Genomic DNA, 72,089 nt, shown 5'->3' with positions numbered 1-72,089 from the left:
GACTTCAAATGAGATGTGGTCCATAAAAAAAATGGTGTTGTAAAAATGAGAAATTGCTGGTCAACTTTTAACCCTTATAACTCCCTAACAAAAAAAATTTTGGTTTCAAAATTGTGCTGATGTAAATTAGACATGTGGGAAATGTTACTTATTAAGTATTTTGTTTGACATATCTCTGTGATTTAATTGCATAAAAATTCAAAGTTGGAAAATTGCGAAATTTTCTAAATTTTTGTCAAATATCTGTTTTTTTCACAAATAAACGCAGGTAATATCAAAGAAATTTTACCACTATCATGAAGTACAATATGTCACAAGAAAACAATGTCAGAGTCAATGAGATCCGTTGAAGCGTTCCAGAGTTATAACCTCATAAAGGGACAGTGGTCAGAATTGTAAAAATTGGCCTGGTCATTACCGTGCAAACCACCCTTGGGAGTAAAGGGGTTAAAAAATAAAGTTTTTCATGCTTACCTCACATACGATTCCCTGTAGATGCAGCTTCACTTTTGGTGTCATGGAGAGTTGTGTGTACATGCCGGCACTTATGTGAGGCGGAGTGACTCCTTTGGAGCTACATTGCTGTTCCCTGCAGCCCAGGAAGCTTACTCGCGCTGAGGTGTGCGGAGCACGCGCACACATTACTTTATTATACCAGGGACATAGGGAGCGAAGGCACTGGGTTTGCCCCCCTCCTCTTTATATATATATATATATATATATATATATATATATATATATATATATATATATATATATATATATATATATATATATATATATATATATATATATAAGTTTATATATATATAAGTTTTCCGGGTTAAAATTATTAGTGTATATATATATATATATATATATATATATATATATATATATATATATATATATATATATATATATATATATATATATATATACACTAATAATTTTAACCCGGAAAACTTGCATTGCATAAAGCGGACCTTAATTCAGAGGCTGTATTTGCACATAAATCCTATTCATAGGGATTGTGCACAAGTTTTTATTTATCTATTTAGTTTTTATTTATTTATTATTTTTTTCTCACCGAGGGTGTATACAGGCGCAAACTTTTTTATTTATTTATATATATATATATATATATGTATACATTTATCAAAAAGTAGGGAAGTAGACAGACTTCCCATAGGTGTGTGAAAAAAGTGGAGTCAACACTACAAATATTGACTTTTATCTATAGTGAAATTCTCTAATTTGGAGAAAGATGTCTGTTTTTTCTTTGTTTGGTTGTGATGTTTGTAATTTTCACACCCTATGATTGTTATATTAACTTGACTACGGTAATATAAAGTTAATTACTTGGAATGTCAAAGGCTACAGTCACCCTATAAGAGAATGATGGTGGGAAAACACTCAAAGTAGATATAGCATTCCTACAGAAAACACAAGTCTTAAAGATGCCTGGTGCATCATTTACCACCTGGGCAGGGAATATACACATTTTTCCCATGTACATAATAATTGGTCTAGTATTGATTATTTTTTGAAAACACAAAAAAGCACAGTAAAACCAAAAACACTCTGTTGCAAAAAGATCACAGTGAACAGCAAGTGCTAGTAAAAAAGATGGAAAAAACAGGGTATTTGGTTGATACGCTTTTTGCAAAAAATGTATACTAAGCCGCTCTACCAAATGTCAAGGTATACCCGTATCAGAGCAGTCCTAACTGATGTATGTAATACCTATCTGATGTATTTAAAAACCTGGTCATCTGTACAATACCTGTATGAGCAGGGTTCAGAGAGGAAATGTCCAATGTGGACACGCTGGATAGAACAGCTCTTGTGCGCACGGCTCAAAAAAAGAGGGGTGGAGGCCTCCCCAGTCTTGTGGACACAAGAAAACAATTATGTAAAACAGGAACACATGAGCCATACGCAGAGTGAACAAGCCTGTAGAGACATGTTCCCACCACCAAGAAACTTGAAAACACAAAAAAGCACAATAAAACCAAAAACACTCTGTTGATTATTTTTTGGTTGCAGAAGATATTTTAAACAAAATCAGCCATGTTGCTATTAAAGATCTAGTTACAGTGCCTTGCGAAAGTATTCTACTCCCTGGAACTTTTCAAACTTTTCTCACATATCATACTTCAAACATAAAGATACTAAATGTAATTTTTTGGTAAAGAATCAACAACAAGTGGAACACAATTGTGAAATTTATTGGTTATTTTAAATTTTTGTGGAAATTCAAAAACTGAAAAGTGGGGCGTGTGTTATGATCCTAGTGGCAAGGATCGCAAGTCGGACTAGCTAAGTAACTGAACAGACTACTAGCTCTGGGGAAGTGGTAACTAGATTGACCGCAACCTGATCCTATCCGCAAACAACTATAGGCAGCCGTGGAACGTTACCTAAAAATCCTAGACGTCTCATCACGGCCTGAGAAACTGACTATTCCTGGAGGGAAAGTAAGCCCTCACTTGCCTCAGTGGAAGACCCCAAAGATATAGAATAGCCCCCCACAAATATTAACGGTGAGTTAAGGGGAAAGCACAAACGCAGAGATGAAATCAGATTTAGCAAATGAGGCCCGCTAATACTAGATAGCAGAAAATAGGAAGGAAACTGTGCGGTCAATAAAAAACCCTATTCAAAATATCCACGCAGAGATTGCTCGAGCCCCCGCACCAACTAACGGTGCGGGGAAAGCAACTCCGTACCCCAGAGCTTACCAGCAAAAAGAAATCACATGTTAGCAAGCTGGACTAGACTCATCATACACAGAAATCATATTGCAGGCAGATGAGCAAAAAATATTCAAACAGAACTTAGCTTATCCTGAAGAGGCAGAAAACGAGATAATCAGGAGTAATCAGAATAGCACTGAATACATTGACAGCCGGCAACAAGTGGAAGTGAAGCAGAGCTAAATAGGAGCCTCCCTGGTGAATAACGAGGCAGCTGATCTAGCAGACCCGCAGGATAATAAACCAAACCACCAGGGGGAGCCAAAAAACCAAAGTCACACAATACCATCTGTGACCACAAGAGGGAGCCTGAAAACAAAGTACACAACAGTACCCCCCCCCCTTGAGGAGGGGTCACCGAACCCTCATCAAAAACCCCAGGGCGATCAGGATGAGCCACATGGAAGGCACGAACCAAATCGGCCGCATGAACATCAGAGGCGACAACCCAGGAATTATCCTCCTGACCATAGCCTTTCCACTTAACCAAATACTGAAGCCTCCGTCTAGAAATACGAGAATCCAAGATCTTCTCCACCACGTATTCCAATTCTCCCTCAACCAGCACAGGGGCAGGAGGCTCAACCGAAGGAACCACAGGCACCACATACATCCGCAACAACGACCGATGGAACACATTATGAATAGCAAACGATGCCGGGAGGTCCAAACGAAATGACACAGGGTTAAGGACTTCCAAAATCTTATAAGGACCGATAAACCGAGGCTTAAACTTAGGAGAGGAGACCTTCATAGGAACAAAGCGAGAAGACAACCACACCAAATCCCCAACGCGAAGTCGGGGACCCACACAGCGACGGCGGTTGGCAAAGCGCTGAGCCTTCTCTTGTGACAGCTTCAAATTGTCCACCACATGATTCCAAATCTGATGCAACCTATCCACCACAACATCCACTCCAGGACAGTCAGAAGACTCCACCTGACCCGAGGAAAAACGAGGATGAAACCCTGAATTACAAAAAAAAGGCGAAACCAAAGTAGCAGAACTAGCCCGATTATTAAGGGCAAACTCGGCCAATGGCAAAAAAGTCACCCAGTCGTCCTGATCAGCAGAAACAAAACATCTTAAATAGGTTTCCAAAGTCTGATTAGTGCGCTCGGTTTGGCCATTCGTCTGAGGATGGAAGGCCGACGAAAAAGACAAATTAATGCCCATCTTAGCACAAAAGGTCCGCCAAAATCTAGACACAAACTGGGATCCTCTGTTGGAAACAATATTTTCAGGGATCCCGTGCAAACGAACCACATTTTGAAAAAACAGAGGAACCAACTCGGAGGAGGAAGGCAACTTAGGCAAGGGCACCAAATGGACCATTTTAGAAAAGCGATCACACACCACCCAAATGACCGACATTCTCTGAGAGACAGGGAGATCTGAAATAAAATCGATGGAAATGTGCGTCCAAGGCCTCTTCGGGACAGGCAAAGGCAACAACAAGCCACTGGCACGAGAACAGCAAGGCTTAGCCCGAGCACAAATTCCACAAGACTGCACAAAGGAATGCACATCCCGCGACAAGGAAGGCCACCAGAAGGACCTAGCCACCAAATCTCTGGTACCAAAAATCCCAGGATGGCCTGCCAACACCGAAGAATGAACCTCGGAAATAACTCTGCTGGTCCATCTATCCGGGACAAACAGTCTCTCCGGTGGACAACGGTCAGGTCTATCCACCTGAAACTCCTGCAGCACTCGTCGCAAATCTGGGGAGATGGCAGACAAAATCACCCCTTCTCTGAGGATACCAGGTGGCTCTGAATCACCAGGAGAGTCAGGCACAAAACTCCTAGAAAGAGCATCAGCCTTCACATTCTTCGAACCAGGCAGGTATGAGACCACGAAATCAAAACGAGAGAAAAACAATGACCAACGAGCCTGTCTAGGATTCAGCCGCTTGGCCGACTCGAGATAAATCAAATTCTTGTGATCAGTCAAGACCACCACACGATGCTTAGCTCCCTCGAGCCAATGTCGCCACTCCTCAAATGCCCACTTCATAACCAACAACTCCCGATTACCAACATCATAATTCCGCTCGGCAGGCGAAAACTTTCTTGAAAAGAAAGCACATGGCTTCATCACAGAGCCATCAGAGCTTCTCTGCGACAAAACAGCCCCCGCTCCAATCTCAGAAGCATCAACCTCGACCTGGAAAGGAAGGGAGACGTCCGGCTGACATAAGACCGGAGCCGAAGAAAACCGGCGCTTCAGCTCCCGAAAGGCCTCCACAGCCGCAGGAGACCAATTAGTAACATCAGAACCCTTCTTGGTCAAATCCGTCAATGGCTTAACAACACCAGAAAAATTAGCGATGAAGCGACGGTAAAAATTAGCAAAACCCAAGAACTTCTGAAGACTCTTAACAGATGTAGGCTGAGTCCAGTCATGAATAGCCTGAACCTTGACTGGGTCCATCTCAATAGCAGAAGGAGAAAAAATGAAACCCAAAAAAGAGACCTTCTGGACTCCAAAAAGACATTTGGAGCCCTTCACAAATAAAGCATTGGCACGCAGGACCTGAAACACCATCCTGACCTGCTTAACATGGGACTCCCAATCATCCGAAAAAAACAGAATATCATCCAGATACACAATCATAAATTTATCCAGATATTCGCGGAAGATGTCGTGCATAAAGGACTGAAAGACAGAAGGAGCGTTAGAAAGTCCAAAAGGCATCACCAAGTACTCAAAATGGCCTTCGGGCGTATTAAATGCAATTTTCCATTCATCACCCTGCTTAATACGCACAAGGTTATACGCACCACGAAGATCTATCTTGGTGAACCAACTAGACCCCCTAATGCGAGCAAACAGATCAGATAACAATGGCAAAGGATACTGAAATTTGACCGTGATTTTGTTTAGAAGGCGATAATCAATACAAGGTCTCAAGGAACCATCCTTCTTAGCCACAAAAAAGAACCCCGCACCAAGAGGGGAGGAGGAGGGGCGAATAAGTCCTTTCTCCAAAGACTCCTTTATATACAGTGGGGCAAAAAAGTATTTAGTCATTCAGCAATAGTGCAAGTTCCACCACTTAAAAAGATGAGAGGCGTCTGTAATTTACATCATAGGTAGACCTCAACTATGGGAGACAAACTGAGAAAAAAAAATCCAGAAAATCACATTGTCTGTTTTTTTTAATCATTTTATTTGCATATTATGGTGGAAAATAAGTATTTGGTCAGAAACAAACAATGAAGATTTCTGGCTCTCACAGACCTGTAACTTCTTCTTTAGGAGTCTCCTCTTTCCTCCACTCATTACCTGTAGTAATGGCACCTGTTTAAACTTGTTATCAGTATAAAAAGACACCTGTGCACACCCTCAAACAGTCTGACTCCAAACTCCACTATGGTGAAGACCAAAGAGCTGTCAAAGGACACCAGAAACAAAATTGTAGCCCTGCACCAGGCTGGGAAGACTGAATCTGCAATAGCCAACCAGCTTGGAGTGAAGAAATCAACAGTGGGAGCAATAATTAGAAAATCGAAGACATTCAAGACCACTGATAATCTCCCTCGATCTGGGGCTCCACGCAAAATCCCACCCCGTGGGGTCAGAATGATCACAAGAACGGTGAGCAAAAATCCCAGAACCACGCAGGGGGACCTAGTGAATGAACTGCAGAGAGCTGGGACCAATGTAACAAGGCCTACCATAAGTAACACACTACGCCACCATGGACTCAGATCCTGCAGTGCCAGACGTGTCCCACTGCTTAAGCCAGTACATGTCCGGGCCCGTCTGAAGTTTGCTAGAGAGCATTTGGATGATCCAGAGGAGTTTTGGGAGAATGTCCTATGGTCTGATGAAACCAAACTGGAACTGTTTGGTAGAAACACAACTTGTCGTGTTTGGAGGAAAAAGAATACTGAGTTGCATCCATCAAACACCATACCTACTGTAAAGCATGGTGGTGGAAACATCATGCTTTGGGGCTGTTTCTCTGCAAAGGGGCCAGGACGACTGATCCGGGTACATGAAAGAATGAATGGGGCCATGTATTATGAGATTTTGAGTGCAAACCTCCTTCCATCAGCAAGGGCATTGAAGATGAAAAGTGGCTGGGTCTTTCAACATGACAATGATCCAAAGCACACTGCCAGGGCAACGAAGGAGTGGCTTCGTAAGAAGCATTTCAAGGTCCTGGAGTGGCCTAGCCAGTCTCCAGATCTCAACCCTATAGAAAACCTTTGGAGGGAGTTGAAAGTCCATGTTGCCAAGCGAAAAGCCAAAAACATCACTGCTCTAGAGGAGATCTGCATGGAGGAATGGGCCAACATACCAACAACAGTGTGTGGCAACCTTGTGAAGACTTACAGAAAACGTTTGACCTCTGTCATTGCCAACAAAGGATATATTACAAAGTATTGAGATGAAATTTTGTTTCTGACCAAATACTTATTTTCCACCATAATATGCAAATAAAATGATAAAAAAACAGACAATGTGATTTTCTGGATTTTTATTTCTCAGTTTGTCTCCCATAGTTGAGGTCTACCTATGATGTAAATTACAGACGCCTCTCATCTTTTTAAGTGGTGGAACTTGCACTATTGCTGAATGACTAAATACTTTTTTGCCCCACTGTAACTCCGCATAGCAGCATGCTCCGGCACTGACAAATTGAAAAGTCGTCCCTTAGGAAACTTACTACCAGGAATCAAATTTATAGCACAATCACAATCCCTATGAGGAGGTAGAGAACTGAGTTTGGGCTCATCAAATACATCCTGGTAATCTGACAAAAACGCAGGGACCTCAGAAGGAGTGGATGAAGCAATTGACACCACAGGAGCGTCGCCATGAATTCCCTGACAACCCCAACTTGACACAGACATTGCTTTCCAATCCAGGACTGGATTATGAGTCTGCAACCATGGCAGGCCCAACACGACAACATCATTCAAATTATGCAATACAAGAAAGCGAATCACCTCCTGATGAACAGGAGTCATGCACATGGTCACTTGTGTCCAGTACTGAGGTTTATTCGTAGCCAATGGTGTAGCATCAATTCCCCTTAGTGGAATAGGGAATTTTAAAGGCTCCAAAACAAAACCACAGCGCCTGGCAAATGACAAATCCATCAGACTCAGGGCAGCACCTGAATCCACAAAAGCCATAACCGGGTAAGATGACAGGGAACTAATCAGGGTAACAGACAAAATAAACTTAGGCTGTAAAGTACCGATGGTGACAGATTTATCAATCTTTTTTGTGCGCTTAGAGCATGCTGAGATAACATGAGCTGAGTCACCACAGTAAAAGCACAACCCATTTTGCCGTCTATAATTTTGCCGTTCACTTCTGGTCAGAATTCTATCACATTGCATAGACTCAGGTGTCTGTTCAGAAGACACCGCCAAATGGTGCGCAGGTTTGCGCTCCCGCAAACGCCGATCAATCTGAATGGCCAGAGTCATTGACTCATTCAGACCTGCAGGCGTAGGGAACCCCACCATGACATTCTTAATGGCTTCAGAAAGACCTTTTCTGAAATTTGCAGCCAGGGCACACTCATTCCATTGAGTAAGCACCGACCATTTCCGAAATTTCTGGCAGTACACCTCTGCATCATCTTGCCCCTGAGAGAGGGCCAACAACGCTTTTTCAGCCTGGTTCTCAAGATTAGGTTCCTCATAGAGCAATCCAAGGGCCAGAAAAAACGCATCCACACTGAGCAATGCAGGATCCCCTGGAGCCAATGCGAAAGCCCAATCTTGAGGATCGCCACGCAAGAAAGAAATAATAATCTTAACTTGCTGAACAGAATCCCCAGAGGAGCGAGGTTTCAAAGAAAGAAACAACTTGCAATTGTTCTTAAAATTCAGGAACCTAGATCTATCTCCAGAAAACAACTCCGGAATAGGTATTCTAGGCTCTGACATAGGACTGTGCACAACAAAATCCTGAATACTTTGTACCCTTGCAGCAAGATGATCTACACTGGAGGCTAAACTCTGGATATCCATATCAGCAGCTGAACTCAGAGCCACACCAAGATTAAGAGGAGGAGAGAAGCCAGACACACAGCAGCTAGACACACGGCAGCAAAAAAAAAAAAAAAAATCTCCAAGCTTCTTTTCTCCTGCTTCTGCCTGCAATTAACACTTTATCGGCCGGCTGTACTGTTCAGGCACATATGTGTTCCATCGGTCGTTGTTGCGGAGGTATGTGGTGCCTGTGGTTCCTTCGGTTGAGCCTCCTGCCCCTGTGCTGGTTGAGGGAGAATTGGAATACGTGGTGGAGAAGATCTTGGATTCTCGTATTTCTAGACAGAGGCTTCAGTATTTGGTTAAGTGGAAAGGCTATGGTCAGGAGGATAATTCCTGGGTTGTCGCCTCTGATGTTCATGCGGCCGATTTGGTTCGTGCCTTCCATGTGGCTCACCCTGATCGCCCTGGGGGTTTTGATGAGGGTTCGGTGACCCCTCCTCAAGGGGAAAGCACAAACGCAGAGATGAAATCAGATTTAGCAAATGAGGCCCGCTAATACTAGATAGCAGAAAATAGGAAGGAAACTGTGCGGTCAATAAAAAACCCTATTCAAAATATCCACGCAGAGATTGCTCGAGCCCCCGCACCAACTAACGGTGTGGGGGAAGCAACTCCGTACCCCAGAGCTTACTAGCAAAAAGAAATCACATGTTAGCAAGCTGGGCTAGACTCATCATACACAGAAATCATATTGCAGGCAGATGAGCAAAAATTATTCAAACAGAACTTAGCTTATCCTGAAGAGGCAGAAAATGAGATAATCAGGAGTAATCAGAATAGCACTGAATACATTGACAGCCGGCAACAAGTGGAAGTGAAGCAGAGCTAAATAGGAGCCTCCCTGGTGAATAACGAGGCAGCTGATCCAGCAGACCCGCAGGATAATAAACCAAACCACCAGGGGGAGCCAAAAAACCAAAGTCACACAATACCATCTGTGACCACAAGAGGGAGCCTGAAAACGGAGTTCACAACAGGCGTGCAATATTATTCAGCCCCTTTAACTTAATACTTTGTTGCTCCACCTTCTGCTGCGATTACAGCTGCAAGTCGCTTGTGGTATGTCTCTAACAGTTTTGTTCATCAAGAGACTGAAATTCTTGCCCATTCTTCCTTGGCAAACAGCTCGAGCTCAGTGTGGTCTGATGGAGATCGTTTGTGAACAGCAGTTTTCAGCTCTTTCCACAGATTCTCTATTGCATTGAGGTCTGGACTTTGACTTGGCCATTCTAACATCTGGATACGTTTATTTGTGAACCATTCCACTGTAGATTTTGCTTTATGTTTGGGATCATTGTCTTGTTTCAAGACAAATCTCCGTCCCAGCCTCAGGTCTTTTGCAGACTCCAACAGGTTTTCTTCAAGAATGGTCCTGTATTTGGCTCCATCCATCTTCCCATCAATTTTAACCATCTTCCCTGTCCCTGCTGAAGAAAACCAGGCCCAAACCATGCTGCCACCACCATGTTTGACAGTGGGGATGGTGTGTTCAGGGTGATGAACTGTGTTGCCTTTACGCCAAACATATCGTTTGACATTGTTTCCAAAAAGTTAAATTTTGGTTTCATCTGACCAGAGCACCTTCTTCCACATGTTTGGTGTGTCTCCCAGGTGGCTTGTTGCAAACTTTAAGCAACACTTTTTTTTGGATATCTTTGAGAAATGGCTTTCTTCTTGCCAGTCTTCCATAAAGGCCAGATTTGTGCAGAGTACGACTCATTGATGTCCTATGGACAGACTGTCCCACCTCAGCTGTAGATCTCTGCAGTTCATCCAGAGTGATCATGGGCCTCTTGGCTGCATCTCTGATCAGTCTTCTCCTTATTTGAGATGAAAGTTTAGAGGGACGGCCGGGTCTCCTGTGCTCCTTGAGATGTTTAAAGTTTTGGAAATCATTTTGTATCCAAATCTGGCTTTAAACTTTGCCACAACAGTATCACGGACCTGCCTATTGTGTTCCTTAGTCTTCATGATGCGCTCTGTGCTTCAAAAAGAACTCTGAGACTTTCACAGACCAGGTGCATTTATACGGAGACTTGATTACACATAGGTGGATTATATTTATCATCATTAGGCATTTAGGACAATATTGGATCATTCAGAGATCCACAATGAACTTCTGGACTGAGTTTGCTGCACTGAAAGTAAAGGGGCCGCATAATATTGCACGCCCCACTTTTCAGTTTTTTAATTTCCACAAAAATTTTAAATAACCAATAAATTTAATTCAACTTCACAGTTGTGTTCCACTTGTTGTTGATTCTTCACCAAAAATTTACATTTGGTATCTTTATGTTTGAAGCATGATATGTGGGAAAAGGTTGAAAAGTTCCAAGGAGCCGAATACTTTCGCAAGGCACTGTATCTCAGAACATGCTCTGGAGAAGATAACTTAAACTGATGTTTTTCCAAAAGAATCAGATATTATTTTGAAATTCCCCAGTTTTCTGACCCAAGATGAAAACATTCAAACACTACTGAAGGAATGGTGGTAAAAGGCAAAGAGCTCCACTCCGACTCAGACGCCAGCAAGGTGGAGGTGGGGTACTGTTATGGGCTGGTATCATCAAAGATGAACTTGTGGGACCTTTTCGGGTTGAGGATGGAGTGAAGCTCAACTCCCAGACCTACTGCCAGTTTCTAGAAGACAACTTCTTCAAGCAGTGGTACAGGAAGAAGTCAGTATTGTTCAAGAAAAACATGATTTTCATGCAGGACAATGCTCCATCACATGCCTCCAGCTACTCCACAGTGTGGCTGGCCAGTAAAGGTCACCTGATCTGAACCCCATAGAGGACCTGTGGTCCCTCATAAAATGTGAGATCTACAGGGAGGGAAAACAGTACAGCTCTCGGAACAGTGTCTGGGAGGCTGTGGTTGCTGCTTGTTACCTCGGCTCCCGTTGCTCCGCCTACTGCCGCCGGGTCGCTTGCTCTCCCCGCTGCGTCCTCTTCCCTCCGGGGCTCGGTGCTGGCATCCCGGCGTGCGTCCTCTCGTCCCTCGGGTGCGCACTCCTGTGGGTTGCGCAGGCGCAGTAGGGTCTGACCGCGCGCACTCTCTTCTTCTCTTCTCTCCCGGCGTGACCTGACCCGGCAGTTATTCCTGGCCTATCGGTGTCCGGCATCAGGTATTTCAGGCCCTCCTTCCTTAGTGGAGGTGCCTGATTATCGAGTTTCTTTGCCATAGTTAGGTCGCAGTGTTTTCCTGTGCTTCTCCAGTCTTTTGCCGTTTAACCCCTTGTTCTTCCTTTGTCTTTCCTCAGTGCCTGCTCCCGTGTTCCACTGTTCCAGTGTCCTTCGTTCCTCAGTCCAGTTTTCATCTCCTCTTCTGTTTCCTTCCTCAGTTCCTGTTCCCGTGTTCCTCCATTCCTCAAGTCCGGTTTTCATTTCCTCTTGTCATTTCCCCTCGGTTCCCCCTTTTCCTGTTCTTTGAGCCGATCCCTGGTCCTGGCCTCCATGGTTCTTGAGGTCCCTGTGCTTGCCTCCTAACAATCCCTGTATAGGGGTTGGTCCCACTCTGGAGTGCTCGCTCGGGGGCAGTTCGGTTCCACGGTCCAGTGGGTCCACTCCTTGTACCCATTTCCTACGGCGTAACAGCATAATCAGGCCATGGACCCCGCCGGGGCCTCCACCCAAAAAGAGTTGGTCTTCTTACGAGAAAACCAGACTCGAATCATGTCTTTCATGAAGACGATGGATTCCCGGCTGTCTGCTTTACAAACCGCGGATCCCGGGAATGCTGCTCAGTTGGCCAGTCTCCAGCAAGAGCTGGTTCAGCAGTGTGATACCCAGGCACACATCTTGTCTTATATGGCTTCCATAGATGGTCGCTTGCTTTCCTTGCAGTCGGTTTCTTCGCAAGGTTCTTCTCGGTCTCCAGATTCTTCCTCAGCGCCATCTCCTCATTTGGGTAAACCGCCTTGCTATAGCAGCGATCCTAAACTATGTCGGGGTTTCCTCAACCAGTGTCATTTACACTTTGGGTTGCTGCCCCAGCAGTACCCTACCGACTGGGCTAAAGTTGCTTTTATTGTATCTCATTTAGAGGGAGAGGCTCTTTCTCTGGGAACGGGATGACCCTATAGTGACCAGTATTGCCACCTTTTTGGACACTTTCAGGAGGGTTTTTGATGAGCCCGGAAGGCTCGCTTCCACGACTGAGGCTCTTTTTAACCTTCATCAGGGTTCCCTCTCTGTGGGGCAATATGCCATACGCTTTCGTACCCTGTCGTCTGAACTTGGGTGGAATAACGAGGCGTTGGTAGGTACTTTTTGGCGTGGTTTGTCGAGTAAGATTAAAGATGAACTCGCAGGTAGGGATCCTCCTACTACCTTGGAGGAGCTTATTTCACTTGCTACATGCATCGATTTGCGCTTTCAAGAGCGTTCTAGAGAGGCTGCTAGGGAGAGGAGGCCTATGCGTCCTTCCTCTTCTTCTGTTCAGTGTCCTCTTACTCTTCGGTCTTCGGTTTCCGGTACTGCAGCACCTGAACCCATGCAGGTGGATCGGGTCAAGATGGCGGACCAACGCAGAAGAGAGAGGCTGGCACAAGGTCTCTGCTTGTACTGTGGAAGCTCATCTCATTTCCTGCGCTCATGTCCAGAGAGGCCGGGAAACGCCTCCACTTAGGACTGGTAAGAGAGGCCTTCCTAAGTGTGTGTGAACCCTCTCCACCTCTTACTCTTTCTGTTCTTATAGTTCAGGGTCAGAAACGTGGCTCGGAACTAGCATATTTGGATTCGGGTGCGGCAGGTAACTTTATTCGGCTTAAGGAGGTGAAGAAATACCAGATTCCAGTGGTCGCCCTGAAATGTCAACGAATGATTGCTTCTGTAGATAGCAAGCTTCTTCAGGAGTCCGTCTCTATGGTCACCGAGGAGGTGACTCTTCAAGTGGGAGCTCTGCACCAAGAGAAGATTGCTCTCTATGTTTTGCCCAACTTGACTCATCCTCTTCTGCTCGGCCTTCCTTGGCTTCGTACTCATGAACCTGTCCTGGATTGGCGTTCTGGAGAGATTCTTCGGTGGGGACATCCATGCCAAGAGAGGTGCTTAGCTTCAGTCCGCCCAGTTTCGGTTTCTCTAACCTCCTCCGAGCCTGAGGGCTTGCCTTCTGCCTATTGGTCTTACTCTGACGTTTTCGACAAGAAAGAAGCTGAGACTCTTCCTCCTCATCGGCCCTATGTCTGCCCTGTCGAATTACGTCCTGGGACCACGCTACCCAGAGGTCGGATCTATCCCTTATCTCCCGCTGAGACGTCTGCCATGTCCGAGTACATCCAATAAAACCTCGCTAAGGGTTTTATTAGAAAATCCTCCTCGCCTGCTGGTGCCAGTTTTTTCTTTGTAAAAAAGAAAGACGGCTCTTTACGTCCTTGCATCGACTACCGGGGCCTGAATGACATTACGGTAAAAAATAAATACCCGTTGCCTTTAATCCCTGAGCTCTTTGATCGCTTGAGAGGGGCGTGGGTTTTCTCGAAGTTGGATCTACGTGGAGCCTACAATCTTGTGCGTATTCACTCAGGGGATGAGTGGAAGACTGCTTTTAACACCCGGGATGGACATTACGAGTATTTCGTCATGCCCTTTGGGTTGTGTAACGCTCCTGCAGTTTTTCAAGAGTTTGTCAAAGACATCTTTCGGGATATGCTTTACTCCTGTGTGGTGGTCTACCTTGGCGATATCCTCGTTTTCTCACTGGATCTGTCTTCTCACAGAAGGAGCGTTCGTCTCGTCTTGCAGCGACTTCGGGAGAATCACCTTTATGCGAAGATGGAGAAGTGTCTCTTTGAGCAATCATCTTTACCTTTTTTAGGATATATTGTCTCTGAGAATGGGCTGGAGATGGATCCAGAGAAGTTATCTGCTATTCTCCAATGGCCTCGTCCGGCAGGGGTGAAAGCTATCCAACGCTTCCTCGGTTTTGCTAATTACTACCGACAGTTTATTTCGCATTTTTCGTCCATCATCAAACCTATCTCCAATCTCACTCGGAAGGGATCCAGTCCTATTGTATGGTCTCCTGAGGCCGAAGAGGCTTTTCAAGTCTAAAACAGGCTTTTTCTTCCGCACCTGTATTGCATCGGCCTGAGGCTAACAAGCCGTTCGTCCTGGAAGTGGACGCTTCTTCCACCGGAGCTGGCACAGTGTTATCTCAAAGGTCCTCTTCAGGTCATTTGGTTTCCTGCGGGTTCTTTTCTAAAGCCTTCTCTCCTGTGGAGTGCAACTATTCTATTGGGGATAGAGAGTTGCTAGCCATCAAGATGGCCTTAGAGGAATGGCGCCATTTGCTGGAGGGAGCTGTTCATCCATTTATTATTTTCACTGACCACAAGAATCTGGCCTACATCCAGTCAGCCCAGAGGCTCAATCCTTGACAGGCCAGGTGGTCTCTATTCTTCGCTCACTTTGATTTCGAGTAACATTTTCGTCCTGGTCTGAAGAACGTCAAGGCGGACGCCTTATCTCGATCACTTCAACCTCAAAATTCTGAGGAGGATCTCTCTCACATCATTGATCCGGTCAAGATCATTTCTGTGGCTCCCGTGAGGTTGATTTCTCCACCGCCAGGCAAGACCTTTGTTCCTGAGACCAAAAGGACTCTAGTGTTGCGCTGGGGTCATTCCTCCAAAATCTCTGGTCATGTCGGGGTTAAGAAGACTTTTTAACTCATTTCTCGGTTTTACTGGTGGCCCTCTCTCCGCCAAGATGTGGCTGACTTCTCGGCTTCCTGTCCCTCTTGCGCCAAGGTCAAGGTTCCCAGACAATTCCCTTCTGGACTTCTGCTTCCTTTACCTGTTCCTTCTGCTCCTTGGCAACACATTGCCTTGGATTTCATCACGGATTTGCCTTGTTCTTCCGGATTCACTACCATCCTGGTAGTGGTAGACCGCTTCTCCAAGATGACACACTTTGTTCCGTTACAGCAACTACCTTCTGCTCAAGAATTGGCTAAAGTCTTTGTCCAGCATGTTTTCCGACTTCATGGATTCCCCTCTCACATGGTGTCGGATCGAGGAGTTCAGTTTACTTCTCGATTCTGGAGGGCTCTGTGTGGTCTTCTGGAGGTCAAGTTGGATTTTTCCTCCGCATATCACCCTCAAACCAACGGTCAAGTGGAACGTGTCAATCAGGTGTTGGCATCCTATCTTCGCCATTTCTCTAATGCACATCACGATAATTGGTCAAGTCTCCTTCCTTGGGCTGAGTTCGCCTATAATAACCATCCTAGCGAGTCCTCTGGCAAATCTCCGTTTTTTGTGGTCTTTGGTATGCATCCCAGGGTTCCTTTGCCCGTCTCTACCACCACCGGTATTCCTGTAGCAGACTCAGAGACTACGGAATTCTCCAAGATCTGGCTAGAGACCAAGGAGTCCTTGGTGAGGACGGGTGAACGCATGAAGAGACATGCTGACAAGAAGCGCTTGGATGCTCCATCTTTTCTTCCTGGCGAAAAAGTTTGGCTGCCTTCTAAATACATTAGATTGAAGATTCCTTCTTACAAGCTTGGACCTCGTTATATCGGTCCTTTTGAAGTCCTCCGGCGCATCAACAATGTTGCCTACAAGCTCAGGTTGCCTGTCTCGCTCTGTATTCCTAATGCCTTCCACGTCTCTCTCCTGAAGTCGGTCATTCTTAATTGTTTTCATTCTGTTCCTTGCTCTTCTCCTGCTCCAGTTTCTGCAGATAACGTTTTTGAAGTGGAGGATATTTTAGCATCCAAAAGAGTCAGGGGCAAGACTTTCTTTTTGGTTGATTGGAGGGGCTTCGGTCCTGAGGAGAGGTCTTGGGAACCCAGGGAAAACATTAATGCTCCTCGCATTCTTAAGAAGTTTTTATCTAAAAACAGAGGGAGGGGGTGTAAGAGAGGGGGTACTGTTTCCTCGGCTCCCGTTGCTCTGCCTCCTGCCGCCAGGTCGCTTGCTCTACCCGCTGTGTCCTCTTCCCTCCGGGGCTCGGTGCTGGCATCCCGGCGTGCGTCCTCTCGTCCCTCAGGTGCGCGCTCCTGTGTGTTGCGCAGGGGCAGTAGGGTCTGACCACGCGCACTCTCTTCCTCTCTTCTCTCCTGGCGTGACCTGACCCGGCAGTTCTTCCTGGCCTATCGGTGTCCGGCATCAGGTATTTCAGGCCCTCCTTCCTTAGTGGAGGTGCCTGATTATCGAGTTTCTTTGCCATAGTTAGGTCGCAGTGTTTTCCTGTGCTTCTCCAGTCTTTTGCCGTTTAACCCCTTGTTCTTCCTTTGTCTTTCCTCAGTGCCTGCTCCCGTGTTCCGCTGTTCCAGTGTCCTTCATTCCTCAGTCCAGTTTTCATCTCCTCTTCTGTTTCCTTCCTCAGTTCCTGTTCCCGTGTTCCTCCATTCCTCAAGTCCGGTTTTCATTTCCTCTTGTCATTTCTCCTCGGTTCCCCCTTTTCCTGTTCTTTGAGCCGATCCCTGGTCCTGGCGTCCGTGGTTCTTGAGGTCCCTGTGCTTGCCTCCTAACAATCCCTGTATAGGGGTTGGTCCCACTCTGGAGTGCTCACTCGGGGGCAGTTCGGTTCCACGGTCCAGTGGGTCCACTCCTTGTACCCATTTCCTACGGCGTAACACTGCTGCACGCAATGTTGATCGGAAACAGATCAAGCAACTGACAGAATCTATTGATGGAAGGCTGTCGAGTGTCATCATAAAGAAAGGTGGCTATATTGGTCACTAATTTTTTGGGGTTTTGTTTTTGCATGTCAGAAATGTTTATTTCTTAATTTTGTGCAGTTATAATGATTTACCTGGTGAAAATAAACAAGTGAGATGGGAATTTATTTTGTATTTATTAAGTTGCCTAATAATTCTGCACAGTAATAGTTACCTGCACAAACAGATATCCTCCTAAGATAGCCAAATCTAAAAAAAAAAAACACTCCAACTTCCAAAAATATTAAGCTTTGATATTTATGAGTCTTTTGGGTTTGATTGAGAACATAGTTGTTGATCAATAATAAAAATAATCCTCTAAAATACAACTTGCCTAATAATTCTGCACACAGTGTAGATGATTCTCATCGCTTTTGGGATATAGCAAAAGCAGTGATTAGAGGACATATCATTGGATACATACAATTTCTCAAATCTAAGACTAACACTAGCATATAATGAGGCTAATAAAAATCTAAGCGTTATAAGAGTCTATATACAAAATACTTGAAGGCCTCAAACCCGATTAACCGGGAAAAATAAATTAAAGCTAAAGCAAAATTTGACTTATTGTTAGAAAGATTAGAAAGATTGAAAGGAAATCAAAATAATTAGAATTTTTTAAATATGGCAATAAGGCCGGATAATTGCTAGCACGACTGGAAAAAGGTCAGACACCTACAACATTTATCGGCAGCTTACAAAGAGATCCAAAAATGATAAACAATATTCTACTCCAATACCACAATGCATTGTATAGACAAGAACCTATGGCAGAGAAGAAAGCCTGGATACATTATCCCTTCCATCAATTTCAGATAGTGAGAAAGTTTGAATGCCCTAATAAGTAATGAAGAAAAAAAAATAAAATAAATAAATAAAATAATAATAATAATAATAAGTAATGAAATCCTTGAAAATAAACATGGCCCTGGGCCCAGACGGGCTGCCGGGAGAGTTCTACAAAATTTTGGTTGGGGAAATGACAACCCCATTAAGAGAAGTTTTTAATCGTATATTAAGAGAGAAGGTATATTTGCAGTCGGGTAACACAGCATACATTAAAGTTCTGTATAAACAAGTTAGGGACCCAACTAATCCTGGATGATATATATTTTTAATTAACCAAGATGTTAAACTTAATGTCTAAGATTATAGATGACCACTTATCATTCCTTTTACCTAATTTAGTAGGACCTTACTAGGTGGATTTGAAAAATAGTGCTGAATGTCCATACAGTTCTGGCAGTAAAGATGGAGTAAAACTAGAAGAAAAAACTCAGGGAACCCGGCCTTACTTGCTTTAGATGCTGAAAAGGCTTTTTATAATGTTACCGTATATACTTGAGTATAAGCTGAGATTTTCAGCCCATTGTTTTAGGCTGAAAGTGCCCCTGTCGGCTTATACTCGAGTCATTGTCCCAGGGGAGTCGGCAGGGGAGGGGGAGTGGCGCCTGTGACATAGTCACCTGCTCCTGGCGAGGTCTGTTGTGAATTCTGCTCTTGGGTTCCCTCCGGTGGTTGTTGGTAGTAATGCAGTTGTCCCTGGGTTGCAATCATGGGCAGGTGTCCCTGCTGATTGCAGCTCTGACTGGGATATTTAGGTGTGCAGGATTCATTAGCCCTTGCCAGTTGTCCATTGTTCTTGGAGGTTTTGCATCTCTGTCTGGTTCCTCCTGCCCTGCTGCCAAACCAGCAAAGATAAGTGTCTGGTTTTGTTTCTGCAGCACACATGCTGTGTGCTTTACAATTCAGTACTATTCAATGTTTTTTCTTGTCCAGCTTAGACTGTGTTTGGATATTTCAGTCAAGTTGGATTCTCAGGAGATGCAGATATACATTCCATGTCTTTAGTTAGATGGTGGAATTTTTGTATTATCTGCTGTGGATATTTTTAGGGTTTTAATACTGACCGCTTAGTATTCTGTCCTATCCTTTCCTATTTAGCTAGCGTGGCCTCTTTTGCTAAATCCTGATTTCTGCCTGCGTGTGTCTTTCCTCTAATACTCACAGTCAATATTTGTGGGGGGCTGCCTATCCTTTGGGGTTCAGCTCTGAGGCAAGATAGAATTCCCATTTCCATCTATAGGGGTATTTAGTCCTCCGGCTGTGTCGAGGTGTCTAGGATGTGTTAGGTACACCCCATGGCTACTTCTAGTTGCGGTGACAGTTTAGGGTTTGCGGTCAGTACAGGTTCCACCTACTCCTGAGAAAGTCTCATGCGGCTCCAAGGTCACCGGATCATAACAGTACAACTGGCCAACAATGAGTTAAATGCATCTCAGAAGAAGGGAAGAAAGAGCCATTTTTTTTCTGTAGCCTGCTTTGTCTTTTTTCCCTCTTTTTCTCTGGGTGGCTGAGGAGTCTTGTGCTAGCATGGATGTTCAGGGATTAGCTTCTCGTGTAGGCCAGCTTGCTACTAGGGTACAGGGTATTTCTGATTATATTGTTCAGATTCCAGTTTTAGAGCCTAAGATTCCTACTCCTGATTTGTTTTTTGGGGACAGGTTGAAATTTTTGAGTTTTAAAAACAACTGTAAACTGTTTTTTGCTCTGAGACCTCGATACTCTGGTGATTCCATTCAGCAGGTTAAAATTGTCATCTCCCTGCTGCGTGGTGATCCTCAGGATGGGGCATTTTCCCTGGAATCTGGGAATCCGGCCTTGCTTAATGTAGATTCCTTTTTTCAGGCTTTAGGATTATTATATGATGAACCAAATTCTGTGGATCAAGCGGAGAAGACCTTGTTGGTCCTGTCTCAGGGTCAAGAAGCGGCAGAATTGTATTGTCAGAAATTTAGAAAATGGTCTGTGTTGACTAAATGGAATGATGATGCTTTGGCGGCAATTTTCAGAAAGGGTCTTTCTGAATCCGTTAAAGATGTTATGGTGGGGTTTCCCACACCTTTCGGTCTGAGTGATTCTATGTCTCTGGCCATTCAGATTGATCGGCGTTTGCGGGAGCGCAGAACTGTATCTGGCCAAAACCGTGTGTCAAAACCAAAAACAGTTTTAGGACAGCGTGGCCATCCGGTGAAAGTAGCACAGCGTGCAATGCCTGAAAAGGTATTCGATAGTAGGAAGAGTGCAGTCTGGCAATTTTTTAACCACGATCCGAATGATCAGTGCAAAGTTATCTGTAAGAAATGCTCAAGGACCTTTAGCAGAGGGCAGAATGTCAAAAATTTAAATACAACGTGCATGCGTAGACATTTAACCAGCATGCACTTGCAAGCCTGGACTAACTACCAAACGTCCCGTAACGTAGGTAGGTAGGAAAAAAGGACTTGTCTGGCTACCCAAAATGTTGATGATCTAACCTTCATTAAAATGAACCAATCATGGATTTCTAAATATTTTGCCCCACCTTCCCCTGCTGACACGTAGCTTTCCTGTAAAAAGGCCTTGCTTTTGGCCTCCTCTTACTGACTGCTCCAATTCCTCCATTTTCAGCTGCTGAATGTCCACCATAGGCCATTTTTACACCTCCCTAAATGGGCTGACTCCCCCCACGGGGCCGTGGTCACCACTTGGCGCAAGCACCCGTGCGAGTGCCGTTTGCCTGGACAGGTGGGTGTGCCCACTTTTGGCCGATGGCAGTGGCACAGGGTCCCTCATAGTACAATGAAGTGTCTCTGGCGGTGGTGGTGCACACCCAACGTCAGACACACCGTCGTAATATGAGGGGCCCTGGGCCAGTACCGCCGCCCATGAGAGAGTGTTCCCCCCCAGCTCAAACAGTGCTGTACCACTTGCAAAACTTACCTCTCACGGCTCCACCACTGTTTAGTCTGTGCTGTTAAATCCTTCAATGGCACTGCCAATACAAATTTGTTGAAATGATAGATGATAGTAAAAATATACAGGGGCCCTGCCCTCCATTTAGACCTGTGAATACTGTGCGCGAACTACCACTGTCTGCTACTCAGCAGAGGAACCCACCCCTGTACCTAGCTTTGCCACCTGTTTATTTAGGAACATTTTTTTTGCAGACATTTAGGCCACTTTACTATTTTGGCCAACTTACTGTGTCAGCCACTTCTTCCAGTTGTCCTCCATCGAACAAAAAAGAGAGTTTACTCCTGTTACCAGTATAGAACTGGATTGAGCCTACTTTTTTATTTTAGGCCTACTAAGTCTGTCTGCGCAACTCCTTGCAATCGTCCTCCGCTGACCAAACCAATGCTCCCTGTGTACCGTACCCCTGTAACCTATTTTAAACTGCATAGAGCCTACTTTTTTATTTTAGGCCTAGTAAGTCTGCTCCACTCCTTGCAATTGTCCTCCGCTGACCTAACCAATGCTGCCTGTGTACCCCTGTAACCTATTTTAAACTGCATAGAGCCTACTTTTTTATTTTAGGCCTAGTAAGTCTGCGCCACTCCTTGCAATTGTCCTCCGCTGACCTAACCAATGCTGCCTGTGTACCCCTGTAACCTATTTTAAACTGCATAGAGCCTACTTTTTTATTTTAGGCCTAGTAAGTCTGCGCCACTCCTTGCAATCGTCCTCCGCTGACCAAACCAATGCTGCCTGTGTACCCCTGTAACCTATTTTAAACTGCATAGAGCCTACTTTTTTATTTTAGGCCTAGTAAGTCTGCGCCACTCCTTGCAATCGTCCTCCGCTGACCTAACCAATGATGCCTGTGTACCCCTGTAACCTATTTTAAACTGCATAGAGCCTACTTTTTTATTTTAGGCCTAGTAAGTCTGCGCCACTCCTTGCAATCGTCCTCCGCTGACCAAACCAATGCTGCCTGTGTACCCCTGTAACCTATTTTAAACTGCATTGAGCCTACTTTTTTATTTTAGGCCTACTACATGTGTCTGTCTGCGCCACTCAATACAGCTGTCCTCCACTGAACAAAGCTGAGCTTCAATCTTAAGGCTTTCGGCCTATATTTACAATATGAAACTGCATTTGGCCTACTAGTTTGGTTGGGCCCTACTAACGGTGTCTGCCGTTCCTTGCTTTTCTCCTTCACTGAACAAAGCTGAGCTTCAATCTTCAGGCTTTCGGCCTATATTTACAATATGAAACTGCATTTGGCCTACTAGTTTGGTTGGGCCCTACTAACGGTGTCTGCCGCTCCTTGCTTTTCTCCTCCACTGAACAAAGCTAAGCTTCAATCTTCAGGCTTTCGGCCTATATTTTCAGTATGAAACTGCATTTGGCCTACTAGTTTGGTTGGGCCCTACTAACGGTGTCTGCCGCTCCTTGCTTTTCTCCTCCACTGAACAAAGCTGAGCTTCAATCTTCAGGCATTCGGCCTATATTTACAATATGAAACTGCATTTGGCCTACTTGTTTGGTTGGACCTACTAACGGTGTCTGCTGCTCCTTGCTTTTCTCAGTGTGGACAAATAAACAATAGAACTGCGCAGAAAGGAGCAACAGGACTTTTGCTTTTAAAAAAGCAGTTGGTTTGCACAGCGGCGTACAAACAGCAATGCAGCTATCAGGGAGCCTTATAAGCTACAGAGCTGATGCACAGAAATCTAGCCTCCACTGTCCCTGCAAAGAAAAGGTGGTGTTGGACAGTGGAAATCGCTACAGCACAAGCGGTTTGGGGGTTAATATTTCCTCCCTAACAATATCCCTGCTTCTGACGAAGCTGCAGCAACCTCTCCCTATGCTCAGATCGACAGAAGTAAGATGTCGGTCGGCGTGCACGCCCCTTTATAGCACCTGTGACGCCGCAGAAAGCTAGCCAATCACTGTCATGCCCTTCTCTAAGATGGTGGGGACTGAGACCTATGTCATCACGCTGCCCACACTCTGCGTCCACCTTCATTGGCTGAGAAATGGCGCTGAAAGCGTCATACGAAACGGGACTTTGGCGCAAAGATCGCCGACAGCATGGCCGATCCCACACTGGGATTGGGTCGGGTTTCACGAAACCCGACTTTGCCGAAAGTCGGCGATTTTTGAAAATGTCTGATCCGTTTCGCTCAACCCTAGTAAAAACTAACACTAATAAAACTCGAATAAAAAAAAATATCACAGATGAACAATAGTCTTGCCTTGGGGGTCATCCTTGATTCCGTGCTTTCATTCACCCCCCACATCCGATCACTGGCTCGCTCTTCTTATCTGCATCTCAAAAACATTTCTAGAATTCGCCCTTTTCTTACTTTCGACTCTGCAAAAACTCTTACTGTTTCTCTTATTCATTCCCGTCTGGACTATTGTAACTCTCTACTAATCGGCCTCCCTCTTACCAAACTCTCCCCGCTCCAATCTGTCCTGAATGCTGCTGCCAGGATCATATTCCTCACCAACCGTTACACCGATGCCTCTATCTTGTGCCAGTCATTACACTGGCTACCCATCCGCTCCAGAATCCAGTACAAAACTACTACCCTCATCCACAAAGCACTCCATGGCTCAGCACCACCCTACATCTCCTCTCTGGTCTCAGTCTACCACCCTACCCGTGCCCTTCGCTCCGCTAATGACCTCAGGTTAGCATCTTCAATAATCAGAACCTCCCACTCCTGTCTCCAAGACTTTACACGTGCTGCGCCGATTCTTTGGAATGCACTACCTAGGTTAATACGATTAATCCCCAATCCCCACAGTTTTAAGCGTGCCCTAATAACGCATTTGTTCAGACTGGCCTACCGCCTAAACGCATTAACCTAACTATCCCTGTGTGGCCTATTAAAAATAGAAAAAAAAACAAAACACATAATCAGGTTCCTTGCATCGTGTTCTCATACACTTTATGCAGTTAATAGCCCTCTGTGTCTGTACTGCTACATACTTAGGCTGTTAACTGGTTCATGCAGCTTTACATGAACACACGAGCCTTACACTATGGCTGGTCCAAATAACTAAAGCAATTGTTACCATCCACCTCTCGTGTCTCCCCTTTTCCTCATAGTTTGTAAGCTTGCGAGCAGGGCCCTCATTCCTCCTGGTATCTATTTTGAACTGTGATTTCTGTTATGCTGTAATGTCTATTGTCTGTACAAGTCCCCTCTATAAGTTGTAAAGCGCTGCGGAATATGTTGGCGCTATATAAATAAAAATTATTATTATTATTATTATTAGTCCATGTTTTTACGTACAAGAAAAGTCATCTGAATGGAGTCTAATGGTTCTTTGCAGTAGGCCCATGAGCTTTATTAAAATGTCATTGTTAGGCCATGTTCACACGTTCACTATTTGATCAGTATTTTACATGAGTATTTGTAAGCCAAAATCAGGAAAGGAACAGTCAGAGAAAAAGTATAATAGAAACACGCCACCTCTTCTGTATTTATCACCCACTCCTGGTTTTGGCTTATAAAGACCGATGTAAAATATTGACCAAATACGGAGTGTGGAATTACTGTAAAACACAGTAAATTACTGTAAAATCCAGCGAGTTTACACCCAATGGGAATGTACCCTAATAGATTATGGCATTTGTTTTTTTTCTTTTTGGAAGCTACACTGTAGTTTAAATATGATTGCCAAAGAATGAGTTGCCGCATGTTTATATAGCATGCTTAGAGCAGTCAATAAATACACAGATCCACGCCAGGACAATCTAGTCATATGAACAGGATTCTTTAAATAATTATATAGTATTTATATAGATTTCTTTAGGATATGGCTACACTGCAACTTTGCACACAAAAAGCTGCATGATGAAACTTTGCAATATGGCAATGCTATATCCACCACTGGATATAGCAATGTACTGCCTCCTACTACAAATCCTCTCTACCTTTGGTGTCAAAAACCTCGCCCTATCCTGGATCTCCTCATACCTTACCAGCATATGTAGCGTTTCCTACTCCCATACTACCTCTTCATCTCTCCCCCTCTCTCTGTTGGTGTCCCTCAAGGCTCTGTCTTAGGACTCCTTCTCTTCTCAATCTATACCCTTGGCCTGGGACAACTCATAAAGTCCTATGGCTTCCAGTACCATCTATATGCTAATGACACTCAGATCTACCTCTCTGGCCCAGATGTCACCTCTCTGCTCTCCTGAATCCCAGAGTGTCTATCAGCCATATCCTCCTTCTCCTCTCGCTTCCTCAAACTCAATGTGGACACATCTGAACTAATTATCTTTCCTCCATCTCACACACCTTTCCTGCCTGATCTATCACAATAAATGAATGCATACTTTCCCCTGTCCCGGTAATCCGCTGCCTCTGAGTAACCCTTGACTCTGCCCTGTCCTTTAAAACGCACATCCAAGCTATCACCACCTCCAGCTCAAAAATGTTTCCAGAATCCGTCCTTTCCTCAACCCTCACTTTACCAAAATGCTTGTGCATGCCCTAATCATCTCCCGCCTCGACTACTGCAACATCCTCCACTGTGCTGTGGCCTATCTTCTAACACTCTCGCACACCTCCAGTCCATCCTTAACTCTGCTGCCTGACTAATTAATCTCCCTCCTCGCTACACTCCTGCTTCCCTTCTCTGCAAATCCCTTCACTGGCTCCCAATTTCCCAGTGTATCCAGTTTCAACTACTAACACTGACCTACAAAGCCATCCATAACCTTTCTCCTTCATTATTTTTTAGCCAATCTCTCAATATCTTCCCTCACTTAATCTCCGGTCTTCCTAAGACCTCCTTCTCTCCTCCATGCTTATTCGCCCCTCACTCAATCGCCTCCAAGACTTCTCCCGAATATCCCCCATCATCTAGAATTCTGTGCCCCAACACATCTGGTTATCCACCACATTTGGATCCTTCAAACGGAACCTGAAAACCCATCTCTTCAAAGAAGCTTACAACCTATAATGACCACACGGCCACCTCAAAACCATCGGAGCTACTGCAACCCCTGACCTACTGTCTCCTTCCCCACAATCCTGTAGAATGTGAGTCCGCAAGGGCAGGGTCCTCTTTCTTCTATATCAGTCTGTCATTGTTAGTTTTGTTTACTGTAAGTGATATTTGTATTTCACTTTTGTAGTTCCCCTCGGGGGCGTGGCTGATCGCATTGGACGTACTATTTCGTCCATGGGTATTAAGTCCCAGGTCTCATGGATGGAATAGTATGTCCAGTGCCAGAAAGGGGTTAAAATTGTCAATAGATCATAACGAAGTCAACAGGATCTAAAAGCAAACTCATGTGTGAAAGAGGACGCTTGATGTCTTCTTTTAGAGAAAAAAAAGTTCTGCATTTTGAGTTCGAATGAGTCTGAACTTTCATAAAACCAGGAGATACAGTAAGTCATTATCAGAAGTATTTGGCTGCTGCTTACCTCTCTTACTCTATGGCAATACACAGGCACTCTTGAACACTGGATTTCCTCCTGGAGGCAAGAGACTACAGCTACAACCTGTAACACTAAATATTAGTAAAACTTACCAGTTCTAAGTCTTGTCTGTTGAGAGTATCCGAGAAGAACTAGAGGAAATTAAATGGTAGAAACCTCTTGGCAATCACTTTTGCCCTCCCTATAATCTTGTCCTCTCCCATAGAATCTGAACTCTGAGTTGGCCTTATTAAAAACAGTCTCTAGATAATAATTTACATTTAAAGTGACTTATTTGGGTAATCAGACTTGTACACTCAGTGATCAAATTATCTCTGTCAGCTTCTCCCCCATATTTCTCCCCCCAAAAATCATAGTTTTACAAAACAATAATTTTACATATACACAGGAATATAGATTGAATATTGATAAAAAAAAATAATCAGATAGACAAAATCCCTCACAAAAATAAAACAAAACTAACATAAAGATAATGGATGATTTTTTTACTTTATGTGGTCTTTAGCTACCTTACAGTTGCAAATAATTCTATAGCTTAAAGATCGAAAAGGAGGAGGGAAATTTCATCAGCACATTCCCACCAGATAGCAAAATATATTATTTTATTTACATAGTAACATAGTAACATAGTTATGAAGGTTGAAGGAAGACTTTAAGTCCATCTAGTTCAACCCATAGCCTAACCTAACATGCTCTAACATGTTGATCCAGAGGAAGGCAAGAAAAACCCATGTGGCAAAGAGTAACTCCACCTTGGGGAAAAAAATTCCTTCCCGACTCCACATACGGCAATCAGAATAGTTCCCTGGATCAGCAACCTATCAAGGAATCTAGTGTATATACCCTGTAACATTATACTTTTCCAGAAAGGTATCCAGTCCCCTCTTAAATTTAAGTAATGAATCACTCATTACAACATCATACGGCAGAGAGTTCCATAGTCTCACTGCTCTTACAGTAAAGAATCCGCGTCTGTTATTATGCTTAAACCTTCTTTCCTCCAGACGTAGAGGATGCCCCCTTGTCTCTGTCTCAGGTCTTTGTACTGTCCCCTCATATATTTATACATTAACATAAGATCACCCCTGAGCCTTCGTTTTTCCAAACTAAATAGCCCCAAGTGTAATAATCTATCTTGGTATTGCAGACCCCCCAGTCCTCTAATAACCTTGGTCGCTCTTCTCTGCACCCGCTCTAGTTCAGCTATGTCTTTCTTATACACCGGAGACCAGAACTGTACACAGTATTCTAAGTGTGGTCGAACTAGTGACTTGTATAGAGGTAAAATTGTGTTCTCCTCATGAGCATCTATGTATCTTTTAATGCATCCCATTATTTTATTTGCCTTTGTAGCAGCTGCCTGACTCTGGCCACTAAATGTGAGTCTGTCATCCACCCATACACCCAGGTCTTTTTCATTAACGGTTTTGCCCAAGTGCATGATCTTACATTTATCCCCATTTATCCCCATTAAAGCTCATTTGCCATTTATCAGTCCAAGCTTCTAGTTTACATAAATCATCCTGTAATATAAAATTGTCCTCCTCTGTATTGATTACCCTGCAGAGTTTAGTGTCATCTGCAAAATATTGAAATTCTGCTCTGTATGCCCCCTACAAGGTCATTAATAAATATGTTAAAAAGAAGAGGGCCTAATACTGACCCCTGTGGTACCCCCACTGCTAACTCACTTATACATATTTTCCCCTATCCCCATTATTCTCATTTTATGTATCAACCTTTTGTGTGGCACCGTATCAAAAGCTTTTGAAAAGTCCATATACACTACGTCCACTGCGTTCCCTTGGTCCAGTCTGAAACTTATCTCTTCATAGAAATTGATCAGATTTGTCTGACATAAATGGTCCCTAGTAAACCCATGTTGATACTGGGTCATGAGGTTATTCCTCTTCAGATACTCCAGTATAGCATCCCTTAGAATGCCCTCCAGGATTTTACCCACAGTAGAGCTTAAGTTTACTGGCCTATAATTTCCGAGTTCAGTTTTTGTCCCCTTTTTGAATATTGGCACCATATTTGCTATATGCCAGTCCTGTGGTACAAACCCTGTTATTATGGACTCTTTAAAGATTAAAAATAATGGTCTATCGATGATTGTACTTAATTCCTGCAGTACTCGGGGGTGTATCCCATCCGGGCCCGGATATTTGTCAATTTTAGTGATTTTTAGACGCCGGCGTACTTCCTGCTGGGTTAAGCAGGTGACATTTAATGGGGAATTTTTGTTATCACTGATCATATTGTCTGCCATGGAATTTTCTTGTGTAAATACTGATGAAAAAAAAGTCATTAAGCATATTGGCTTTTTTCCTCATCCTCATCCACCATTTCACCCACACTATTTTTAAGGGGGCCAACACAATCATTTTTTAGTTTCTTACTATTTACGTAGTTATAACACAAGAGGGAAAGTTCTATTAAGAAGAAACCCAAATAGAGTGTTGTACGAAAATATATAAATTTATTTAAACACTAAAATACAAATAGTATAGCAAGGTATAGCTGACCAAGCAGGGTGGGGGAGGTACCTATTCACCACATGGTAACAAAGTAACAAATAATGGCATCTGCATAAACAATAAACAACGAATCAATATATATATATATATATATATATATATATATTTCCATATACTGTATAGTCTTGTTTTTATAGTAAATTGTTAGTGTTGGTTTTAACATTTGTTTCTTTATCTGTATTCTTATAGTGATTATGATTATCTTGCCCAGTTTCGATTTATGAACTATGAATAGCGCCGTTTGATGGTGGACCTCATTTGGTGTTTACTCACCTTTTTATTTTATGGACACATCAAGATTCCGGAGGATCAACATAATTGGAAAAAAGAAAATGAGATGATATTTTCTACACATTATTATACTTGTAATAATTTCCTTTTCAGATATTTGTATTAATATTGTCATTGTCACAGTACATATGGTTAATAAGGCTTTTATGCCCGTTACTTTAATAATATTTATTTCACTACACATTATCCCACTTTATGTTGTCTTTGACCGTAAAATATAAATTATGGTTATATTAACTTCACTGAGACACATCTTTGTTATCCTCTCACTTACCTTTATCTCCTTTATTATTTCACTGAAGTTGTACTGGCTCTTCTTTATGTAGTTATTCTTCTTTCGTCCACCATGCTTATTGCAGGTCCACACAGTCTTTTCTTGCTGTCACTTTAGCTATTTTTGCCATGCACATGATCTGGATTTCATTTACGCACGCACTACACTGTGCTGGCTAGTGCGCATGCTTGGGATCGCTGCATCAGGACCTTCCAGACGCACCCACTGTGTCCGCATGTGATCGCCGTCGCTAAGCAACAGTGGATCGCCTGCGTTCCACGGGCACTGCACAAAGTGTCCTCAATGATGCAGCGACACCCGCGCATGCACCGATACATAGCCGGCGCTTCCTTTTCTATTGGCCATACAGCACTATTTAAGCGACACATACATGACTTAAGCCACGCCTCCTGACGAAGATCGGCGAAACACGCGTTGAGGAGGCAGGCTGGGGTTTTGGTCTCACACCACATATAGGTAATATGAATACTCTTATTGAATAGCTTACAGCGCAATCTCACAGTGTATTTTCCTTTGCTTAGCACCTTTTGCATCTTGCACTATTGCACTTTATGCTTATGGATTATTCTTGGATTTACTAGGCTAATTTTTATGCCGTTTTATACCTGTGCTGTTCAATATATTTGTATATATATATATAATGTTGGCATATGCATTTATTATATGTGTACATTTTTACCTTGATTCGGTGTTTATTCAGATGCCATTATTTGTTACCATGTGGTGAATAGGTACCTCCCCCACCCTGCTTGGTCAGCTTTACCTTGCCATACTATTTGTATTTTAGTGTTTAAATAAATTTATATATTTTAGTACAACACTCTATTTGGGTTTCTTCTTAATAGAACTTTCCCTCTTGTGTTATATATATGATTGGAGTTGAAGAATTATGGTAGAATAATTGGTGGAATTTTGTGTTTCTATTTACGTAGTTAGAAGTATTTTTTGGGATTATTTTTACCCTCTCTGGCAATGAGTCTCTCTGTCTCAATTTTTGCTGCCTTAATTTGCTTTTTACAGAACTTATTTAATTTTCTGTATTTATTTAATGCCTCATCACTACCTACTTCCTTTATTTCTCTAAATGCTTTCTTTTTGTCACTTATTGCGCCCCTTACAGCTCTATTTAGCCATATTGGTTTCCTCCTATTTCTAGTATGTTTATTCCCATACGGTATATACTGTGCACAGGTCCTATCCAGGATGCTAATAAGCGTCTCCAATTTTCTTTGTGTATTTTTATGTCTCAGAATATCGTCCCAGTTAATTGCACCAAGATCATCTCTCATCAGTTGGAAATTTGCCCTCCTGAAGTTTAGTGTCCTTGTCACCCCTCTACTACACATCTTATTAAAGGATACATGAAAACTTATTATTTTGTGATCACTATTCCCCAAGTGACCCCCAACCCTAAGGCTATGTGCACACGTTACGAATTAGGCTTAGGAATTTCTGGTGCGGATTCTGCCTCTCCTGGCGCACCTGCGTTTTTTTGTGCGGTTCCGCAGCGTTTTTTTGTGCGTTTTTGCTGCGGTTTTCTTGCGGATTTGCTGCGTTTTTTACCCCTGCGGTTTTCTATAATGGAGTGGGTACAAAAATGCTGCAGATTCACAAAAAAGAAATGACATGCTACTTCTTTTAAACCGCAGCATTTCCGCAGCGGATTTTCCGCAAAGTGTGCACAGCATTTTTTTTTTCTCATTGATTTACATTGTACTGTAAATCAATTGCGGATCTGCAGCGTTTCTGCACTGCAAAAAACGCTGCGGATCCGCAGAGAATCCGCAACGTGTGCACATACCTTATTTAAGCAATTTTAAAAAAGGTCAAAAGAGACTTTGAAGCCTGACATGTTTCTGATGTACGACAACACACTTACTCATAAGACTTAGGTACAGACACCATGAAAAATGGCAACAACTGACCCACTGTAGAAATTTGTTAATAGCAAAGCAGCAGTCATCCATTGGGCCATGCATGAGGTATCAGGGTCTGAGGCAGCATTTACAGATTTGAAGTTTCAGTGATGACCTAGTGGTTAAGGGAGTGATGTAAGCCCACTGTACTGTGCTGTAAGGTCTGACATCTCGTTCAACAGTTTTTTTTTTCCAGCCACACTCAGATGGCACAGACATCACTTTCTATTGGTATAAAAATGTAACGAAAGTTAAGGTACCTTCACACTAAGCGACACTGCAGCGATATCGACAACGATGCCGATCGCTGCAGCGTCGCTGTGTGGTCGCTGGAGAGCTGTCACACAGACAGCTCTCCAGCGACCAACTATGCCGAAGTTCCCGGGTAACCAGGGTAAACATCGGGTTACTAAGCGCAGGGCCGTGCTTAGTAACCCGATGTTTACCCTGGTTACCAGTGTAAATGTAAAAAAAACAAACAGTACATACTTACATTCCGGTGTCCGTAACGTCCCCCGGCGTCTGCTTCCTGCACTGAGTGCCGGCCGTAAGGCACAGCACAGCGGTGACGTCACCGCTGTGCTCTGCTTTTACTTTACGGCCGGCACTCACAGTCAGTGCGGGAAGCGGACGGCGGGGGACATGTGACAGACATCAGAAGGTAGTATGTACTGTTTGGTTTTTTTACTTTTACAATGGTAACCAGGGTAAACATCGGGATACTGCGCTTAGTAACCCGATATTTACCCTGGTTACCATTGTAAAACATCGCTGGCATCGTTGCTTTTGGTGTCAAACACGATACACGCCAATCTGACGACCAAATAAAGTTCTGGACTTTCAGCAACGACCAGCGATATCACAGCAGGATCCTGATCGCTGCTGCGTGTCAAACACAACGATATCGCTATCCAGGACGCTGCAACGTCACGGATCGTTATCGTTATCGCTGCAAAGTCGTGTAGTGTGAAGGTACCTTAACACATGTAGTTGACTGATCAATTGACCCACAGTAAACATTTTTTTTAATGGCACAGAAGTAGTCAGCCATGGCCCATGCATGCGGTATCAGGGTCTGGCCCAGCTTGGAACTGAAGTTTCAATGAAGACCTGGTAGTTAAGGAGCAGTGTAAGTCTCTTTGCTGTGAGCCCTGATACCTAATGCAACAGCTCCATTGTTTTCTCAGCCACATTCAGATGGCACAACCCTTAGTTTTATGGAGTATTACTGGTAAAAAAATGTAAGGATTGTAACACAGGTAGTTGAATGAAAGTAAGTGCAGGCCTGCCTGCCTGGGAGCCCTGCTTCAACAGGCAACACACATGAAGGAGACCCAACTTGGAGTCTCCACATTTCAAAAAAATATTGCCACACACCACTAAAGTGGCAACAATTTCCACAGAATAGAAACAGTATAACAGTCCTCTGACACTCCTTCCACTACAGGCAGCCCACCAGATGGAGACCTAACTTTGAGTTTACACATTTTAAAAAATGTTTGCCACAAACCACTAAAGTGGAATCAATTTCCACAGAGTAGAAACATTATAATAAGCTTCCACTGAGTTGATCAGGGGTCAAAAGAGCAAGGAGATTACTTAATGTTATGGTTTTAAAACATGTTCAAGCTTTGGGCGGGTGATGGTGAGACATAGACAGTTAGAAGGGGACAATAGGGACATACTGAGGAGTGATGGAATTCATTTGAATGAGATAGGTATGGATATATTATTATCAGGTTTGCAAGATGGTTGGAAAGAGCACTATTAATTTTGGGATGAGTTGGTCAGAATTCTCATCTCGATTCTCGTTCATGCTCAATAAGTTTTTATTCGCAAGACCCACTGTATTTCAGTGGTTGGCTTTTGGTATTTTTTTTTTTTGTTGGTTTAAAGCATAAAATGAGCATGGACGAGGAAGGATTCTGTGTTTTGTTTTTCTAGTTAACTAAAAGCTGTGGCCAACCCACATAACCCATAACCCATCAATGGTGTAGAGTGTTTTTCTTATACAAAGAAGGACTGTGCGTCCGAAACGCGCGTCGGGGTGCACATAATCTAGCCGCTGGCAGCCTGGGAATAGTCCCCTGATGAATTGTAAGTAATTGGCATATCTACTGTGATTGCACAGAGCACTTTACTAATATTTTGCACTATATGCCCCTGAGGTGGTAATCAGTTATTGCACATAGCACCTTTTTATATTTTTTATCATGTTGTTTTGAGATATTAATGCATCCGATTTGGTTGATTGCACGCACACATTTTATATATATATATATATATATATATATATATATATATATATATATATATATATATATATAAAAATATAGATGGATGAATAAAAAATATATCTCTCTATATATATAGAGAGATATTTTTTATTCATCCATCTATATTTTTTATTTTTGCTTCTGGATAATATATGCTATAGATTGCCCCTTATCTGGATATAAATTGGCTTGCCCTACTATATGCGGCGTAATTTGTGCACATTTGTATTGTATTATATTTATAATATTTTTTAGTATATATTTTTTAATGCTTGTCACTATTGTTACCAAATAAAAATTAATTTTGTTATAACTATTCCCTGTCACTTTCTCATTGGTCCAACTTTGTGTTTGGAGCAATTTCGTTCCTTTTAGTGGTTTTACACTATAATCTTGGCACATGTGGTGACCTATTGATCACAATTTCTGGATATTAATTTTAATTTGAATTTTAATAATTTTCTATCTAGGTATCATTACTGTGTCTGTTACCAATATGTTATACAGTATAATGCACCCCATAGTCATCCACACAGTATAATGCATCCCATAGTCCATACAGTATAATGCACCCCATAGTCCATACAGTATAATGCACCCTATAGTCCATACAGCATAATGCACCCCATAGTCCATACAGTATAGTGCACCCCATGGTCCTACATTTGGAATCATGCACCCCATAGTCCATACAATATAATGCAACCTATAGTCCTAAAAGCAATGTCAGAATTCCTTTTTTTTATTTTTACAATTTCTCCTCGCTTGGAATTGTTTTAAGTTTTCCTGTACACTATGTGGTGAAATGAATGGTGTCATTCAAAAGTGCAACTTGTCCTCCACAACGCAAGCCCTCATATGGCTATGTGGACAGAAAAATAAAAAAGTTGTGAGTTTGGGAAAAATGGAGGAAGAACAAAGACGCAAAAATGAAAATTGACCTTGCTGCTAATGGGGTTAAATAATGACTTTACAGGGAGCAAGAAAGCAGATGACAATTATTCTCTTACTCCGTACACAATGGACGATCTAGTGAACATGTTACACATCACACTTCTCTCATCACGACTTTAGTGTCATCATTATTACATGCGGCTTTCACTGCTGCCATTTCCCAATCATCAGTTAATAAATGGAATAACATGACAACTTCCTCAAATAACACTAATTGGAATAAACAGGAAAACTACAATTATAGATATAAAAGTTATACACTGTATCTCCTTATTCATTATTAGAATGCGCTTTCCCTTTAAATTTTGCGCCGCGTGCCTCAACCGTCAACCAATAGCATCGCAGGATTTGAACTCAAAGAAAGAAAAAAACCGTCAGTTGGTGCCAGTCTGCGATAGCTCTATTAGAGATAAGACAGGCTCCTTATTGATTCCCAGAAGCGACACTTTTTGGATTTATACCCGGATCGTTACCTGCTGATTGGGAGACAACCGCCACCGGCCGCTCTACAGAGGTGAGAATCATTGTGTGATGAGTAAACTGCCGATTTATGTCATTCCAGATACTGACAGTTGGGATCTATACTGAAAGCAATCACATATACAAGCGCAAATGATTTCACCATAAATCCCAGATATAGATAACGGGGTGATTATGGATAAACGGGATAACATTTGGTGACTTTGAATAAATATTTAAAATGTGGATAATGATGTGTAAATATTAATCTGAAAAACACGGGGCCACATATTTCTCCTATGACCGATTATATATTTTTGCTTTTTTAAAGCACCACTGCAGCGGGTTTTTTACTGCACCGCGGGAGTGGCGCTTTCTATGTAATTCTCCTGGCCCCTGTCTTACAGTCACCTGCCGCCCCTTCATCCTTTTCCAGTGTTGCTCCTATCAGTCTCCGGTGAATTGTGACCGGCCATCAGCTCCAGTGATTCATGGAGCGGCGCAGACGTCACTTTTCAATACCTCTCTATAAGAGCCTCGTTCTAGCTCTCATAGATTTGCATTAAACTCTTGTTACGTAACTTCTCACTTGCGGCTAGTCAGAAGCTACAGGCACAAGATGGTACCAAGTATAAGAATGTGGGCAGGGGGCTTACATTTAAAGTGCCACTCCAGCAGTACAAACAAAACAAAATGCTGGAGTGGTGCTTTAAGTAGAAAATAGGGTTTGTTTTCTTAGCTACAGCGCCACTTCTGTCAATGGGTCATGTTGGGTATTACAACTCAGCACCAATCAAGTCAATAAAGCTGCAATACTGCAACCCATGTAATGCAGGCTGTGGTAGCTTGGTTTTGGGTTACACATTAGGATAGTATTACCCCACTAGAGATCCTATAGACAGAGCCATGCTCTGCATATTCAGGTTTTTCCTTTTTCTGTATGTTTCCAGGAAGAAGAGTAGAGATGGCCATGAGGAAGCGGAAGAGAGAACTGATCGCCCAGTATGAAGAGGAGTGGTAAGTAGATGAGGTTACATCACTGCAGTCATCACAATCCATACACTTACAGCGGCAAATCCATAGTGACCATACACATCACCACTACACATATTTATACCATTTACAGCACAAAACTAATGTCAGATCCCCAGGAGAACACCCATCAGGATGTAAGTGAATTATGTGTAGCCATAGTGCGACCATGTGCATGAGGCCTAATACTATATTATCTACCTCTTCTACCATAGTGCACTGTCTGCCACCCAGGAAGAAGCCAAGAGGAGGAAGACAGAAGATGACATCCCCCAGCCAGAAGAGCGGGCAGCTTTCGCCGCACTCCTTGGTAAGACTCATTGCACATTACAAGGTTTCCATATGTAAAGTATTAGATTATATGACATGTATTTTTATATTAATCTATTTTATGTGTATAATGGTAGAGAAACATGTAGGGAAGTGTTCTCCCTCAGCCTCCTATAATTATACCTAGTATGATGCAGCAGACAGGAGCGGTCACTATGTGGTGAGCAGTGTTGTGGTTTTGGTTTCACCTCAATAGTGATGGCATATCTTTAGAACAATTCTTCAGTATCTGATCAGTGGGTGTCGGGGGCCAAATCTCCACCAATCTGATATTGATGAGCTATCCTGAGGATAATCCATCATTAATGAAGAGCTCTACAACCCCAATAATTTAACATTAATAGCAATAAAAAGGTTTTCATTACAAAGTTCATAGTGAAATAATTCTATTTTCTCATTTTTGTAGAAGAAGAATACATCAGACGTTTTCTAGCCAGGGACAGCTGTCTTAAAATTTCGGACAAGGTATTATTGTAGTGAAGGATAAGAAATCACCCAGATTTGAGAAGATCCATCATAGGGAAATAAAGGGCTTATTCTTATGTAATAGTGGCCAGATATTACCAAACATAGGAATATACAGCTATATATGTTCTGTATTATATATACCCTCTAACTCTGCTTCTCCTCCCTCTAGTATCTCCTCGCTATGGTCGTCACTTACTTCAGGAGAGCAGGACTACGATCTTCAGAATATGGAATCTTCTTCTTTCCAGCTCTGTGAGTCTCTTTTATTATTACACATTTATGTCTATAAATAACTTTATTTTATTGTAAAACCAAAATATTTTTTCTACCACTCATATAAATACACGATAATTGTATTTGTTGCTATATTTCTGTATTTTCTTCTGAAGTGGATTCTAATTTATTTGGATTCATTTTTCGTCCATCCAGGTTTTTAGCCAACCAGTTTGAAGAGGATGTGCCATATCAACGGAAGATCTACCGCTGGGCCCTCGGATGGACATGGAGCATGAAGAAGGACCGACTTCTACAGTTCCGCAATGTTCTTCTCACCAGGATGGAATTTCGGGCTTGGGTGGATCGGGCCACCTGTGATCTGGTTAGCAATATAAACAATAATAATATAAAGCTGATCTGTAAATAGATATCACAATATAAACAGTATACATAAATAAATCCCTTAGACCTGATGGGGTGGTTGTACTTACTTTGAAAAGCCATGTCAAAATGGTCTTGTAATCCTTATGTTAGGTAGAGCATTTTATGAATGCAGCCATAGCTGGACTCATGAAATGCTTGTTTTAATGTCAAGGAAGAAAACTTTAATAAGTAATTATGCAGTCATTCTGCCATGGTTTTTCAGTCATCACATCAATATCATCAGGTCTAAAATATATGTAAATTGAATTAGGATTAATGGTGATATATTCCCTTTAAACTCTGATTATAATCACGTATTTCATTCTAGATCATGGCACAAGACCCTGACCACTGGGCATGGAAGAGAGACAGGAATATCCATCACAGCTGGGCAATTCGTTGGTTCAGGAGGAATAATGCCCTACCCTGCTCTCTCTGTAACATCGTTCCATGCAAGAAGGAGGAAGATGCAAATATCTAATGCCTGGAAGAGGAGCTGCTGGACCCACAAGGAGATGAACATGGCTGGAAGAGGAACATAGCTGCTGGACCTGGAAGGAGAAGAACATGGCTGGAAGAGGAACATAGCTGCTGGACCTGGAAGGAGAAGAACATAGCTGGAAGGGAATCTTAGCTGCTGGTCCTATAAGAAGAACAGCTAGAAGACGTGACAGATGAAGAAGTGGAGTGGAGACAGGAGAGAAGTATTCTTAAAGGGAAGTTGTCACCCCCAAGGCATTTTTAACTAAAAGAGCCACCTTGTGCAGCACTAATGCTGCATTCTGTCAAGGTGGCTCTTTTAGTTGGGGTTCCTTTCAATGCTGTAATATCCGTTTTTATAATTTGTCCCTCATACCTGTAGTTCGTCCGGGGGAATGTCTTTTTCCCCCTGGACACAAACGCCTCCCAGCCATCACTCAATAATCCGTGCGCCGGGGCCGCCTCCACTTCCTTCATTAACGTCCCTGGCGCCTGCGCTGTAAGTTCCCATCGTGTGATGGGAGTCGAAGGGCAGCGCAAACTGCGCATGCCCGAAAAAAGTCTTACAGCTCAGGCGCCAGGGACATTAATGGAGGAACTATATGTATGAGGGACAAATTATAAAAACAGATATTGAAGCCTTGAAAGGGACCCCAATTAAAAGAGCCACCTTTACAGAATGCAGCATTAGTGCTGCACAAGGTGGCTCTTTTAGTCAAAAATGCCTGGGGGGGTGACAGGTTCCCTTTAATAGTCACACACAGAACATGCACATCCCACTGTACACAGACAACATACATACATACACACACAGACACCCTTCTTGAAAAGTATAATGTTACTGGTTATATATATTAGATTCCTTGATAAGGCGTTGATCCAGGGAACTAGTCTGATTGCCGTATGTGGAGTCGGGAAGGAATTTTTTCCCCAATGTGGAGCTTACTCTTTGCCACATGGGGTTTTTTGCCTTCCTCTGGATCAACATGTTAGGGCATGTTAGGTTAGGCTATTTTTTCACAGTTGTTATATTTTATAGTGGTAACCTCTCTTAGTATGCCCGGAGGAAGGGCAGTACAGCAGCCATGGTTTCCCTACAGGTTTCCACCACTGGGGGTTTTTCCTGTCCTGAGTGTTGCTGTACGCTCTTTGTGAGTGATGGGAGGTAACCAGCACATATAAAGCATATAATAAACTTCACACTATTTAAACTTTCAATGATGTGTCTGAGTCTTTATTTTATACTTTCATGTGTGGAAAGGACCACCATCAGATCATTATTGCCCCTACTGTTTTATGGGACCTGGTGTTTTCTGCTGTTTTCTTTGCGAAGATCTTCTATGTCTTTAAGAAAGTCTGATGCTTGTTCTGGTGCTGAAAATGTTTTGGGATTGGGGTTTTTGGCTTTGGGATATCAGTTCAGGTGCTCCGACTCTGAGGCTTGGCCACATCTCTTTATTTCTACCCATATTTCAGGTAATCTGCCTCTAGCATACCATTCCCTTCTTTACTTTTTGGCACTTTTTTGTCATACGTAGCTTCTACTTTCCGGCACATTAGCAGCCTTGTGCTGCACTATCTGGATATATGACTTTCTTGGTGTCCTTTTAGAGATTATTTCCTTAGGGATTTTTTCACATGCATATGGCACTATGTTGGTGTAGTTTTGTTTTATACTGGCCTCGTCCTCTTTACTTACCAATATAATTCCTATCCTTGTTTTGCATATTTGGCTTTTGGCTAACGTATTTATATTAATTGTTGGGTTACTTACCCCATATACTATATTATATTTTCCTATGTATAACCGCCATTTATTGCACTGCATACAAAGGTATTGGTTAATGTATTAACACTCCTATGTCGGATTCTGTACCTTACTGATTCCCTCATTGTTTGTCCTGGTGGTAATTTCCCCTTTTTACCTTTAATTTCATTTATTATTTCTGTTTAAACTTGTTTTAATATTTAATAATAAAATTTACCTTTTTATATCTATGTTCTCACCTCACTTCTTTTCTCCTATGGTATTCCATGGTAGAATATGTTGTTTTTATGCTGAAAATGTTTGTATTCTTCCTCCAGGTGAAAACACTTTAAGATTCGCTGGGAATTGTAATGAGAAGTGGATTTTTTTCTTTACTAGATCAGTGCATATGTCCACTAAAGGCGAAACTTTTCTTTGTCACTTCCACCGAGTAGTCACTGAAAATTAACACTCTATGTCCATTTAGCACTGGGGTGGAGAGGATTTTCTGTACCTTTGTAAGATGTCCGCTTTGTCTGCATAGTTCAGGTATTTCACAATACCAGACCTGGGCTTATAAGCAGAAGAGGTGGTGGTGGTGGTGGTGAGCTACTCTGTGAGCGCGTCATTTTCAATTGTGTATTAATGCCCAGAGCTTTTGGTAGGTCTAGTGTGCATATAATTGTAAGCTGGCTACGGGTAATAGATTCTGGTAAACCAATAATCCTAAGATTGATTCTCCGGGATCTATTCTCCAGATCATCAAATGCAGTAAGATCGCATCTTTAATATGCATTTAATTACTTTATTTGCTGATACAAATTTATTCAGATAAAAATACAATTCTCTCTCAAAATTGCATCAGCCCGCCTGTGCAGTAGCTTCTATCGAATCGCTGGTAGATGCTACTGCGCTACTGCCTGCTGAATGTGAATTTTTTTTTTTCAAAGCATATTTTAGTCGTTGTGTAAAATAGGGGGTGACCTGACATAACCCATCAGTATGAATAGCTAAGAAGAGCACCACATAAAGACCTCCACCACAGACCACCCTGGAGCACGAGAATCTCATTAACTGAAAACTGAAAATAAAGATTAAACAACAACCACAAGACGGATTTCATCAACCCAGTTATCATTCGGATCAATAGTATGATACCAACCTGACACTGTCTGTAGGCTCCTCAGCACAATCCTGCTGACAGGTTCCCTTTAAACATTTCTTGAAATATCCAAGACTCTTTTTAAATATATTTTTATTTATTTTTCTTTAAGGGAATGTGTGACATACATTATTTTAAATGACCAATAATACCACACCATGGCAGGACCACATATTACCACTGCATAGTGACCAAATAATACCATATACAGGGACAAATACCATCACATCATGACCATACCAAATATTACCACCACATAATAACCGAGTACTACAATACTGATCATTAATTAAAAAAATTACTGACATTACTGTAAGTGCCATTATACACAGGAGATCTGTATATATAGTGTCAGTGTACAGATAATACAGTGATCACTAGTGACATTATGCACAAGAGCTGTGTATATAGTGTCAGTGGGCAGGTAATACAGTGATCACTAGTGACATTATGCACAGTAGCTCTGTATATAGTGTCATTGTACAGGTTATACGTTGATCACTGATGACATTATATACAGGTGCTCTGTACATAGTATACAGTGTATAGTGTAAGTGTACAGGTAGTACACTGACTCATCGGTGATGTCTCTAGTTGAAGTCCTTCATCTTCACTTTTCTACTTCATTCTGCATAGACCGTCATCACTTCCTGCCAGGACTTATCTTTGCAGAAAGTAACACACAGTTATCTAGAGCACCGCTTCCAGAGCACACTCCCCATCTTCAACACCTCACAGTTGAATATAGATGTGCACCTGCAGCGCCCCAGAGTCCTGGTCGTTGCAGTACTGTGGCTTCGCCACTAAGGGGAGCCATGGTGCGTTCGATGGCACTGAAGGAGTTCCTCTGATCAGGTATCACAGACACCAATATGTTTCACAGCAGGGCCTCCGGGGGGAGCTAAGGGTGCTATTCATTAGGCCACTCCCCACCATAGTGGGTAAACTGGGGGTCAGGCAGGAAGTTAGGGAGAACGCTGACTGGATTGAACGAAGCAACACCTAGTGAGAGAGGGTGTTGTGGAGGAAGAGACAGTAGGGTCTCTGCCAGGGGTGGGATCCTGGCAGAGGCTTGGCATTGGAAAGAACGTAACGGGACCGTGCCTGCTCAGCATAGCGGCGGTGCCCAAGAAAGGACTAGAAGCGAGATAGATTGTGCTGAGTGAGAAACGAGATCAAGCAGACGGAGAATACCAGCAGGGGTTTTGTTGAAAGAGGCAGCACCTTGCTGAGGCGCATTACCGGTGGCCGGAACGCCGAGGGAGTGGAATAATATACAGCTTTAAGCCATACTCCGAACAGCGGCAGGACAGTCAGTCTCAGGCGGGCTGTCTACCACATATCACCTATGAAGTCTTGGGGGGCAATTGCGGGAGAGGGGCGTCACTAGGGTCCCGGAAGAACTCCAGGCCTACCTGACAAACGGGTGCCGTTCCAACCTGAATAACAGGGAGGGATGGAATAAGAGAGGAACATCTAATCGAGTTGTGAGGGAACTTAAGAAACAGACACAACAGTTGTGGGGTACTTTCCGTGAGCACAGCAGGGAAGGACTACAACACACAGCGCTAAGAAGGAAGGCACTGATTTCCACCTGTGAAGAGAACTCTGGAGGTGCCATTGGACCGGCCGGACTTGCGCAGCCTGGTGAACCGTATTCTGGACTGAGGACTCAGAGATCTCCAGTAAAGAGGTAAAGAGACTGCAACCTGGTGTCCTCGTTATTTACCGCGACCTGCACCCCACAACTGCACCGCTACACCACCTACTTCACCGGACGTCCCCCACTGACGGACAGGGCCACGGACCGGGTCTAGCCACCGTGACAACCCCAGGACTGAGACCTAGAGGCCCGGCTCCGGGTACCCCTCGGCCCTGCGGCGGTGTGGGGGCGCTCCAACTTGGCGTCACGAACAGGATCTACTTAAGCCTGAAGAATCAGGTCATGTGTGCCTAGAGACTGTGATTTACTGTACTTGAACTGTACTTTATTGAGAGACTGTGTGCTACCACTGATCCAAAGAAGTTCCCGCCAAAAGCCGCCGCCATTGCTACTTTGGAGAAGAAGGAGGGCGTGTCATGGGAGGAGACTACCAGAATGGCGCGAGAAATGGATACCGCCCCCTGCGCTTCTGGCTGCAAGGAGATGACCTGCCCCAAAGCAGAGGACAACCTCCTGATTTGCAACAGCGGGAAGCGGGTGATGGAGAAGCCCGACCTCGGAGAAATGGCGGAGCCAGGTGCATGCACTGCCACCGACTATCAGGCAGCGATGATGAGCAGCGAGTGCCTGAGCAAGGAAGGAGCGATCCCGGCCTGCCCTCCTTCACCAGAGACGGACCAGGAGCCTGCGGACCTGACAGCGGAGCTACGTCCACCAATCCCGACCTCGGAGTTAGAGGAGGAGGAACCACAGCGAGCGGGGCCGCATCCGGGGATCCCATTGGAGGAGCCGCGGTTCGGGCTGCGGCCGACTCCAGCGTCCTTGTTAGCGGACCGGATCGACATCGGTGGAACCACATCAGGCGTAGGTACGGAAGACACCCCTGCCTCCCCGCTCGGTCCCGCTCCCGCGACCGACCCCTCTCACAGCAGTAGCCGCCTCTTCATGGCGGGAATGGTGGCATCATCCTCCGAAGTGAAGAAAGGTCTGATACCCCTGCCACCGACCGCAATGGGAGAGTTCCTAGATGTGAGTTCGGAGGGAGTGATTCTCCGGTGGGAGGCCCCCCGGATTCAGTCAAATGGGGTTTGGAGAAGAAGTCATGCCGTTGCCGTGCTCACTTGGGAACAATATAAACAGTGCCTGATTTCCCAATGGAAAGACTGGAAAGAGATGGGACAAACCCCCGCTGCATTAGCCGTGAACCAGGGTCTGAAGCCTGCACGGTCAGGAGATACCCGCCATCGGAGTGCCCGGGAAGAGTGTGCCCGCAACGTTCGCCGATGTGGATCTGAGAGAGTGTCATCTACTACCTCAGCTACGACTGAACTAAATGTAGCGGAGCTTACCAACATTGCCACTGCCCATATTATTGCAGCAACTGAGCTGGCGGCTAGGATCCGTCTTCAGGTTCAGGCGTCAGGTGGTCTGACTGCACTGGGAAGACCCACCACGGGTACTGGCACCACAGTGGCTGGGGGGCAGGAGCCCGAGCCGCCTGAAAAAGAGTAAACCTCGGAAACCTGAAAATGTAAATAGTTACTGTTTGTTCTTTTGTTCCTGTTGCTGCTAAACCCGTTCAGGGTAAACTTTAAAAGGTGACCCCTTTGTTGACCCGGGGTCACTATTGTCGTTTTCCAGAAGTTTTGCACAAAGTTACACGAACTGCAGTAATCATGGACTGTGCATGATTCAAACTTTTCTGTAAATAGTTTGCACCTTCTTAAAGGTGCTTCCTACTGGTTTTAGTTAAAGACACTTTGCGAAGATGCCATTCCGGAGCTCTGGTATGGACTGGTAGGCTGAGAAGAAGAGCTACCTCAGAAAGACTTGATCTCCTCTTAAAGGGGAGGTGGGAATTGAACCTGAAAGTGATACTGTTTTGAAACAGTAATGTCATGATGATGCTTTGCAAGAAATGTAACCGTTTTACATGAAAAGTTATATGTGTTTAATATGTTTGAAATGTGAAGCTTGAATAATGTTCTTCAAAAGGAAAGATGCAGAAAGCCTGTTGAGGTAGACTAGAGTTCTGCATGGATAGAAACGTAAGAAAGTAATAATGAAGGTGAGGATAGAAGGTAAACCCTGCGTCCCCATAGAAAGTTAGTTCGTTACTAAGGACAGAAAGTAGACCCGTAGGGGTTAGTGAGTGAGTCCTTATAGGAGCCAGGCAGAGTGGGCTCCATGTTCTCAAACTGAAAGGAATGTTATGTCTATACTATGTATAGTAGAGAAAGGCAGTAGGCCCTGGCTGAACGGGGCGGTCCTGTAAAAGAAAGGAGAGGCAGTAGGTCTGGTGCCATAGGGACAGGCGGTCCTGCAGGTTCAAAAGTAGGAGAATGAAGAGTTACCTTGCCCTGTAATGTGATTATAGGAAGGCCTTTGGTAAACTAAGAGTGTATGTTTCTTAAAGGCAATGTTAATTTATTGTTCCAGCATTTGCACTGAGTAGAATACCCGGTTGGGTAGCAGGAGTTATGTATAGCCTGAAATTTACAATGTTGACTATGTTTGTAACGTTAAAGTGTCCTCACCTCCCATAAAGGGAAGCCTGTTCAAGTATACTTATTGTTTTGCACTCAACAAAATTGTATGTCTTTTTGCTAATCTGTATTGTTGTTTTTCTTCCCAGTCCCGGAGTACTGTGTTTAACCAGGGGGGAGTGCAGCGCCCCAGAGTCCTGGTCGTTGCAGTACTGTGGCTTCGCCACTAAGGGGAGCCATGGTGCGTTCGATGGCACTGAAGGAGTTCCTCTGATCAGGTATCACAGACACCAATATGTTTCACAGCAGGGCCTCCGGGGGGAGCTAAGGGTGCTATTCATTAGGCCACTCCCCACCATAGTGGGTAAACTGGGGGTCAGGCAGGAAGTTAGGGAGAACGCTGACTGGATTGAACGAAGCAACACCTAGTGAGAGAGGGTGTTGTGGAGGAAGAGACAGTAGGGTCTCTTCCAGGGGTGGGATCCTGGCAGAGGCTTGGCATTGGAAAGAACGTAACGGGACCGTGCCTGCTCAGCATAGCGGCGGTGCCCAAGAAAGGACTAGAAGCGAGATAGATTGTGCTGAGTGAGAAACGAGATCAAGCAGACGGAGAATACCAGCAGGGGTTTTGTTGAAAGAGGCAGCACCTTGCTGAGGCGCATTACCGGTGGCCGGAACGCCGAGGGAGTGGAATAATATACAGCTTTAAGCCATACTCCGAACAGCGGCAGGACAGTCAGTCTCAGGCGGGCTGTCTACCACATATCACCTATGAAGTCTTGGGGGGCAATTGCGGGAGAGGGGCGTCACTAGGGTCCCGGAAGAACTCCAGGCCTACCTGACAAACGGGTGCCGTTCCAACCTGAATAACAGGGAGGGATGGAATAAGAGAGGAACATCTAATCGAGTTGTGAGGGAACTTAAGAAACAGACACAACAGTTGTGGGGTACTTTCCGTGAGCACAGCAGGGAAGGACTACAACACACAGCGCTAAGAAGGAAGGCACTGATTTCCACCTGTGAAGAGAACTCTGGAGGTGCCATTGGACCGGCCGGACTTGCGCAGCCTGGTGAACCGTATTCTGGACTGAGGACTCAGAGATCTCCAGTAAAGAGGTAAAGAGACTGCAACCTGGTGTCCTCGTTATTTACCGCGACCTGCACCCCACAACTGCACCGCTACACCACCGTTAACACCACCTACTTCACCGGATGTCCCCCACTGACGGACAGGGCCACGGACCGGGTCTAGCCACCGTAACAACCCCAGGACTGAGACCTAGAGGCCCGGCTCCGGGTACCCCTCGGCCCTGCGGCGGTGTGGGGGCGCTCCACACCCACCATTAATATAAAATTAGTTATTATGCAACCCACCATTCCAAATATAAATTGTAATCCACCAATGTACCTCCACTAACTATAAATAGCCACTTCCCCATCCAATAAATATATAAATTAATTAGCAACTGATCTCTTTCCCCAATTCAATGCCAGTTACACGCCTGCATCCTCAATTCATCATTATTTGCGTTCCCTCATCTAAATATATCACGATTCATGTTCACCTTTCCACACCCTCAATTCATCATCATTTGCTCCCCTTCAAGCCCATTTACTTAATTTTATTTAACCCCTTTCTGACATCGGACGTACTATCTCGTCGAGGTGGGGTGGGCCCGTATGACCACCGATGGGATAGTACGTCCAGCGCGATCGGCCGCGCTTATGCGGGGAGCATGGCCGATCGCGGCCGGATGTCATCTGACTATCGCAGCTGACATCCGGCACTATGTGCCAGGAGTGGTCTTGGACCGCCCCCGGCACATTAACCTCCGGCACACCACGATCAAACATGATCGCAGTGTTCCGGCGGTATAGGGAAGCATCGCGCAGGGAGGGGGCTCCCTGCGTGCTTCCCTGAGACCCCCGGAGCAACGCGATGTGATCGCGTTGCTCCGAGGGGCTCTTACCTCCTCCTCCCTGCAGCAGGCCCGGATCCAAAATGGCTGCGGCATCCGGGTCCTGCAGGGAGGTGGCTTCACAGCGCCTAATCAGAGCAGGCGCCGTTAAAGCGCAACAGCGCGAAACGGCTGTCGTCCTTCTGTTCCACGTTCTCCCTTTGTACCTGCACATGTTTTGATTAAAGGACTGTTGCATTTAGGACCGGTGAGTGCGCTTCTATTTTTTCTTCGTTTTGGAATATAAATAACCATGGTACCACTGAAAACGTCATCTTGTCCTGCAAAAAACGAGCTGCCATACAGCGTCATCAAAGAAAAAGTAAAAAAGTTATAGTCCTCAGAATAAAGCGATGCAAAAATAATTATTTTTTCTATAAAATAGTTTTTATCGTATAAAAGCGCCGAAACATAAAAAAAATGACCCGAAGAATAAAACTGCTTTATCCATTTTATCAAACGCAGAACGGTATAAACGCCTCCCCCAAAAGAAATTCATGAGTAGCTGGTTTTTGGTCATTCTGCCTCACAAAAATCAGAATAAAAAGCGATCAAAAAATGTCACGTGCCCGAAAATGTTACCAATAAAAACGTCAACTCGTCCCGCAAAAAAACAAGACCTTACATGACTCTGTGGACCAAAATATGGAAAAATTATAGCTCTCAAAATGTGGAAACGCAAAAAATATTTTTTGCAATAAAAAGCGTCTTTCAGTGTGTGACGGCTGCCAATCATAAAAATCCGCTAAAAAACCCGCTATAAAAGTAAATCAAACCCCCTTTCATCACCCCCTTAGGCTGGTTTCACACTTGCGTTTTGATCTGCAGCGTTTTTGGAAAAAAAAGCATGCGTTTTTTTTTCCTATGTTTAACATGCGTTTTTTTTGGTACGCGTTTGTCCGCGTTTAACGACGCATGCGTTTTTTGGCTGCATGCGGCATGTTGCAGAAATGCAACATGTAGTAATTTTCAGGGGCGTTTTTTTGCCGCAAAAAAACGCATGCGTTCATTTGCGTTTGATTTGCGTCAAAAAATACATTGATGTCTATGGAAACGCATGCGTTTTTGTGTACATGCGTTTGCATGCGTTTTTGAACGCATGCGTTTCCATTAAGATAACCATGTCTAGACACTGATAAGACACCCCCTACCAACAAGGTGATAAAAGGGAGGTTGGGGAAAGTTTCAGGACACTTCTCATCAGACTTTGAAGAAGACAAGACACTGGCAGGATTCATTTTGGAGGACAAGACCCAGATCAATGTGAGTATATCCTACCAATGCCTTTATTTTCTAATTTTTGGCTCTACATGTCCTAATTTCTTCCATTTCTTTCTTTCTACATGCCTCAGAATGTCTTCTTCGGAGTCTTCATCTGGTGAGGAGTTTGAGCCACGTCAGCCGGAAGTGGAGCATGTCAGTGAGGTGAGTGTTTGCCTCGTCAGATTGGTAAGTATTCACTGTCACATCGACACATGTGACAATTTGATTTTTCCTTTTTTTAGAGCACTTCTACTGAGGCACAGACCGGCCAGGAGCAGCGGAGTCAAGGTCCGGTGGGAAGACGGCAGCGGGTATGTATACATGGCTGACTCATGGCTCATTGTAAAATTCTTGAATCTTCCATTGTTTACACTCGTATATCTTTAAATTTTTCTTATGGAATCCTTTTGTATGTTTACTTTCGTATTCATGCCATTTCTCATCATCTGTTCTCTTTCTTTTCCTAATGTGATTGAGCAAACTGTAATGATTGTCTTTAATTTTTAGGTTTCACGACGGGACGATGACCTTATTGACAACGACCGGTCCTTGCCCAGAGAGCGTAAGTTTTTCTCACATGCTTTCGGTTGTATTGTATTGACATAATCTGTATTTTAAAATTCCACAGGATTTAGCGTCTGGTTATTTTTTGGTATTAATTTTCTGTTTCCTTTTTTCACAGCACACACAGCACGACTGTCGAGCCAGGTTCTGGAGCGGTCCTTCAGCCGGCAGCCATAGACCCGTCCCAGCCATCCAGCAGCGCAGCAGCAGGTGGGCCTTCCACACTAACTGGAGACCAGGGAGCTGGCCCGTCAGGTATTCCCCTTTCCCAGTCCTCTTCCACTGCCCCCTTTTTTTGGGGCTCATCCCGGCAGCAACAGAGGGCTTCGGACAGGTTAATCATGCCCGAGTTTTTGCACTTGAGCTCGGTTTTACACGAAGCAATCAAGGCTTTAGGTGACCGAATGGATGTTTCTCATAACCTCTTGAATTGCCGTATCCAGGAGGTCACCAAAAGCCTTGATCAAGTTAAAGCCGACCTCCAGAGGCCAGTTCATAATTTTTTCAACCAAGTTCAGCAGGGCATGTCGGAATAGATTAGCCCTGATCTCCAGCTTAGTGTCATGCAGGCCTGCAATGCTGCTTTTGTGCAGGTTATGCAGCAGAGTCGTTATTTACAGCAGACAGTGGCGGCATATCCAACTGTGCCGTCACTGTCACGATTAACCTCCTTGCCGACCTCTGCTGCATACCAGTGCACGGCCATCTCAATTCCTTCCACAGGCGGACTCCACTACAGCGCCAACACCATGACGAGTGCAGTTGGACATCCCACCGCCACCACCGTGACCACCGCTGCTCCGGCTTGGACCTCCTCCACTGACACCACGATGCAGCAGGACCCTGGCGTGGCTTTCAGGCCCGGACCCACCACGATGCAGCAGGACCCTGGCGTGTCTTTCCGGCCCGGACCCACCACGATGCAGCAGGACCCTGGCGTGTCTTTCCGGCCCGGACCCACCACGATGCAGCAGGACCCTGGCGTGTCTTTCCGGCCCGGACCCACCACGATGCAGCAGGACCCTGGCATGTCTTTCCGGCCCGGACCCACCACCATGCAGCAGGACCCTGGCGTGTCTTTCCGGCCCGGACCCACCACGATGCAGCAGGACCCTGGCATGGGTGAGCGCTTGACAAGCGCAATGGACTGTGAGACAGTGCAGCCGGACCCTGTCGGGTCTCCCGCCACCACGCTACAGCATATGAGCCCACCAAGACGTCCCCCTACCAGGCAAAGCCAAAAAAAAATCAGAAAAAAAACAAACAAAAACCTCTTAGTATGCCTCCCCCTTCACCTACCGATGTGTCTGTATTGTCAGTTTTGTCTCACCCTTCCAGTGTGTCTCAAGCCTCTCATGTTTCAAGCCCCATCCCCGAACTTCCAGACCCTTCTAGTTTTATTGCCCCTTCTCCTGCCTCCTCTGCGTCGTCCACGGTTAGCCAGGCCTCAGTTCTTCACACCCCCCGTTTACATCACTCAACCCCAAGCCGGCGCGGTTTAAAAAAATAATTTTTTTACATGTTAACTAAATAAAAAAAGTTTGCTTTGCCACAATCTTGTTTGGTTTATTGTGTCTATCGCCGCCGGCAACACACACCGTGCGCCAAGAAACTTCGCCACACACTTATTTTTTGGGCCCCAACATATCTACAGTAGTTAAACATACAAGACTGCAGCTATATGTGTGTCTTTAGTATACAGATATGAGGTGGCCCCAAAAATATAACATGTATATCCATAATCTCTTTTTGTATATGCCTAGTGTGGCAGCATTAAGAGAAAATGGTGGAAATACAGTGCAGTCCTCTACTGAACAGGTCAGGTGTTCATAAACTCAAAAGTTATGACACCTGACCTGTTGAGTTGATAACTGCCTTGTATAACCACTAGGGTTGAGCGAAACAGATCTGCCAATTTCAAAAGTCGTCGACTTTTGGCAAAGTCGGGTTTGGTGAAACCCCACCCGATCTCACTGTGGGATCGGGTCGGCCGACGGCGATCTTCGCTCCAAAGTCTGGTTTCCTGTTTTATTTATATATATATATATATATATATATATATATATATATATATATATATATATATACACATTTATATTTACTTCAGCGCGATATATGTTAAAAGCCTGAAATTGAATTCCCGGATTTACAAACCGAACATGAGATGAGACAGTAAACCATGTCATATCCCCCTTTTTTTGGATATTCCACACTACAAATGTTAGTAGTGTGTATGTGCAACATTTTGGCGCTGTAGCTTTTAAAATAAAGGGTTAAATCGCGGAAAAAATTGGCGTGGGCTCCCGCGCAATTTTCTCCGCCAGAGTGGTAAAGCCAGTGACTGAGGGCAGATATTAATAGCCTAGCGAGGGTCCACGGTTATTGGCCCCCCCTGGCTACAAACATCTGCCCCCAGCCACCCCAGAAAAGGCACATCTGGAAGATGCGCCAATTCTGGCACTTGGCCTCTCTCTTCCCACTCCCATGTAGCGGTGGGATATGGGGTAATGAAGGGTTAATGTCACCTTGCTATTGTAAGGTGACATTAAGCCAGATTAATAATGGAGAGGCGTCAAATATGACACCTATCCATTATTAATCCAATAGTACTAAATGGTTAATAAAACACACACACTTGATTACAAAGTATTTTAATGAAATAAACACACTGGTGGTTTTAATATTTTATTGCTCTCTCAATCCACCTGAAGACCCTCGCTTGGAAAAATAATAAACCAACAATATACATACCTTCTGTTGATCTGTCACGTCCCACAAGGTAAATCCATCTGAAAGGGTTAAAATGTTTTACAGGCAGGAGCTCTGCTAATGCAGCAGTGCTCGTGCCTGTAAACCCCGGGGAATGAAGGAAATGTAGGTCAATGACCTATAGTTACCTTCAGTCGCGGTGATGCGCCCCTGCTGGATGTCTTCATTAACTGCAGCCTGGGAACTTTTTCCCGCGCTCGAGGTCATATGAGGACATCCAGCAGGGGGCGCATCACCGCGACTGAAGGTAACTATAGGTCATTGACCTACATTTCCTTCATTCCCCGGGGTTTACAGGCACGAGGACCGCTGCATTAGCAGAGCTCCTGCCTGTAAAATATTTTAACCCCTTCAGATGGATTTACCTCGTGGGACGTGACAGATCAACAGAAGGTATGTATATTGTTGGTTTATTATTTTTCCAAGCGAGGGTCTTCAGGTGGATTGAGAGAGTAATAAAATATTAAAACCACCAGTGTGTTTATTTCATTAAAATACTTTTTAATAATGTGTGTGTGTTTTTTTAACCCTTACATACAATTGGATTAATAATGGATAGGTGTCATATTTGACGCCTCTCCATTATTAATCAGGCTTAATGTGACCTTACAATAGCAAGGTGACATTAACCCTTCATTACCCCATATCCCACCGCTACACGGGAGTGGGAAGAGAGAGGCCAAGTGCCAGAATTGGCGCATCTTCCAGATGTGCCTTTTCTGGGGTGGCTGGGGGCAGATGTTTGTAGCCAGGGGGGCCAATAACCATGGACCCTCTCTAGGCTATTAATATCTGCCCTCAGTCACTGGCTTTACCACTCTGGCGGAGAAAATTGCGCGGGAGCCCACGCCAATTTTTTCTGCAATTTAACCCTTTATTTTAAAAGCTACAGTGCCAAAATTTTGCACATACACACTACTAACATTTGTAGTGTGGAATATGCAAAAAAAAGGGGGATATGACATGGTTTAATGCACGTTTTTGGGTAACCTTGGTTTGGAGAGGAAAAAGATAGGAGACACGGTCAACACAACCAACACTAAAGTTTATTAATGTGAAACATTATTTTCATTGTAGAAAATTACTGGTACAGATAAAGATACAACAGGACATTTACACAACATTGTCCTGCCATGACACCCGTCCAATATCTGAATCAAAATAAGCAGCAAATTGGTCCCGCATGAGACCAACGGCTGCAGTTGTCCGTAGTGGGTGATGCTGGAAATCAGGCAGAGGGTGTGCAACTGGTTCATCCAGTTCAATGTGGGGTCGTTCCTTAGTAATTATGTAATTGTGCAGAACCACACAGGCTTTGACCACCTCGTCAACTGTTTCCACATTTAGATTTATGGCTGATGCAAGAATGCGCCATTTAGCGACCAGAATGCCAAAGGTGCACTCTACTGTTCTTCGGGCCCTGGTCAGTCTGTAGTTGAAGATCCTTCTAGTGTGGTCCAAGTCACGACTGGAATAGGGCTTCAGGAGATTTTCACACATCTGGAAGGCCTCATCCCCAACCATAACAAATGGCAGCGGTGGGCCTTGAGTGTTGGGGAGAGGCTGTGGAGGGGGAAAATTAAAATTTTTACCATACACACGCCGGCCCATATCCGAGCTCTTGGAAGTCTGGGAATCGTTGCCACAGCCAAAAGCTCCAATGTCCACGGCGATGAAGCGACAGTGCGCATCAGCTATTGCCATGAGCACTACAGAAAAATATTTTTTGTAGTTGAAAAACTCCGATCCGGTTCTGGCAGGTTTGATAATGCGGATGTGCTTTCCATCCACCGCTCCTAAACAGTTGGGGAAATCACACACATTTCAGAATTTGTCAGCAATTTCACGCCACATGTCCGTGGTGGGTAGTGGTATAAACTCCTCATGGAGTACATTCTATAATGCCCGACAGGTGTCCACAACTATTCTGGACAGGGTGGATATTCCAAGCCGGTATTGGAAGTGGAGGGAAGATAAACTCTCCCCTGTGGCAAGAAATCTAGAAGAAAAACACAAACAAAAAACAACATTACAATCTACTCTTTTTATGGTGTGGTTAAAAATTAAAAAAAAAAAAAAAAAAAAGGAAAATACCCCCCAAAAAAAGGCAGAATAAAAAATTTGGACTGTCATTGGTTTAGATTTTGAACATACCTTAATGTCACTAGCAGACGTTCCTCGGGTGGAATCGCTCTACGGAGCTGGGAATCCTGTCGCCATATGGCTCCTTGGACACGAGACAGCAAATCCCGGAACGATTCTTGCGACATTCTCGTGTACTCCTGGAATTTCTCCGGGTTGGCATTCAGCTCGGCATAGAGCGTGTGGTAGGCTCCACAGCTCTCACGCAATTCAATAATGGGGTGCCTCCAAAAACGCCTACGTTGTCTCCTTCTCCATCTTTCGCGGTTTCGGTCTTGCTCCCAAGCAAAAGCACAGGCCAGAAACATCTTGAAGCTGAAATCCAGGTTGAAATAAAAGCTCTCCATGCGAAGATCCATCATGACACAGGATACAGTAGCAAGCTGTTAAAATTTAAGTAGCCGTAGGGTCTAAATATAGAGAGCCCATCATATACGCCCACTGTAGTCCCATTGGTGGTGTCTGGTTATCTTGTTTTTGTTATTGTGAAATTTCTCTTCTTGCGCAAAAAAACGCAAACGCATGCAAAAAACGCATGTAAATGCGGTCAAACGCTGCGTTTTTTAAAATGCATGTAAAAACGCATGTGTCTAAAAAACGCAGCGTTTGCATGCGTTTACATGCGTTTTTTCACCACCTGCGTTTTTTTTTTAAACGCTGCAGATCAAAACGCAAGTGTGAAACCAGCCTTAGTTAGCGAAAAATTAAAAAGTTAAAAAAATGTATTTATTTCCATTTTCCCATTAGGGTTAGGGCTAGGGTTAGGGTTAGGGCTAGGGTTAGGGCTAGGGTTAGGGCTAGGGTTTGGGCTAGGGTTAGGGTTAGGGCAAGGGTTAGGGCTAGGGTTAGGGCTAGGGTTAGGGTTGGGTCTAGGGTTAAGGCTACAGTTAGGGTTGGGGCTAAAGTTAGGGTTAGGGTTTGGATTACATTTATGGTTTGGAATAGGGTTGGGATTAGGGTTAGGGGTGTGTCAGGGCTAGGGGTGTGGTTAGGGTTACCGTTGGGATTAGGGTTAGGGATGTGTTTGGATTAGAGTTTAAGTTATAATTGGGGGTTGCCACTGTTTAGGCACATCAGGGGCTCTCCAAACGCGACATGGCATCCGATCTCAATTCCAGCCAATTCTGCGTTGAAAAAGTTAAACAGTGCTCCTTCCCTTCCGAGCTCTCCCGTGCGCTTACCCCAACATATGGGATATCAGCATACTCAGGACGCATTGGACAACAAATTTTGGGGTCCAATTTCTCCTGCTACCCTTGGGAAAATACAAAACTGGGGGCTGAAAAATAATTTTTGTGGAAAAAAAAAGATTTTTTATTTTCACGGCTCTGCGTTATAAACTGTAGTGAAACACTTGGGGGTTCAAAGTTCTCACAACACATCTAGATAAGTTCCTTGGGGGGTCTAGTTTCCAATATGGCATCACTTGTGTGGGGTTTCTACTGTTTAGGTACATTAGGGGCTCTGGAAACGCAATGTGACCTCTGCAGACCAATCCATCTAAGTCTGCATTCCAAATGACGCTCCTTCCTTTCCCAGCTCTGCCATGCGCTCAAACCGTGGTTTCCCCCACATATGGGGTATCAGCGTACTCAGGACAAATTGGACAACAACTTTTGGGGCCTAATTTCAACTGTTACCCTTGAAAAATACAAAACTGGGGGCTAAAAAAGAATTTTTGTGGAAAAAAAAAAGAATTTTTATTTTTACGGCTCTGCATTATAAACTTCTGTGAATCATTTAATGGGTCAAAGTGCTCACCACACATCTAGATAAGTTCCTTAGGGGGTCTCGTTTCCAAAATGGTGTCACTTGTAGGGGGTTTCAATGTTTAGGCACATCAGTGGCTCTCCAAGCGCAACATGGTGTCCCATCTCCATTCCAGTCAATTTTGCATTGAAAAGTCAAATGGCGCTCCTTCGCTTCCGAGCTCTGCCATGCGCCCAAACAGTGGTTTACCCCCACATATGGGGTATCAGCGTACTCAGGACAAATTGTACAACAACTATTAGGGTCCATTTTCTCCTGTTACCCTTGGTAAAATAAAACAAATTGGAGCTGAAGTAAATTTTTTGTGAAAAAAAGTTAAATGTTCATTTTTATTTAAACATTCCAAAAATTCCTGTGAAACACCTGAAGGGTTAATAAACTTTTTGAATGTGGTTTTGAGCACCTTGAGGGGTGCAGTTTTTAGAATGGTGTCACACTTGGTTATTTTCTATCATATAGACCCCTCAAAATGACTTCAAATGAGATGTGGTCCATAAAAAAATGGTGTTGTAAAAATGAGAAATTGCTGGTCAACTTTTAACCCTTATAACTCCCTAACAAAAAAAATTTTGGTTTCAAAATTGTGCTGATGTAAATTAGACATGTCGGAAATGTTACTTATTAAGTATTTTGTTTGACATATCTCTGTGATTTAATTGCATAAAAATTCAAAGTTGGAAAGTTGCGAAATTTTCTAAATTTTCGCCAAATTTCTGTTTTTTTCACAAATAAACGCAGGTAATATCAAAGAAATTTTACCACTATCATGAAGTACAATATGTCACAATAAAACAATGTCAGAGTCAATGAGATCCGTTGAAGCGTTCCAGAGTTATAACCTCATAAAGGGACAGTGGTCAGAATTGTAAAAATTGGCCTGGTCATTAACGTGCAAACCACCCTTGGGGGTAAAGGGGTTAAAAAATAAAGTTTTTCATGCTTACCTCACATACGATTCCCTGTAGATGCAGCTTCACTTTTGGTGTCATGGAGAGTTGTGTGTACATGCCGGCACTTATGTGAGGCGGAGTGACTCCTTTGGAGCTACATTGCTGTTCCCTGCAGCCCAGGAAGCTTACTCGCGCTGAGGTGTGCGGAGCACGCGCACACATTACTTTATTATACCAGGGACATAGGGAGCGAAGGCACTGGGTTTGCCCCCCTCCTCTCTCTCTCTCTCTCTCTCTATATATATATATATATATATATATACTGTGTATATATATATATATATATATATATATATATATATATGTATACATTTATCAAAAAGTAAAGAAGTAGACAGACTTCCCATAGGTGTGTGAAAAAAGTGGAGTCAACACTACAAATATTGACTCTGTCTATAGTGAAATTCTTTAATTTGGAGAAAGATGTCTGTTTTTTCTTTGTTTGGTTGTGATGTTTGTAATTTTCACACCCTATGATTGTTATATTAACTTGACTACGGTAATGTAAATTTAATTACTTGGAATGTCAAAGGCTACAGTCACCCTATAAGAGAATGATGGTGGGAAGACATTTGAAAACACTCAAAGTAGATATAGCATTCCTACAGAAAACACAAGTCTTAAAGATGCCTGGTGCATCATTTACCACCTGGGCAGGGAATATACACATTTTTCCCATGTACATAATAATTGGTCTAGTATTGATTATTTTTTGAAAACACAAAAAAGCACAGTAAAACCAAAAACACTCTGTTGCAAAAAGATCACAGTGAACAGCAAGTGCTAGCAAAAAAGATGGAAAAAACAGGGTATTTGGTTGATACGCTTTTTGCAAAAAATGTATACTAAGCCGCTCTACCAAATGTCAAGGTATACCCGTATCAGAGCAGTCCTAACTGATGTATGTAATACCTATCTGATGTATTTAAAAACCTGGTCATCTGTACAATACCTGTATGAGCAGGGTTCAGAGAGGAAATGTCCAATGTGGACACGCTGGATAGAACAGCTCTTGTGCGCACGGCTCAAAAAAAGAGGGGTGGAGGCCTCCCCAGTCTTGTGGACACAAGAAAACAATTATGTAAAACAGGAACACATGAGCCATACGCAGAGTGAACAAGCCTGTAGAGACATGTTCCCACCACCAAGAAACTTGAAAACACAAAAAAGCACAATAAAACCAAAAACACTCTGTTGATTATTTTTTGGTTGCAGAAGATATTTTAAACAAAATCAGCCATGTTGCTATTAAAGATCTAGTTACAGTGCCTTGCGAAAGTATTCTACTCCCTGGAACTTTTCAAACTTTTCTCACATATCATACTTCAAACATAAAGATACTAAATGTAATTTTTTGGTAAAGAATCAACAACAAGTGGAACACAATTGTGAAATTTATTGGTTATTTTAAATTTTTGTGGAAATTCAAAAACTGAAAAGTGGGGCGTGTGTTATGATCCTAGTGGCAAGGATCGCAGGTCGGACTAGCTAAGTAACTGAACAGACTACTAGCTCTGGGGAAGTGGTAACTAGATTGACCGCAACCTGATCCTATCCGCAAACAACTATGGGCAGCCGTGGAACGTTACCTAAAAATCCTAGACGTCTCATCACGGCCTGAGAAACTGACTATTCCTGGAGGGAAAGTAAGTCCTCACTTGCCTCAGTGGAAGACCCCAAAGATATAGAATAGCCCCCCACAAATATTAACGGTGAGTTAAGGGGAAAGCACAAACGCAGAGATGAAATCAGATTTAGCAAATGAGGCCCACTAATACTAGATAGCAGAAAATAGGAAGGAAACTGTGCGGTCAATAAAAAACCCTATTCAAAATATCCACGCAGAGATTGCTCGAGCCCCCGCACCAACTAACGGTGCGGGGGAAGCAACTCCGTACCCCAGAGCTTACCAGCAAAAAGAAATCACATGTTAGCAAGCTGGACTAGACTCATCATACACAGAAATCATATTGCAGGCAGATGAGCAAAAAATATTCAAACAGAACTTAGCTTATCCTGAAGAGGCAGAAAATGAGATAATCAGGAGTAATCAGAATAGCACTGAATACATTGACAGCCGGCAACAAGTGGAAGTGAAGCAGAGCTAAATAGGAGCCTCCCTGGTGAATAACGAGGCAGCTGATCCAGCAGACCCGCAGGATAATAAACCAAACCACCAGGGGGAGCCAAAAAACCAAAGTCACACAATACCATCTGTGACCACAAGAGGGAGCCTGAAAACGGAGTTCACAACAGGCGTGCAATATTATTCAGCCCCTTTAACTTAATACTTTGTTGCTCCACCTTCTGCTGCGATTACAGCTGCAAGTCGCTTGTGGTATGTCTCTAACAGTTTTGTTCATCAAGAGACTGAAATTCTTGCCCATTCTTCCTTGGCAAACAGCTCGAGCTCAGTGTGGTCTGATGGAGATCGTTTGTGAACAGCAGTTTTCAGCTCTTTCCACAGATTCTCTATTGCATTGAGGTCTGGACTTTGACTTGGCCATTCTAACATCTGGATACGTTTATTTGTGAACCATTCCACTGTAGATTTTGCTTTATGTTTGGGATCATTGTCTTGTTTCAAGACAAATCTCCGTCCCAGCCTCAGGTCTTTTGCAGACTCCAACAGGTTTTCTTCAAGAATGGTCCTGTATTTGGCTCCATCCATCTTCCCATCAATTTTAACCACCTTCCCTGTCCCTGCTGAAGAAAACCAGGCCCAAACCATGATGCTGCCACCACCATGTTTGACAGTGGGGATGGTGTGTTCAGGGTGATGAACTGTGTTGCCTTTACGCCAAACATATCGTTTGACATTGTTTCCAAAAAGTTAAATTTTGGTTTCATCTGACCAGAGCACCTTCTTCCACATGTTTGGTGTGTCTCCCAGGTGGCTTGTTGCAAACTTTAAGCAACACTTTTTTTTGGATATCTTTGAGAAATGGCTTTCTTCTTGCCAGTCTTCCATAAATGCCAGATTTGTGCAGAGTACGACTCATTGATGTCCTATGGACAGACTGTACCACCTCAGCTGTAGATCTCTGCAGTTCATCCAGAGTGATCATGGGCCTCTTGGCTGCATCTCTGATCAGTCTTCTCCTTATTTGAGATGAAAGTTTAGAGGGACGGCTGGGTCTCCTGTGCTCCTTGAGATGTTTAAAGTTTTGGAAATCATTTTGTATCCAAATCCGGCTTTAAACTTTGCCACAACAGTATCACGGACCTGCCTATTGTGTTCCTTGGTCTTCATGATGCGCTCTGTGCTTCAAAAAGAACTCTGAGACTTTCACAGACCAGGTGCATTTATACGGAGACTTGATTACACATATGTGGATTATATTTATCATCATTAGGCATTTAGGACAATATTGGATCATTCAGAGATCCACAATGAACTTCTGGACTGAGTTTGCTGCACTGAAAGTAAAGGGGCCGAATAATATTGCACGCCCCACTTTTCAGTTTTTTAATTTCCACAAAAATTTTAAATAACCAATAAATTTAATTCAACTTCACAGTTGTGTTCCACTTGTTGTTGATTCTTCACCAAAAATTTACATTTGGTATCTTTATGTTTGAAGCATGATATGTGGGAAAAGGTTGAAAAGTTCCAAGGAGCCGAATACTTTCGCAAGGCACTGTATCTCAGAACATGCTCTGGAAAAGATAACTTAAACTGATGTTTTTCCAAAAGAATCAGATATTATTTTGAAATTCCCCAGTTTTCTGACCCAAGATGAAAACATTCAAACACTACTGAAGGAATGGTGGTATAGGGCAAAGAGCTCCACTCCGACTCAGACGCCAGCAAGGTGGAGGTGGGGTACTGTTATGGGCTGGTATCATCAAAGATGAACTTGTGGGACCTTTTCGGGTTGAGGATGGAGTGAAGCTCAACTCCCAGACCTACTGCCAGTTTCTAGAAGACAACTTCTTCAAGCAGTTGTACAGGAAGAAGTCAGTATTGTTCAAGAAAAACATGATTTTCATGCAGGACAATGCTCCATCACATGCCTCCAGCTACTCCACAACGTGGCTGGCCAGTAAAGGTCACCTGATCTGAACCCCATAGAGGACCTGTGGTCCCTCATAAAATGTGAGATCTACAGGGAGGGAAAACAGTACAGCTCTCGGAACAGTGTCTGGGAGGCTGTGGTTGCTGCTTGTTACCTCGGCTCCCATTGCTCCGCCTCCTGCCGCCGGGTCGCTTGCTCTCCCCGCTGCGTCCTCTTCCCTCCGGGGCTCGGTGCTCGCATCCCGGCGTGCGTCCTCTCGTCCCTCGGGCGCGCACTCCTGTGGGTTGCGCAGGCGCAGTAGGTTCTGACCGCGCGTACTCTCTTCCTCTCTTCTCTCCCGGCGTGACCTGACCCAGCAGTTCTTCCTGGCCTATCGGTGTCCGGCATCAGGTATTTCAGGCCCTCCTTCCTTAGTGGAGGTGCCTGATTATCGAGTTTCTTTGCCATAGTTAGGTCGCAGTGTTTTCCTGTGCTTCTCCAGTCTTTTGCCGTTTAACCCCTTGTTCTTCCTTTGTCTTTCCTCAGTGCCTGCTCCCGTGTTCCACTGTTCCAGTGTCCTTCGTTCCTCAGTCCAGTTTTCATCTACCCTTCTTTTTCCTTCCTCAGTTCCTGTTCCCGTGTTCCTCCATTCCTCAAGTCCGGTTTTCATTTCCTCTTGTCATTTCCCCTCGGTTCCCCCTTTTCCTGTTCTTTGAGCCGATCCCTGGTCCTGGCCTCCATGGTTCTTGAGGTCCCTGTGCTTGCCTCCTAACAATCCCTGTATAGGGGTTGGTCCCACTCTGGAGTGCTCGCTCGGGGGCAGTTCGGTTCCACGGTCCAGTGGGTCCACTCCTTGTACCCATTTCCTACGGCGTAACAGCATAATCAGGCCATGGACCCCGCCGGGGCCTCCACCCAAAAAGAGTTGGTCTTCTTACGAGAAAACCAGACTCGAATCATGTCTTTCATGAAGACGATGGATTCCCGGCTGTCTGCTTTACAAACCGCGGATCCCGGGAATGCTGCTCAGTTGGCCAGTCTCCAGCAAGAGCTGGTTCAGCAGTGTGATACCCAGGCACACATCTTGTCTTATATGGCTTCCATAGATGGTCGCTTGCTTTCCTTGCAGTCGGTTTCTTCGCAAGGTTCTTCTCGGTCTCCAGATTCTTCCTCAGCGCCATCTCCTCGTTTGGGTAAACCGCCTCGCTATAGCGGCGATCCTAAACTATGTCGGGGTTTCCTCAACCTGTGTCATTTACACTTTGGGTTGCTGCCCCAGCAGTACCCTACCGACCGGGCTAAAGTTGCTTTTATTGTATCTCATTTAAAGGGAGAGGCTCTTTCCTGGGTAAACCCTCTCTGGGAACGGGACGACCCTATAGTGACCAGTATTGCCACCTTTTTGGACACTTTCAGGAGGGTTTTTGATGTGCCCGGAAGGCTCGCTTCCACGACTGAGGCTCTTTTTAACCTTCATCAGGGTTCCCTCTCTGTGGGGCAATATGCCATACGCTTTCGTACCCTGTCGTCTGAACTTGGGTGGAATAACGAGGCGTTGGTAGATACTTTTTGGCGTGGTTTGTCGAGTAAGATTAAAGATGAACTCGCAGGTAGGGATCCTCCTACTACCTTGGAGGAGCTTATTTCACTTGCTACATGCATCGATTTGCTCTTTCAAGAGCGTTCTAGAGAGGCTGCTAGGGAGAGGAGGCCTATGCGTCCTTCCTCTTCTTCTGTTCAGTGTCCTCTTACTCTTCGGTCTTTGGTTTCCGGTACTGCAGCACCTGAACCCATGCAGGTGGATCAGGTCAAGATGGTGGACCAACGCAGAAGAGAGAGGCTGGCACAAGGTCTCTGCTTGTACTGTGAAAGCTCATCTCATTTCCTGCGCTCATGTCCAGAGAGGCCGGGAAACGCCTCCACTTAGGACAGGTAAGAGAGGCCTTCCTAAGTGTGTGTGAGCCCTCTCCACCTCTTACTCTTTCTGTTCTTATAGTTCAGGGTCAGAGACGTGGCTCGGAACTAGCATATTTGGATTCGGGTGCGGCAGGTAACTTTATTTGGCTTAAGGAGGTGAAGAAATACCAGATTCCAGTGGTCGCCCTGAAATGTCAACGAATGATTGCTTCTGTAGATGGCAAGCTTCTTCAGGAGTCCGTCTCTATGGTCACCGAGGAGGTGACTCTTCAAGTGGGAGCTCTGCACCAAGAGAAGATTGCTCTCTACGTTTTGCCCAACTTGTCTCATGCTCTTCTGCTTGGCCTTCCTTGGCTTCGCACTCACGAACCTGTCCTGGATTGGCGTTCTGGAGAGATTCTTCGGTGGGGACATCCATGCCAAGAGAGGTGCTTAGCTTCAGTCCGCCCGGTTTCGGTTTCTCTACCCTCCTCCGGGCCTGAGGGCTTGCCTTCTGCCTATTGGTCTTACTCTGACGTTTTCGACAAGAAAGAAGCTGAGACTCTTCCTCCTCATCGGCCCTAAGACTGCCCTGTCGAATTACATCCTGGGACCACGCCACCCAGAGGTCGGATCTATCCCTTATCTCCCGCTGAGACGTCTGCCATGTCCGAGTACATCCAAGAAAACCCCGCTAAGGGTTTTATTAGAAAATCTTCCTCGCCTGCTGGTGCCAGTTTTTTCTTTGTAAAAAAGAAAGACGGCTCTTTACGTCCTTGCATCGACTACCGGGGCCTGAATGACATTACAGTAAAAAATAAATACCCGTTGCCTTTAATCCTGGAGCTCTTTGATCGCTTGAGAGGGGCGTGGGTTTTCTCAAAGTTGGATCTACATGGAGCCTACAATCTTGTGCGTATTCGCTCAGGGGATGAGTGGAAGACTGCTTTTAACACCCGGGATGGACATTACGAGTATCTCGTCATGCCCTTTGGGCTGTGTAACGCTCCCGCAGTTTTTCAAGAGTTTGTCAAAGACATCTTTCGGGATATGCTTTAATCCTGTGTGCAATAAGACAGAAAGAAATGGAGTTTCATGTCCAAAAACGTTTATATAAATATTTTATTATGTTACAAAAATTACCAATAATTTACCAATATATAAACATACATAAAGATAAAAATCAAGACAGTTAGAAGAGTAGGGGTAGCACAGACAGAAAACGGTGCAGAGCTCGGTCTGATGCCAAATACCTAACAAATCACCTGCATCGTGCAGAGTATAACACAGGTCTAAATACGGGGGGCATATAGAACAATATGTACCAATACCATGAGCCCTGTACACAGACTCATATCTCACTTGTGAGATATGAGTCTGTGTACAGGGCTCATGGTATTGGTACATATTGTTCTATATGCCCCCCGTATTTAGACCTGTGTTATACTCTGCACGATGCAGGTGATTTGTTAGGTATTTGGCATCAGACCGAGCTCTGCACCGTTTTCTGTCTGTGCTACCTCTACTCTTCTAACTGTCTTGATTTTTATCTTTATGTATGTTTATATATTGGTAAATTATTGGTAATTTTTGTAACATAATAAAATATTTATATAAACATTTTTGGACATGAAACTCCGTTTCTTTCTGTCTTATTGTATTAGCTTTAGGAGTGTCCTTATTATATTAAACATGTCCTCCTGGTAGTCTCCCCCACTGTGGTTGTGACTGAGCATGTGGAGGAATTTGTTACTGTTTTCTTTCAACTTGGGTTCTTTCTATTTACTCCTGTGTGGTGGTCTACCTTGGCGATATCCTCGTTTTCTCACCGGATCTGTCTTCTCACAGAAGGACCGTCCGTCTCGTCTTGCAGCGACTTCGGGAGAATCATCTTTATGCAAAGATGCAGAAGTGTTTCTTTGAGCAATCATCTTTGCCTTTTTAGGATATATTGTCTCTGAGAATGGGCTGGAGATGGATCCAGAGAAGTTATCTGCTATTTTCCATTGGTCTCGTCCGGCAGGGGTGAAAGCTATCCAACGCTTCCTCGGTTTTGCTAATTACTACCGACAGTTTATTTCGCATTTTTCGTCCATCATCAAACCTATCTCCAATCTCACTCGGAAGGGATCCAGTCCTATTGTATGGTCTCCTGAGGCCGAAGAGGCTTTTTCAAGTCTAAAACAGGCTTTTTTTTCCGCACCTGTATTGCATCGGCCTGAGGCTAACAAGCCGTTCGTCCTGGAAGTGGACGCTTCTTCCACCGGAGCTGGTGCAGTGTTATCTCAAAGGTCCTCTTCAGGTCATTTGGTTTCCTGCGGGTTCTTTTCTAAAGCCTTCTCTCCTGCGGAGTGCAACTATTCTATTGGGGAAAGAGAGTTGCTAGCCATCAAGATGGCCTTAGAGGAGTGGAGCCATTCGCTGGAGGGAGCTGTTCATCCATTTATTATTTTCACTGACCACAAGAATCTGGCCTACATCCAGTCAGCCCAGAGGCTCAATCCTCGACAGGCCAGGTGGTCTCTATTCTTCGCTCGCATTGATTTCGAGTTACATTTTCGTCCTGGTCTGAAGAACGTCAAGGCGGACGCCTTATCTCGATCACTTCAACCTCAAGATTCTGAGGAGGATCTCTCTCACATCATTGATCCGGTCAAGGTCATTTCTGTGGCTCCCGTGAGGTTGATTTCTCCACCGCCAGGCAAGACCTTTGTTCCTGAGACCAAAAGGACTCTAGTGTTGCGCTGGGGTCATTCCTCCAAAATCTCTGGTCATGTCGGGGTTAAGAAGACTTTTGAACTCATTTCTCGGTTTTACTGTTGGTCCTCTCTCCGCCAAGATGTGGCTGACTTCTCGGCTTCCTGTCCCTCTTGCGCCAAGGTCAAGGTTCCCAGACGATTGCCTTCTGGACTTCTGCTTCCTTTACCTGTTCCTTCTGCTCCTTGGCAACACATTGCCTTGGATTTCATCACGGATTTGCCTTGTTCTTCCGGATTCACTACCATCCTGGTAGTGGTAGACCGCTTCTCCAAGATGACACACTTTGTTCCGTTACAGCAACTACCTTCTGCTCAAGAATTGGCTAAAGTCTTTGTCCAGCATGTTTTCCGACTTCATGGATTCCCCTCTCACATGGTGTCGGATCGAGGAGTTCAGTTTACTTCTCGATTCTGGAGGGCTCTGTGTGGTCTTCTGGAGGTCAAGTTGGATTTTTCCTCCGCATATCACCCTCAAACCAACGGTCAAGTGGAACGTGTCAATCAGGTGTTGGCATCCTATCTTCGCCATTTCTCTAATGCACATCACGATAATTGGTCAAGTCTCCTTCCTTGGGCTGAGTTCGCCTATAATAACCATCCTAGCGAGTCCTCTGGCAAATCTCCGTTTTTTGTGGTCTTTGTTATGCATCCCAGGGTTCCTTTGCCCGTCTCTACCACCACCGGTATTCCTGTAGCAGACTCAGAGACTACGGAATTCTCCAAGATCTGGCTAGAGACCAAGGAGTCCTTGGTGAGGACGGGTGAACGCATGAAGAGACATGCTGACAAGAAGCGCTTGGATGCTCCATCTTTTCTTCCTGGCGAAAAGGTTTGGCTGCCTTCTAAATACATTAGATTGAAGATTCCTTCTTACAAGCTTGGACCTCGTTATATCGGTCCTTTTGAAGTCCTCCGGCGCATCAACAATGTTGCCTACAAGCTCAGGTTGCCTGTCTCGCTCTGTATTCCTAATGCCTTCCACGTCTCTCTCCTGAAGTCGGTCATTCTTAATTGTTTTCATTCTGTTCCTTGCTCTTCTCCTGCTCCAGTTTCTGCAGATAACGTTTTTGAAGTGGAGGATATTTTAGCATCCAAAAGAGTCAGGGGCAAGACTTTCTTTTTGGTTGATTGGAGGGGCTTCGGTCCTGAGGAGAGGTCTTGGGAACCCAGGGAAAACATTAATGCTCCTCGCATTCTTAAGAAGTTTTTATCTAAAAACAGAGGGAGGGGGTGTAAGAGAGGGGGTACTGTTTCCTCGGCTCCCGTTGCTCTGCTTCCTGCCGCCAGGTCGCTTGCTCTACCCGCTGTGTCCTCTTCCCTCCGGGGCTCGGTGCTGGCATCCCGGCGTGCGTCCTCTCGTCCCTCAGGTGCGCGCTCCTGTGGGTTGCGCAGGCGCAGTAGGGTCTGACCGCGCGCACTCTCTTCCTCTCTTCTCTCCCGGCATGACCTGACCCGGCAGTTCTTCCTGGCCTATCGGTGTCCGGCATCAGGTATTTCAGGCCCTCCTTCCTTAGTGGAGGCGCCTGATTATCGAATTTCTTTGCCATAGTTAGGTCGCAGTGTTTTCCTGTGCTTCTCCAGTCTTTTGCCGTTTAACCCCTTGTTCTTCCTTTGTCTTTCCTCAGTGCCTGCTCCCGTGTTCCGCTGTTCCAGTGTCCTTCATTCCTCAGTCCAGTTTTCATCTCCTCTTCTGTTTCCTTCCTCAGTTCCTGTTCCCGTGTTCCTCCATTCCTCAAGTCCGGTTTTCATTTCCTCTTGTCATTTCTCCTCGGTTCCCCCTTTTCCTGTTCTTTGAGCCGATCCCTGGTCCTGGCGTCCGTGGTTCTTGAGGTCCCTGTGCTTGCCTCCTAACAATCCCTGTATAGGGGTTGGTCCCACTCTGGAGTGCTCACTCGGGGGCAGTTCGGTTCCACGGTCCAGTGGGTCCACTCCTTGTACCCATTTCCTACGGCGTAACACTGCTGCACGCAATGTTGATCGGAAACAGATCAAGCAACTGACAGAATCTATTGATGGAAGGCTGTCGAGTGTCATCATAAAGAAAGGTGGCTATATTGGTCACTCATTTTTTGGGGTTTTGTTTTTGCATGTCAGAAATGTTTATTTCTTAATTTTGTGCAGTTATAATGATTTACCTGGTGAAAATAAACAAGTGAGATTGGAATTTATTTTGTATTTATTAAGTTGCCTAATAATTCTGCACAGTAATAGTTACCTGCACAAACAGATATCCTCCTAAGATAGCCAAATCTAAAAAAAAAAAACACTCCAACTTCCAAAAATATTAAGCTTTGATATTTATGAGTCTTTTGGGTTTGATTGAGAACATAGTTGTTGATCAATAATAAAAATAATCCTCTAAAATACAACTTGCCTAATAATTCTGCACACAGTGTAGATGATTCTCATCGCTTTTGGGATATAGCAAAAGCAGTGATTAGAGGACATATCATTGGATACATACAATTTCTCAAATCTAAGACTAACACTAGCATATAATGAGGCTAATAAAAATCTAAGCGTTATAAGAGTCTATATACAAAATACTTGAAGGCCTCAAACCCGATTAACCGGGAAAAATAAATTAAAGCTAAAGCAAAATTTGACTTATTGTTAGAAAGATTAGAAAGATTGAAAGGAAATCAAAATAATTAGAATTTTTTAAATATGGCAATAAGGCCGGATCATTGCTAGCACGACTGGAAAAAGGTCAGACACCTACAACATTTATCGGCAGCTTACAAAGAGATCCAAAAATGATAAACAATATTCTACTCCAATACCACAATGCATTGTATAGACAAGAACCTATGGCAGAGAAGAAAGCCTGGATACATTATCCCTTCCATCAATTTCAGATAGTGAGAAAGTTTGAATGCCCTAATAAGTAATGAAGAAAAAAAATAAATAAAAAAATAATAAGTAATGAAATCCTTGAAAATAAACATGGCCCTGGGCCCAGACGGGCTGCCGGGAGAGTTCTACAAAATTTTGGTTGGGGAAATGACAACCCCATTAAGAGAAGTTTTTAATCGTATATTAAGAGAGAAGGTATATTTGCAGTCAAACAAGTTAGGGTGTGTTTATTGTTTTGCCAAGCGAGGGTCTGAAAATGGAATGAGAGAGCAATAAAATATTAAAACAACCGCTGTGTTTATTTCATTAAAATACTTTTTAATCATATGTGTGTGTGTGTGTGTGTTTTTTAACCCTTTCAAACAATTGGATTAATAATGGATAGGTGACATAATTGACGTCTCTCCATTATTAATCTGGCTTAATATCACCTTCCAATAGCAAGGTGGCATTAACCCTTCATTACCCCATATCCCACCGCTACAGGGAGTGGGAAGAGAGTGGCCAAGTGCCAGAATAGGCGCATCTTCCAGATGTGCCTTTTCTGGGGTGGCTGGGGGCAGATGTTTTTAGCCACGGGGGGGCCAATAACCATGGACCCTCTCCTGGCTATTAATATCTGCCCTCAGTCACTGGCTTTACCATTCTGGCGGAGAAAATTGCGCGGGAGCCCACGCCAATTTTTTCCGCCATTTAACCCTTTATTTGAGCAGCTAAAGCGGCCAAATTTTGCACATACACACTACTAACATTAGTAGTGTGGAATATGCAAAAAAAAGGGGGATATGAGATGGTTTACTGTATGTAAACCATGTCTCATATCCTGTCGGGTTTGTGAAGGAGAAATGCAAAGCCGGCAATTGAATTACCGGCTTTTCACAGATATCGCGCTGAATGAAATATAAATACAGAATATATATATATGTGTCTCAATGACATATATATATATATATATATATATATATATATATATATATATATATACTGTATATATGTTTTCCCGAACATTTGAGCACATAAATCCATTAGATGTCGGTTTTGCAAGCTTGCGAGAAAATCTCGGCATACGGATGCCATACGGATGTCACACGGATGTCACACGGATCATTTGATGCGAGGAAATCGCATCCTCGCACTGCACACGGATCACTGTTTTTGAAACATTTGTGCGATTCTCGGCCGTGAAAAACGGACCGTTTTTTTATACGTTAAGTGTGTCCCCGGCCTAATGCGTCTGCTGATGCAAAGTTTGACGCCCATTAAGGAGCAGGTGTCTGCAGCCAAGGATGAGGGAAGCCTTCATGACAGTCAGCCATTGTCTGCTTGGGGAACTCTCCTGGACAAGGTGGCGGACGAAGAGGAGTAGGAGGATGATGGGGATGAATATTTATGGGAGGAGGAAGCTTCTCAGGGGGCAATAGAAACTGGTGTTGTTGCAAGGTCAGGTACAGGGTTTTTGCGGGAGACAAGTGATGTTGATTTGCCAGAAAGTGCTCCTCAACCCAGCACAAGCAGTGATTTAACACCTGGAACATTGGCCCACATGGCTGATTATGTTTTGCGTATCCTAAAAAAGGACCCCCGCATTATCAAAATGATGACCGATGACGATTACTGGTTGGCCTGCCTCCTGGATTCACGCTATAAAGGGAAATTGCAAAATATCATGCCACATGAGAACCTTGAGCAAATATTGGCTACCACACAAGCAACTCTTGTAGACCATTTGGTTCAGGCATTCCCAGCACACAGCGGCGGTGATGGTTCTCACACGAGCTGCAGGAGGCAACATGGCAGAGGTGTTAGAGGTGCACAAATCAGAAGTGGCGTTGGACAGAGGGGTTTTATGACCAGGTTGTGGAGTGATTTCGCAATGGCCGCAGACACGACAGGTACTGCTGCATCAATTCAAAGTGACAGGAGAAAACATTTGTCCAGTATGGTTACGAACTATTTTTCCTCCCTTATCGATGTTCTCCCTCACACGTCATTCCCCTTTGATTACTGGGCATCTAAAATAGACACCTGGCCTGAATTGGCAGAATATGCATTACAGGAGCTCACTTGCCCAGCTGCTAGTGTGCTATCAGGAAGAGTATTCAGTGCTGCTGGTTCAATACTGACGGAAAAAAGGACTTGTCTGGCTACCCAAAATGTTGATGATCTAACCTTCATTAAAATGAACCAATCATGGATTTCTAAATATTTTGCCCCACCTTCCCCTGCTGACACGTAGCTTTCCTGTAAAAAGGCCTTGCTTTTGGCCTCCTCTTACTGACTGCTCCAATTCCTCCATTTTCAGCTGCTGAATGTCCACCATAGGCCATTTTTACACCTCCCTAAATGGGCTGACTCCCCCCACGGGGCCGTGGTCACCACTTGGCGCAAGCACCCGTGCGAGTGCCGTTTGCCTGGACAGGTGGGTGTGCCCACTTTTGGCCGATGGCAGTGGCACAGGGTCCCTCATAGTACAATGAAGTGTCTCTGGCGGTGGTGGTGCACACCCAACGTCAGACACACCGTCGTAATATGAGGGGCCCTGGGCCAGTACCGCCGCCCATGAGAGAGTGTTCCCCCCCAGCTCAAACAGTGCTGTACCACTTGCAAAACTTACCTCTCACTGCTCCACCACTGTTTAGTCTGTGTTGTTAAATCCTTCAATGGCACTGCCAATACAAATTTGTTGAAATGATAGATGATAGTAAAAATATACAGGGGCCCTGCCCTCCATTTAGACCTGTGAATACTGTGCGCGAACTACCACTGTCTGCTACTCAGCAGAGGAACCCACCCCTGTACCTAGCTTTGCCACCTGTTTATTTAGGAACATTTTTTTTGCAGACATTTAGGCCACTTTACTATTTTGGCCAACTTACTGTGTCAGCCACTTCTTCCAGTTGTCCTCCACCGAACAAACAAGAGCCGCCAGTTTACTCCTGTTACCAGTATAGAACTGGATTGAGCCTACTTTTTTATTTTAGGCCTACTAAGTCTGTCTGCGCAACTCCTTGCAATTGTCCTCCGCTGACCAAACCAATGCTGCCTGTGTACCCCTGTAACCTATTTTAAACTGCATAGAGCCTACTTTTTTATTTTAGGCCTAGTAAGTCTGCGCCACTCCTTGCAATCGTCCTCCGCTGACCAAACCAATGCTGCCTGTGTACCCCTGTAACCTATTTTAAACTGCATAGAGCCTACTTTTTTATTTTAGGCCTAGTAAGTCTGCACCACTCCTTGCAATCATCCTCCGCTGACCTAACCAATGATGCCTGTGTACCCCTGTAACCTATTTTAAACTGCATAGAGCCTACATTTTTATTTTAGGCCTAGTAAGTCTGCGCCACTCCTTGCAATCGTCCTCCGCTGACCAAACCAATGCTGCCTGTGTACCCCTGTAACCTATTTTAAACTGCATTGAGCCTACTTTTTTTATTTTAGGCCTACTACATGTGTCTGTCTGCGCCACTCAATACAGCTGTCCTCCACTGAACAAAGCTGAGCTTCAATCTTCAGGCTTTCGGCCTATATTTACAATATGAAACTGCATTTGGCCTACTAGTTTGGTTGGGCCCTACTAACGGTGTCTGCCGTTCCTTGCTTTTCTCCTTCACTGAACAAAGCTGAGCTTCAATCTTCAGGCTTTCGGCCTATATTTACAATATGAAACTGCATTTGGCCTACTAGTTTGGTTGGGCCCTACTAACGGTGTCTGCCGCTCCTTGCTTTTCTCCTCCACTGAACAAAGCTAAGCTTCA

At 44.1% G+C, this 72,089-nt stretch overlaps 1 protein-coding gene across 1 annotated transcript; it reads left to right on the top strand.

Moving 5' to 3' along the window:
* The first annotated feature begins 35,334 nt into the window (after positions 1–35,334).
* On the top strand, positions 35,335–38,530 carry LOC143818297 (speedy protein 1-B-like). The gene is made up of 7 exons (XM_077299647.1): positions 35,335–35,457; positions 36,353–36,419; positions 36,650–36,744; positions 37,171–37,229; positions 37,402–37,484; positions 37,662–37,830; positions 38,200–38,530. Exons 2-7 carry the CDS (start codon positions 36,367–36,369, stop codon positions 38,350–38,352), a joined length of 612 nt encoding a protein of 203 aa, XP_077155762.1. The 5' UTR covers positions 35,335–35,457; positions 36,353–36,366; the 3' UTR covers positions 38,353–38,530.
* The last annotated feature ends 33,559 nt before the right edge of the window (positions 38,531–72,089 follow it).

The sequence above is a fragment of the Ranitomeya variabilis genome, chromosome 3 (genome assembly GCF_051348905.1).
Source record: "Ranitomeya variabilis isolate aRanVar5 chromosome 3, aRanVar5.hap1, whole genome shotgun sequence".
Lineage (NCBI taxonomy): Eukaryota > Metazoa > Chordata > Amphibia > Anura > Dendrobatidae > Ranitomeya > Ranitomeya variabilis.
Note: the sequence above shows the minus strand (reverse complement) of the source record. Positions and strands in the feature narration are given on the sequence as shown.

Excerpts from the sequence above, each read along its gene's own strand:
- LOC143818297 (XM_077299647.1), top strand. The coding sequence starts at position 36,367 with ATGGCCATGAGGAAGCGGAAGAGAGAACTGATCGCCCAGTATGAAGAG. Across the intron at positions 36,420-36,649 it reads GCCCAGTATGAAGAGGAGTG|TGCACTGTCTGCCACCCAGG; the intron begins GTAAGTAGATGA and ends CTTCTACCATAG. Across the intron at positions 36,745-37,170 it reads AGCTTTCGCCGCACTCCTTG|AAGAAGAATACATCAGACGT; the intron begins GTAAGACTCATT and ends TCATTTTTGTAG.